Below are 72089 nucleotides of genomic sequence, written 5' to 3' on the forward strand. Positions count from 1 at the left end.
CTACTATGGATGGTGATTACCATGTTAGCCCAAAGGCCTAAGCTTGGGGGAGTACGGTTTCTCACCGACATTACATTCATGCTCACCCATTTCATTTAAGTTGTCGGTGTTCATCCTCTTTCATTGCATAATCCATGTTAGTTTTACTTCCGCTTTATTCCTGTGTGTTAAAAAAACTTTGAGAATATTCAAAAAATATTTCTCGCTTATTTTTGGTTTTCCTTTCCCGTTTAATTAGTTGTAGCCTTAAAAGAAAAACCAAAATGATTTCTTATTTCTTCCTTTTCTTGTTGGGAGCTTTCCGATGTAAGTAGTTTTTCTTGCCTTTTGTGTTTCCTTCGTTAATTTGCTTTCTTTAGAAAAACTAAGAACTCCAAAAATATATCAGTGTGTTTCTTTGAAATTCTTTTTTTGAGTTGTCGTAAGGAAAAGACTACAATGAAAATGTTGAGTGGCTCTCATATGCATTATTGTTGATCTACCAAAGAGCCAATATTACCTTGTCTTCTCCTTTGAATAAAATGCTTGTAGATACTAGCTTAGTCCACGACACTCTTGCACTATTATTATTTTCATATCATTCAGTTGTGCAAGTGAAAGGCAATAATGATGATAACCTGATTAAGTGATTGTGGCGAGGAAAAGTGAGTATGAACTCAACTTGTTTTTGTCTTTGTAAATATGTTTTAACTTAGTATCCATGATTCAGCAAATTATGAGTAAACATGTTTATGATGACAATTAGAGATTATAGTTGCTCATGCCATGCTTAAGTGGCTAGGAGTGGATAATGATTTATCTTGATTGTCAACATGCACTAAAATGGTTATGTTGTAGTATGATAGTTTGGTATCCTCCTCTGAATGTTTCAAGTGGCTTGACTTTGCACATTTTCACGCATGTAGTTGATTCAAAACCAACATAGCCTCCATGATATTGATGTTCATGGTGTTTATATCCTAATCATGCTAGTATTCAATGTTAATTATTCACAATGCATGAGTATGACAGTTGTCGCTTTCTAGTTGGTCGCTTCTCCATCTATTTGCTAGCCTTCACATGTACTAAGCGGGAATATTGCTTGTGCATCCAAATCCCAAAACCAAAGTTGTTCCAGATGAGTCCACTACTGATATCTCCAATGTATCTATAATTTATGAAGTATTCATGCCATGTTTACAACAATTTTTATATGGTTTTGGTATGATTTGCATGGAACTAACCCGGACTGACGTTGTTTTCAGCAGAACTACCGTGGTGTTGTTTTTTGTGCGGAAATGAAAGTTCTCCAAATCAGCTAAAACTTTTTGACGATTTTTTGGAACAAAAGAGACCCCCAAAGCTTCATGGGAGGGCCACAAGAGACACGAGGAGGGCACAACCCATCAGGGCGCGTCTGGAGCCCAACCTGATAGAGGCGGGGTGTCCTTAATCTAAACAAAACCCCACCTTGATCAATAAAGCTTTCCTCTTATATTCGCAATATCCAGATTGCAATCTCAGTTTCTTGCTTGTTCTTCATTTGCCTGCAGGAAACAAACCTCCGTGGTTAGGCTGATCGTGCTTCGGCGTGGTCAATAACCTCTCGGAGTTGGTTTAGCGATTGCGAAGGCGCGACGTCCTCGCACGTTCGTAGTCGGATCATGCGGGGTGTCTCGATATTTCGATGAGATGATAACTATTGATTTGGTGGAATCGACTTTAACGATCCGACTACAAACGTGCACGACGTTGCGCCTTAGAAATCGCTAAACCAATCTCCCGAGGTTACTGACGATGCTGGAAGCACGATCAGCCTGACCACGAAGGTCTATTCCTGCACGCAATCGAAGAACAAGCAAGAATATGATAATGCAATCTGAATATTGCGAATATAGATGAAGTATTGATAAAGGTGGGGATCCGAAAGCGGTCTTGGTCTGGTCGTTGGACACAAACGAAGTACACGAAGTTGCAATGGCTAACTTTTAACTAAACAAATCCCAAGGAAAAAGCTACTAGATGGATCTACTTATATAAGAGCAAGGGTGGCAGCCAAGGAGGTTGAACGACGTCCCAAGGCAGCCTAAAACCAACCCTAGGTCGTACAAGGCTCATGGGCCCAAGTGGAGGTGATGCAACACCTTTGGACTTGTTGTTTGACTCGGATTCTGCTACAGCGTCAGATTGTTTCGTCTATATCTCCATGCTCCAAACGAATTTGAAGGTGAATCCATTTAGGTTGGAAAGAGCACGAAATCTACTTTCCAACAAAAAAAGAATCACCCAATTTGGAGTCCGTATGAAAAAGTTGTTGGCGTTTTGAGTCAGGAATGTCTGTGCAGTCCGAATCTGAGTCCAAAATGTGAGAGATTTGGATTCTATCTTCTCTTGGCCCAAAAGTGACGTGAGAGGACTTTTTGAAGAGAACCTAAACTTCCCTTTTTCCCTTATCTTCATATGTGGATTGTACAAATGTCCCATACACCTGCAATTAGACAAAATACAAAAGTGTGTGAAGTATTTTTGTTCTGGATAACATAAATAGATTATTGAATAGTTTGCACTAGAAATCACCTGACAAATATGCATGTATGCAATATTGTTGGTCGTATCCAAGGTAGTCATGTCCTCATCATTCTCCCCTTCTTGAAAAACAAAGCTGTCCTCGGCGCTGCTTAATCTGAAATGTGGCTAAGAAAAGAGACAAGCTGTACATGTTGTATATGTATATGTCATCCATTTTACTTTCCTTGATTTTTGCACATATGACACATGTATACATGAGTAACTTTGATAGATCATAAAATATAAAGAAAAATTATTATCATAAGTAGGAGGCATGAAAATATTGCAACTCAGTTTGCACATATAAGTGAAGCTCTTATTCATATCAAAAGATTGACAATATTCATCATTAAACCATCCCAACTGATGAGGACATCAATACAATTGTTACACCCACAGCCCCTGCTGCTATACATACTGGACCAATTACTAGAGCTCGTGCACGCCAACTAAATTACCAGGTACTTTCGTTTCTTGGTAATGATTCTAATGTTCATGAGAATATGATGCTGCCTAAATTGGATACATTTGTTTTGCTTACAAATGAAGGGCCTAGCTTGGAGAAGGATGAACATTGGAGCAAGAACAAGCATGGAGATGATGGCATGCGCAAGGGGAACAAGAACGGAGTTACAAGTGAAGATTTCAGGACTTTGAAGCCACCATAATGGGTGCATGAAGCCTTGGACGAAATATACAAGATGCCACTTCATAAATTTCGTCCCGAGGCTATTTTAGGTGCTGCGTCACCTTATTATTGGGCCAGGCCCATGTAATTTCGAACTACATAAGTATAGGCTATTTTTAGAGTCCGTATGTGTGGGGAAACAAGAGATAGGGTTGATTTCGGACCCCTCCACCAAGGGCCACGAAATTCCCCCCTCTTCCTCTATATATACAGCCCTTAGGGCATCGTTTAGACTTTGGGTTTTGTTTAGATAAAAAGTTCGCCATAGCTGCAACTTCGCGTACTTCGTTTGTGTTCAACGACCAGACAAAGGCGTCACAGAACCCCACCTTGATCAATAAAGCTTTCATCTTATATTCGCAATATCCAGATTGCAATCTTAGTTTCTTGCTTGTTCTTCGTTTGCTCGCAGGAAACAGACCCTCGTGGTCAGGTTGATCGTGCTCCGGCGTGGTCAATAACCTCTCAGAGTTGGTTTAGCGATTGCTAAGGCGCGACGTCCTTGCACGTTCGTAGTCGGATCGTCAAAGTCGACTTCCACCAAAGCGAAATCTACCATCTCATCGAAAGACGGGACACCTTTGCCTCTATCAAGTGGTATCAGATTTCCAGGTTGCTCGGTGAGATTTTACAGTTTTTCGTAGTTTAGATCGAGTCTGTTCTTCATACCTATAGTCCACGAAAAAGCCAAAAAAAATTAGGGTTTGTTCATCCCATCCGAACCAATCTGAGCCTTGCATAATCTTTTCTGTATTTGCTTTGTTGAATTTGCGGTTGCATCGTCGTGTTCAGTTGCTGGTCTTAGCGTCTAGTCTTTTAGAGTTTCGAGTTCTGTTCACAAGTTGTCACGCCGTCGCCGCACCATCATCATCGCCCCTGCCATCTACCACCACCGCTCCGAATCCGTATCCATATACCACCACCAATCCGTGTCCATATACCACCACCGATCCATATCCATATACTACCACCGCTGCCATATACCACCACCATATATCCACCACCAATCCGAGTTCCTTGCTTATTAGGTTTGTTTTCGGGATCAATCTAGATTCCGATTCGTGTTTCCTTGCCGGAGTCGGGTAGCCACGCTCCGTTTAGGCCCAAAATTTTTCGAAAACGCATTTTTCGAAAAAATTTCTGGCTATCCTATTTTTAGGTGTTTCTGAGTGTTTTGAGACAGGTGCCATTATAGGAAGTTTTTTTTGACCCGTTTCCAGTTTTTGGGTCCGGGCAGTCGAAAAAAAAAATTGGTCGAAAAATTTCGTGCCCATCCTGTCAGTTTGAGCTAGGAAGAGTTTTGAGACACTCGCCATTATAGTGCTTTTTCGCAAAAAAAAACAGCGCAAAAAAAAGAGCGCAAAAAAAAAGAGCGAAAAAAAAATTCAGAGTGTGCTTTTCCCTTGTTTACGTGCCGCGCCGTGATTTTGTTGGTGTTCTAGGCTCGCGTCTCTAGCACAGTCTAGCCTAGGACCAGCACAGTACCGTCGTTGAGCGTTTATTCAACTTTGCATCTCTGAATTGATTATTGCTGACCCTTTTTGCTATCATACTATAAGCCTTCCCAGCTCCACATACATCTACGTCGTGTGTTCGACTCTCCCTGGTAATCGCTCTATCCAAGCTTTGAGAGTTTTTGACTACAACGGTTGCCGATCACCACCTGCTGCTGGGTAAGAACTGGTAAGAATTTGAGATTTGCTTGACGGACTTGTGATACACCACCACCACTTCTTAGTAGTCTGTAGGATCATATTCTTGTGTGTTTCTATTGCTGCTAACCATGCCAGGATCACAAGCCGACGAGATTGACTGGGAGAACTTATCGAACAAGGAGCTTCATGATAAGTTTCAGCAAATGATGACTGAACAGGTACAAGATGTGCTGAACAATTTTGAAGAGGCCATGGAGAAGATCACTGGCCTTGAGAAGACGTTCGAAACAAAGCTCGATAACAGATTTAATGAACTGCTTGCGCGTCTTCCACCACCGGCTGCACCTGTCGCACCTCTGCAACAACAACAACTACGCCCCCTTCCGAATCAGTATGGACGAGCACAGCGTGTTCCTATTGAGACAGGACAAACTTCTGGTGCCGCTGCTACTGCTGTTGGTGTTTCTTTGGCTCCTGCTACTGCTCCTGCTGGTACCCAGGAGGATGATGAGTATGCGGGTGATTATGAGGATGAGGTTGATCAAAATCAGATCTACGAGCAGCCACCAGCACCACCACCAGCAGGTCGACCTCAGGTATATATTCGTCATGGTAGGCCTTCACCACCACCTCAGGTACGAGATGATGTCCATATTCCTAAACTGAAATTGAATATTCCACCATTTGAGGGTAGATATGTTCCTGATATATATCTTACTTGGGAGTTAGAAACTGAACAACGATTTACATGTTTACAATATCCTGAGGAGAGACGAGTTGCTGCTGCTGTTTGTGCTTTCACTAGTTTTGCATGTGTATGGTGGTCTGAACATTGTAGATTATATCCTATTCCAACTACTTGGGCTGCTTTGAAAACTGCTATGCGTACGCGTTGGGTTCCACCATATTATCAACGTGAATTGCTTCAAAAATTGCAGCGTTTAAGACAAGGAAAAAATTCTGTAGAAGAATATTATCAGGAATTACAAACTGGCATGATTAGATGTGGTATTGTTGAGGAGAATGAAGCTATGCTTGCACGTTTTCTGGGTGGATTAAATAGAGAGATTCAGACCATTCTAGACTATAAGGAGTATACTAATATCACTCGTTTATTCCATCTTGCTTGTAAAGCTGAACGTGAAGTACAGGATCGACAAGCATTGGGGCGAACTAACTTTTCTGCAGGCCGACCTTCATCATGGACACCACGTGCATCTTCTACTTCAACTGCACCAGCACCTCCATCAGGTGCCACCTCCAGCCGTGATACAAGAAAACAGGCACAACCACCATTATCTGCCAAGAGCGCACCTGCGGGGCCTACACAGCGTTCTTCTTCTTCCATAGCATCAACAGGGCACACAAGTGATATTATTTGTCGTCGTTGTAAGGGAGGAGGTCATTATGCGAGAGAATGCAAATCTCCGCGTGTGATGATTGCTACCGCGGATGGTGGATATGAGTCCGCTAGTGACTATGATGAGGAGACTTTGGCTCTTATTACACGTGAAGAACATGGTGGAGATGATTCTGATAATGAGACGCAATACATGGCTCCTGAAGACGCTGACAGGTATGAATGTTTAGTTGCTCAACGTGTTTTGAGTGTGCAGATCACACAAGCTGAGCAAAATCAGAGGCACAATTTGTTCCATACCAAGGGAGTTGTGAAGGAACGTTCTGTGCGCGTCATAATAGACGGAGGGAGCTGCAACAACTTGGCTAGCATGGAGATGGTGGAGAAGCTTTCTCTCACCACAAGACCACATCCACATCCTTACTACATCCAATGGTTCAACAACAGCGGCAAGGTTAAGGTGACACGTACTGTTCGTGTGCATTTTAGTATACCTACATATGCTGATTATGTTGATTGTAATGTGGTACCTATGCAAGCATGTTCCTTATTACTTGGTAGACCATGGCAATTTGATAAAAATTCTGTACACCATGGTAGAAACAATCACTATACTCTTGTTCATAAGGATAAAAATATTACTTTGCTTCCTATGACTCCTGATTCCATTTTGAAAGATGATATTAATAGAGCTAATAAAGCAAAACAGGAGACGAATAAGAGTGAAAATCAGATTGTGGCAAAAGAATTTGAGCAACAAATGAAGTCTAATAGTAAACCATCTAGTGTTGCTTCTGAAATTAAATTGAAAAGTGCATGTTTATTTGCCACCAAATCTGATATTGATGAGCTAGATTTCAGCAAATCTGTTTGCTATGCTTTTGTGTGCAAAGAGGCATTATTTTCATTCGAGGACGTGCCTTCCTCTTTGCCTCCTGCTGTCACTAACATTTTGCAGGAGTTCGCTGACGTCTTTCCACAAGACGTGCCACCGGGATTACCGCCTATTCGAGGGATTGAGCATCAGATTGACTTAATTCCCGGTGCTTCACTGCCAAACCGTGCACCATATCGTACCAATCCAGAGGAGACGAAGGAGATTATGCGCCAAGTACAAGAGCTTCTCGACAAAGGTTATATACGCGAATCCCTTAGTCCTTGTGCTGTTCCTATTATTCTAGTGCCGAAAAAGGATGGTACATCACGTATGTGTGTTGATTGTAGAGGCATTAATAATATTACTATTCGTTATCGTCATCCTATTCCTAGGCTAGATGATATGCTTGATGAATTGAGTGGCTCTACAATATTCTCCAAAGTTGATTTGCGTAGTGGCTACCATCAAATTCGTATGAAATTGGGAGATGAATGGAAAACATCATTTAAAACTAAGTTTGGATTATATGAGTGGTTAGTCATGCCTTTTGGGTTAACTAATGCACCTAGTACTTTCATGAGATTAATGAACGAAGTTTTACGTGCTTTCATTGGATGATTTGTGGTAGTTTACTTTGATGACATACTGATTTATAGCAGATCTTTGGAAGAACATTTGGAACATTTACGTGCTGTTTTTATTGCTCTACGTGATGCACGTTTGTTTGGTAACCTTGGGAAGTGCACGTTTTGCACCGACCGAGTATCTTTTCTTGGCTATGTTGTTACTCCACAGGGAATTGAAGTTGACAAAGCCAAGATTGAAGCTATTGAGAGTTGGCCGCAGCCCAAAACGGTCACACAAGTGAGGAGTTTTCTTGGCCTCGCTGGATTCTATAGGCGTTTTGTGAGAGATTTCAGCACCATTGCTGCGCCTCTCAACGAGCTTACAAAGAAGGATGTGCCTTTTGTTTGGGGTACCGCACAGGAAGAAGCCTTCACGGTATTGAAAGATAAGTTGACACATGCTCCTTTACTCCAACTTCCTGATTTTAATAAGACTTTTGAGCTTGAATGTGATGCTAGTGGAATTGGATTAGGAGGTGTGTTATTACAAGATGGCAAACCTGTTGCATACTTTTCTGAAAAATTGAGTGGGCCTAGTCTGAATTATTCTACTTATGATAAAGAATTATATGCTCTTGTTCGGACTTTATAAACATGGCAACATTATTTATGGCCCAAAGAATTTGTTATACATTCTGATCATGAATCTTTGAAACATATTAAAAGTCAAGCTAAACTGAATCGTAGACATGCTAAATGGGTTGAATTCATTGAGACTTTCCCTTATGTCATTAAACACAAGAAGGGAAAAGAAAATGTTATTGCTGATGCATTGTCTCGTCGCTATACTATGCTTTCACAACTTGACTTCAAAATATTTGGTTTGGAGACCATCAAAGATCAATATGTGCATGATGCTGATTTTAAAGATGTAATGCAGAATTGTAAAGAAGGAAGAATGTGGCACAAGTTTGTCGTTAACGATGGATTTGTGTTTCGTGCTAACAAGCTATGCATTCCAGCTAGCTCCGTTCGTCTTTTGTTGTTGCAGGAGGCGCATGGAGGAGGATTAATGGGACACTTTGGCGTGAAGAAGACGGAGGACGTACTTGCTACACATTTCTTTTGGCCAAAGATGAGACGGGATGTTGAGCGTTTTATTGCTCGATGCACTACATGTCAAAAAGCTAAGTCACGACTCAATCCTCATGGTTTATATATGCCTTTGCCTGTACCTAGTGTTCCTTGGGAGGATATATCTATGGACTTTGTTTTAGGTTTACCTCGAACAAAGAAGGGGAGGGATAGCATATTTGTTGTCGTGGATAGATTCTCGAAAATGGCACACTTTATACCATGTCATAAAAGCGATGATGCTGTTAATGTTGCTGATTTGTTCTTTCGTGAAATTATTCGCTTGCATGGTGTGCCAAATACTATTATTTCAGATCATGATACTAAATTTCTTAGCCACTTTTGGAGATGTTTATGGGCTAAGTTGGGGACTAAACTGCTTTTTAGTACTACTTGTCACCCCCAAACTGATGGACAAACTGAAGTAGTCAATAGAACGTTGTCTACTATGCTTAGGGCTGTTTTGAAGAATAATAAGAAAATGTGGGAGGAATGCTTGCCTCATATTGAATTTGCTTATAATCGTTCATTGCATTCTACTACTAAGATGTGCCCTTTTGAAGTTGTGTATGGTTTCCTACCTCGTGCACCTATTGATTTGTTGCCTCTTCCATCTTCGGAGAAGGTTAATTTTGATGCTAAACAACGTGCTGAATTGATTTTAAAAATGCATGAGTTAACTAAGGAAAACATTGAGCGTATGAATGCTAAATATAAACTTGCTGGAGATAAGGGTAGAAAACATGTTGTGTTTGCACCTGGAAATCTTGTTTGGTTACATTTGCGTAAGGATAGATTTCCTGATTTGCGCAAATCAAAGCTAATGCCACGTGCTGATGGTCCCTTTAAGGTGTTAGAGAAAATAAATGATAATGCATATAAACTTGAGCTGCCTGCAGATTTTGGGGTTAGTCCCACTTTTAACATTGCAGATTTGAAGCCTTATTTGGGTGAGGAAGATGAACTTCCGTCGAGGACGACTTCATTTCAAGAAGGGGAGGATGATGAGGACATCAATACAATTGTTACACCCACAGCCCCTGCTGCTATACATACTGGACCAATTACTAGAGCTCGTGCACGCCAACTAAATTACCAGGTACTTTCGTTTCTTGGTAATGATTCTAATGTTCATGAGAATATGATGCTGCCTAAATTGGATACATTTGTTTTGCTTACAAATGAAGGGCCTAGCTTGGAGAAGGATGAACATTGGAGCAAGAACAAGCATGGAGATGATGGCATGCGCAAGGGGAACAAGAACGGAGTTACAAGTGAAGATTTCAGGACTTTGAAGCCACCATAATGGGTGCATGAAGCCTTGGACGAAATATACAAGATGCCACTTCATAAATTTCGTCCCGAGGCTATTTTAGGTGCTGCGTCACCTTATTATTGGGCCAGGCCCATGTAATTTCGAACTACATAAGTATAGGCTATTTTTAGAGTCCGTATGTGTGGGGAAACAAGAGATAGGGTTGATTTCGGACCCCTCCACCAAGGGCCACGAAATTCCCCCCTCTTCCTCTATATATACAGCCCTTAGGGCATCGTTTAGACTTTGGGTTTTGTTTAGATAAAAAGTTCGCCATAGCTGCAACTTCGCGTACTTCGTTTGTGTTCAACGACCAGACAAAGGCGTCACAGAACCCCACCTTGATCAATAAAGCTTTCATCTTATATTCGCAATATCCAGATTGCAATCTCAGTTTCTTGCTTGTTCTTCGTTTGCTCGCAGGAAACAGACCCTCGTGGTCAGGTTGATCGTGCTCCGGCGTGGTCAATAACCTCTCGGAGTTGGTTTAGCGATTGCTAAGGCGCGACGTCCTCGCACGTTCGTAGTCGGATCATCAAAGTCGACTTCCACCAAAGCGAAATCCACCATCTCATCGAAAGACGGGACACCTTTGCCTCTATCACCAACATTGGTGAATAAATCTTACTTGCAACAAATTTACATGCGACAATATGCTTAAATAAGCAAACATGCAATAAGTCATTGGACACAGAATCATCACCAAGATTAGAGGTCATATCAAGATGATTAAACATTGGTTCTTTCGCATCAACAGTTAATTCAATGGGTGCACTCAAAATTGTTGGTATTTCAGTTGTTTGATCACATGGAAAAGTCAAATTATCAACATAGTCTGGTGGTACCATCAAAGTAGTGGGTAGCTCATCAGATGGTGCATTCAAATTGACAAGGCATTCATCATTCTCATGTAGAGATGGAAGATAAGTACCTTCTTCATTACCTCTTATGATCAACTCAGATGATGTAGCGACTCTCGGGGGCGATGTGTCACATGGTGGGGGTGACGTAGTCCTCACAACAACGGATGTGGTTGTCATAGTATGCCTAGTAGTTGAAGGAACAATCATATCAACTCTTGGAATGTGCACCATGCACTTATTCTCCTCGTGGACAACACGTCGTTTTATTTCCTGTTCAGCTTTGCAAGCAAGATGAAACAAATGGTCCATAGGATAACACTCTTCATGAATTAATATCTCTTGAATATTACGGTTTAATCCTCCCCAAAATCTATCCATAAAATCAACTTCACTTTCTTCTAAAGAGGAATGCAACAAGGTAGTTTGTAAATCATCATAATATTTTGTTACAGTGTCACTACCTTGTTTTAAATGTTGCAACTTCTTAATCATGCCGCGAGTATAATAAGCGGGAACGAAATTATGTCTCATGGCAAGTTTCAAATCATCCCAAGTAGTAGGTATATAATCAGGGTGTAACTGACAATATTCACTCCACCAAACCAAAGCATAACCAGTGAAAGAACCAACCGCGACCTTAACCTTTTTATGTTCATCAAAATTATGGGAAGAAAATATATTTTTTATGTTGAACTCCCATTCAATATATAAAGCAGGTCTAAAACGTCCATTAAATGATGGTATAGATACATTAACCTGGTCATGTGCATTTGGATGTTTGTGCACCTCTTGTGACGGTTGTGGTATTTGCAAAGGTGGTAGCGCGTCTCGCACGATCGACAAAGCCCATGAATTGACTCTGGATCCTGTCATGATTAGTAGAAACAAGAAACAGAATCCAAAAAAAATGTTCCTATGAACTACTTGGAGTGGTGGTAAAACGCTCACAGTATAGCAAATCTCAATATCTTACAAGTTCTTACCATGCAGTAGGTGGTGATCGGCAACCAGCGGTGTCAAATAACTCTAAAGATTGAGTAAAGCAATTGCCAGGGGAAAGTGCGTAAACACGGTGTAGAAATATGTGGAGCTTGGAAGGCTTAAGTATATGGTAGCAAAAGATTAGCAATAATCAATTCAGAGATGCAATGTTGAAGGAACGCTCAACGATGGTACTGTGCTGGTCCTAGGCTAGACCGGACTAGAGACGCAAGCCTAGAACACTAATGAGGTCACGACGTAGCACAGCTAGCATCAATGAAGGATACTAACTACCTCTGGACAACAAGATATAAGTGAAGATCACAACAGTAGTAAAGATAATGATGAAAAACAACTGCCAAGCATGATATACAACAACTCTCTCTCTCTCTCTCTCCAACTTTCCTCTTGAAAAGTTTGAGCCAATTTGTTGATAACTTTTTCAAAGAATGCTACTTCAAGCTTTCCAATGCAAAAAGAATCACTCAATTCTGAATTGATATCAGGAGTCAAAGAAGTCTAAAACTGGCCTGAAAAATTGGAACAAACTGTATGCGCGAACTTCAGAGGGAAAAAAGACCTATTTAGAAGCCGATTTTGAGATGCCAAATATTCAAATAGCTCTTGCAACTATTTAGATGCGGATCGTCGCTAGCTTTCATTTGAGTACACGCGAAGCCAAAGTGGACTTCGTATGAGGAAGTTATGCCTATTTTACTGAACAGTGCACAAAACAGATTCTAATCCGAATTCAACTACGAGATTGAGTCTAGATAGATCCGAATTTTGTTTTTTTCTTCTCTCTTTTTTTCCTCACACTTTTTTTCTTTCTCTTTCTCTTTTTTTCTGACTTTTTTTACCTTTTTCTTCTTTTCTCTCTCTCTCTTTTTTTCTCTCTCCCTCTTTCTAAAACAAACTAGATAAGATGCATATTGGATCAAGCGAAGATGTGAACGATCTCAACTATGATTATGACAATGAACGGAGGGTAGCACATGGTGGAAATTGATGGATAGGTGATGGACAGCGGAAGGGATAACGATCCAGCGGCGGCGTGACTAATGTGAACAGAACTCGAAACTCTAAACGAACTAGACACTAAGACCAGCAACTCGACACGAAGATGCAACTGATAATTCAACTATGCAAGCAATGAAAAGAAAATTGCAAAGGCTCAGACTGGCTTCGACAAAGGATGAATAGATCTAACTTTTTTATGGCTTTTTCTTGGACAATAGGTAAGAAAATAAATCTAATCTAGGAAAAACTGGAAATTCTAACCGAGCAACCCGAAAACTGATACCACATGATAGAGGCAGGGTCTCCCGATCTTTTGATGAGATGGTAACTATCGATTTGGTGGAGTCGACTTTGACAATCCGACTACAAACGTGCACGACGTTGCGCCTTAGCAATCGCAAAACCATTCTCCCGAGGTTACTGACGATGCTGGAAGCACGATCAGCTTGACCACGAAGGTTTATTCCTGCACACAATCTAAGAACAAGCAAGAATATGATAATGCAATCTGAATATTGCGAATATAGATGAAGTATTGATAAAGGTGGGGATCATAAAGCGGTCTTGGTCTAGTCGTTGGACACAAACGAAGTACACGAAGTTGCAAAGGCTAACTTTTAACTAAACAAATCGCAAGGAAAAAGCTACTAGATGGATCTACTTATATAGGAGCAAAGGTGGCCGCCAAGGAGGTTGAAGGACGTCCCAAGGAAGCCTAAAACCAACCCTAGGTTGTACAAGGCTCAAGGGCCCAAGTGGAGGTGATGCAACACCTTTGGACTTGTTGTGTGACTCGGATTCTGCTGCAGCATCAGATTGTTTCGTCGATATCTCAATACTCCGGACGAATTTGAAGGTGAATCCAATTGGGTTGGAAAGAGCACGTAATCTACTTTCCAACAAAAAAGGAATCACCCACTTTGGTGTCCGTATGAAAAAGTTGTTGGCGTTTTGAGTCAGGTATGTGTGTGCAGTCCAAATCTAAGTCCAAAACGTGAGAGACTTGGACTGTATCTTATCTTGGCCCAAAAGTGACGTGAGAGGACTTTTTGAACAGAACCTAAACATCTCCTTTTCCCTTATCTTCATATGTGGATTGTACAAATGTCCCATACACCTGCAATTAGACAAAACACAAAAGTGTGTGAAGTATTTTTGTTCTGGATAACATAAATAGATTATTGAATAGTTTGCACTATAAATCACCTAACAAATATGCATGTATGCAATATTTTTGGTCGTATCCAAGGTAGTCATGTCCTCATCACAACCCGAGGCATGGTGGGTTGTGCTCACCTCGAGGCCCATCTTAGCGTGAAACCAACGCCAGAAAATCCTATTAAGATAGAAACCCCCAGAAATAACCCTAGATCAAAAGTTCCACCTCCGCAAGCCTCTGTAACCACAAAAAACCAATCTATACCCCATTTTGGCAGTCCACCGGAGGGGGAAATCATCACCGGTGGCCATCTTCATCATCCTGGCGGCCACCATGATGAGGAGGGAGTAGTCCAGCCTCGGGGATGAGGGTTTGTACCAGTAGCTATGTGTTTAATCTCTCTCTCCCGTGTTCTTGAGATGTCATGATCTTAAAGTATCGCGAACTTTGTTAATATAGTTGGATCATATGGTCTTTTTGCCTATCTATCTTGTTGTGAATTGAGTTTTCCCTTTGAGATTTCGTTCTTATCGGATTGAATACTTTTATGGATTTGAGAACACTTTATATATATCTTGCTATGAATACCCATGGTGAAAATGGGGTATCATATTGATTCACTTGATATATGCTCTGGCACTCAACTTGCGGATTCCCGAGGTGACATTAGGGTAATCTATGCATAGGGGTTGATGCACGTTCTTGTCTTTGTTTCTCCGGTAGAAATCTTGGGGCACTCTTTGAGGTTCTTTGTGTTGGATTGAGTATTATGAATCTGAAATTATTTGGTTTTATCTTAGCACGAAACTCTTGATAGATTGATCAGAAAGGATAACTTGGTGTTATTCTAGTACGAACTCTAGATAGATTTGTAGCGACCCGATCCCAAGGGACCTTAGTCTCTGTGCTTATGTGTCATCCTTGGATCGGTATTGCTGACACACATACTACTCGAGGACTTATTGCAGAGTTCTATCACACACTTATTACAACGAGTGTCTCAAAAAGAGTACTTATTACAATAATATGGCTGAAGGCCATCTAAATAAGATAACTGCAGAAGCTTCAAAGATAAATGAGTCCATCCAACTCCATGGCAAAATTGAGTGCATGACAGAGACCACCTTACTCTTCGTCTGAAAACTCTGCAACATGATATGTTGCAGCCATGTAGGTCAGCACATGGAATATGCTAGCAAGATAACACTATAGAGCCAAGAACAAATAACAGCTATCACTACATGCATATTTGGCTGGTGGAGGCTCTATGGTTATCATTTGCGTAAAGCTAATTTTTCCTTACAACAAGGGAATATGTTTTTATTTAACTACAAAGTTTGATGAAAATATTGAGAAGGTACCCCCAACTCAATCACAAATTAACATTAATAACCCAACAAATTCATTAAGTAAAGTGATGAGATCAAAACAATAATTGAAGTACTAGATACTCAAGATGTCCATAACCGGGGACATGGCTAACCATGATTAGGTTATACACTCTGCAGAGGTTTGCACACTTTTCCCCGCAAGACTCGATCTCCTCCGTTGTATTTCTCGCACTGCATGATGTTTGAGAAATGGATGACCGAGACACAGTCTTTCCGAAGAGGTCACCTTAACCGATAGATAGGCCGGTACACCTACAATTCCCCTACATCTGCTAGCCCGTCATGGAAAGGATTCCCACAAACTACTCAACTATGCCAAAGCCCATAAGGGCTTGTGGCCGCACAGGGAAGTTTCTAGCATGAATAATCTTATAATCCCTTTGAGCCTGGGTGGCATTCCATCGGATGATCACACGGGTACCCCGGGATCTCCTAGGACAACACTGGATTCCCCAGATGCCCACAACCAATCCACCTAGATGTGCATTAAAGTAGCCACCTTAAGTTTCCCTTTGTTATAAATAACTCTCCCATCTTTCATGAATCTCACATACCAGTCCACATCTACGAGCATAGCAAAGTAGTGCAAGCTGTAACATCCCAAATTTTCAATTTGGAATGTTATACATAGGTCATCATATGCATATCATATTTTATTTGCATTTTGGCTTTCTGATCCCAAAAGCCTATGCAACTCAAAGACCCACGAAGAGAGTTGGAGGTTTTATTGTTTTCATATTTCAATTTTCAAAAATATTGAAAAGTGGATCAATTTGATTTTAATTATTTTTCTCTCTGAAAATATTTAATATATGAGAGGAGATAGTATGACTTCTCCAAAGGAATTGGAAATATTGGAGGAAAAATGTTAAAACTAAATAAATTATTTTATTTGGATTTTATCGCTATTTTATTTCAATAGAAAAAATGCATTTTTTTAAAAAAATTGCACTTTTAGGCCAAGAAAACGTTCACTTTGTTCTAAATATTCTATTTAGCCGGTGAAAATTTGTTTTGGTATTCATAGATTTTTACTTTATTTTCTAGCATTTTTTCGGCGAAATATGTTTTTTAAAGTCAAACCGACCTAACGGGCCGTAACCGACATGGACTCCAGCCGGGGGCAGGCTTTATAAGCTGGCCGCCCGAGGCCCCAACCCACCAGCCGCCGCCGCCCCGCCCCTGAACCCTAACCCTAGCCGCCGCCCCGCCCCGCCCCTGAACCCTAACCCCAGTCGCTAGAGTTTCGTCGGAGTTGCCGTGTTTTTTTTCGTTTTTAGGTAAACCTTAGATCTAGATCTAGATCTGGTTTTTTTAGTTTCCCGGGTTTAATTTATTAGATTGGTTTTTTGTCGGTTTGTTTATTTAGCGGACGTTCGTCCGTAAGTTCGTTTTAACGAACGTTGTTCGTCGGTTAGGTTCAGACAGCGAACGTCCGTTCGTTAGTCTTTTCTTTTTATTTTACTAGCACATATGCCCGTGCGTTGCAACGGGAGAGATAATTGATATGTCCATCAAAATATTCATCACCACAGCCCAACAACATTCGAATGGTGCCACCCGCCCACGACAGAGAGCTGCACACTAAGGTCTAGCAGAAATTCATGTAAGTTGTACATTTGGTATAGGTTTTCTATGACGATTCTAATCCTAAAGAGCCTAATTTTCAAATGTTTTATACCAAGGCGTTATTTGTAGGTTGAGGCCATGTTTGAAATCTGCATCAAATCGTGAAAAAATAACAATAAAATGGTTATTGTAAATGCGTTTTAGGCCATCTCTGCAAACACTTGAAGATTAATTAAAAGAAATGTTTGCGTATGAGGGAAACAAACCTAGTGTGTTGCATTCAACTCGACACTTACGTAGTGCCTCTCACCTTCCTAGTTGCATTATTTTTGTTGCACATCACGGTCGCACGCTCCGCAGCAACACTTATATGTCTGCCCCTTTCACATCTCTCGATATCAATTCCTTTTTGATTTTATGTATGCCACGCCCTTGGTATTAGTACCAATTCCTTTATGTTATCCTCTCCTTCATATTTTTTTAATCTCCCGTTTTTTATGTCCATTGATCAGACCCTTTATTCTCTCGTATTTTTATTACATATGCCATTCTAAACCGGTATTTCATACTTAATTTAGCGCCACAACATCCCATGAAATATAAGCCACATGTAAGCCCACCTTTGTTTCCTTATTCTCGAGGTGTTTTTCTTTTTGGAGGACCGGTTTGCTTATTTTCCTGACAACTTATGCATGTACATAATGCAGAAAATCGAGGTGGGACTATTTTATTGGGTAGTGAACCCAAAAGCATAGCCCAGCTCCATTGGTTGCCACCTTCTAAACGGTGGTGGATGACTCTGGATCAAGACCACATGAATAAATTAATTTTTTCTGCGGCAGAATTCTTTGTCGCACAATAACATTGGGTCGGCCCCTACAGGAAAATACACAATCGCACTGGGGTGGAGGACCAGGCTCATTTCCCATGTGCAAGCTGGGACTGATGAGCCACAAAAATACAAGTCGAATGACGGATAATTTTTTATTTTTTGTTTTTATTTTATATACAAATGGATGAACCAAACCACATGTCAAAAATCTGGTAATAGGTACAAAAAAAGTGTAAGAAACGTTCCGACATTTAATTGTATGTAAGAAAAGTACTAATTAAGGGTATAACATAAAATAATTTTAAAAATAATTAACATGCAAGTTATTGAGAATGTACAAAATTTTGCATATATAACATGCAAAATTTGGAGTTGGGGCTTGAAAGATATGTATATTTTAAAAAACTTGAATCTGCAAAGAAAGTAGAAGAGAATAGTTCGGCAAAAATTGTACTGTGCAGGCCTGCTAAGCGACACCTGGTGAGATAGCTCTATGTGTTACGCCAATCGAAATTCGTGGAAAAAAAGGCTGAATAAAATTGGGGGCGTCTGGGATCGAACACAGGTCTCCACACTGGGAGACAGACGCTTTAGCCAGCACGGTGACATGTGTACTTGTGTTTTGTGTGGGCATCTCCCTACCTGAACCAATCGCTACCGGCGGCTGTTTTAAAAAATGAAACGTTTTCCTACTTACGGGTGGCATTGGTGGGTACATTTGACCAACTTCGAGGGCAATGTTATGACGGACGACCAGAAGCATTATTTGCTTTATTATTAGGGGAAGATTTTCGGCCAGGGACCTATTCGTGATTATTTTTATCGCAGATTAGCCCCTAATCTTCAAACGCTCGCCGTTTCTTAACCGTTTGTCCAAATCCAATGAAACCAACGCCAAAATCTTCGTCTCGAAACCCTCTTTCTATTTAATCAACTTGAACAATGTTTTGACAATTTTAAAATTTGGTTTCAGGCTGATTTTTGTTTTCAAAGTTCTTTGACCGTAGTTTTAGTTCCGTAGCTCCGATTCGATTGATTCTTTTTGCAGATCGAATCTCTTCGGTTGTGTTTTCAGATTCAATCTTCTTATTCGGGATTTACCCGTGCATCTTTGCTTGAGTGCTTATGTGTGCTATTGTTGCATCTTTTATGCATTAGTTTCAACCCTCAAACATTGCATGAGTAGGATCTCTGAAATTGTTGGTTTGGGAAGTAGATGATGAGGTAGAACCTACTATCCCTTTTTATTATCAAACCCTGGGAGTTACTTCTACATTACGCTACTTATTGCCATGCTATGCTCGTAGACGTGGATTGGGTTTGAGAGTATCCATGACAGATGTGAGATTATTAATTAATGGTTTACTTAAGGTGGCTACTTAAACACACATATGGGTGGATTGGTTGCGGGCACCTGGGGATATACCAGTGTTGTCGTTTTTGGTTCGCCACCAAGGCTCAAAGGGATCATAAGATTATTCATGCTGGAAACTTCTGTGTGCAGCCACAAGCTATTATGGGCTCTAGCATAGTTGAGTAAGTTGTGGGAAACCTTTCCATGATGGGCTAGCAGATGTAGGGGATTGTAGGTGTACCGGCCTATCTATCGGTTAAGGGGACGTCTTTGAAAAGACTGTGTCTCGGTCATCCGTTTCTCAAACATCATGCAGTGCGAGAAATACAACGAAGGAGATCGAGTCTTGTGGGGAAAAGTGCACAAACCTCTGCAGAGTGTACAAACTAATCATGGTTAGACATGTCCCCAGTTATGGACATCTTGAGTATCTGGTTCTTGGATTATCATGTGGATTTCATCACTTTAAATTAATTTGTTGGGATGTTAATAACTTTTAATTGGGAGTGAGATGGGGTTACCATTCTCAATGCTTTTCAACCAACTTTGTAGTTAAAAAAATATATTCCTTTGTTGTAGGGAAAAATTAGCTTTTCGCAAAACATTATAACCATAGAGCCTCCACCAGCCATATATGCCTGTAGTGGTAGCATTTACTTGTTCATTGATCTACTGTGTTATCCATGTGCTGACCCGTTTCGGGCTGCAACATATCATGTTGCAGACTTTTTAGATGAAGAGTAAGGTGCGCTAGGTCGTTTGTCGTGCACTCAGCTATGCCGTTGGAGTTGGTGGATTCACTTTATCTTCCAAGCCTTCCGCTGTTATCTTACTTAGATGGCCTTAAGCCATACTTATTGTAATAAGTTCTCTTTTAAGACATTCCATATAATAAGTGTGTGATTGCTACTCTGTTATAAATCCTTCAAGTACTGTGTGTGTCAGCATTACCAATCCAGGTATGACACTTATGCACAGAGATTTGACCGTTTGAGGTTGGATCACTACAAGATGGTATCAGAGCACACGCTGAATGCAGGACACGACCACTAAGATGAGCCATAGGTCACTCTTCTCTACTCATTTCTGACTCCTCTCCATTTTCTACTCTATAGGATGGCGGACACGAGGAATAAGTTTACACAGCCGGATGAAGACACGCCTTTTGGATGACACTTGAAGGAAGTCACTAGGTACCTGAACATTGGAATACCATGCTTCACCGGGACCTACACTGCCACACTACGAGAAGAGGAGCGTTGGATGATTCGGGTTCAAGTTCCAAGAAGGACATTCACGCTAGTAACTGAGCCCATAGAGTTTTCCTTTGATGCACCCACCTGGAGTCTAGGCAAGAGCATGGCAGCCCACATCGCCATGGGACGAATCGGCGAAGTTTATCACAAGGAGCTTAAGGACACTATCTACCAGATATGTGGGTGCCGAGATGAGCAATGGGAGATGATCAGCACCAGGAAGGACAGGTCCATTGCAGCCTTCATCCAGGAGTTAAATCATCACATTCGTTGCCAAGAGATCTAGATGTTCTCAAGCATGATAGATCTGAAGAAGTTGATGACTAGGAACATGGAGCTAGATATCACATCCCTAGTTCTGGTAATGCCTAGTGCTAGCATCTGGTGTTGCATCGTGTTTAATTTTCCCAGAAAATTGAAACGGGGATGGCAGCAACCCCCAGCACCACTTAATCCAACTAGGGTTACTAAAATACTTTTTCAATGAACCTGAAATGCCCTTCAAAAATGTTCATCATCTTTGCCTTGGTCTAGAACCTCTGACAAAAATGGTTCACATTTTTCTAGGACAAAATAGGGTCACTGTATTAAATCATACCTTATTAGCATTTGAGCATTTAAATTTTATATATTATTTTACATTTCAAAATATTCATGAACTGAAATGTTTGATGTTGGAAATAATCCAAACAGTAGCCTCAAGCAATTGCATGGATGTTGCGTTTTTTAGTATTTTTAATAAAGCCCTAAAGTTACAGAAAAATAGAAAACAGAAATAAAAAGAAAAGGGACTTACTCTGGCCAAACTTACCTGGTGCCCACCAACCGGCCCAGCAATGTAGCTAGTCGGCCCATCCCACCAAGGGCTCCTCCCTGTTGTCTTCCACCTCCTGCCAGTAGGCAGGAGGGCGTGTGCCCCGCACGCGCGCATGCGGCCCGAGCCACCTCATGCTTGTTGTTTCTCCTTGGCCCTCCCTGGTGCAGCCACGCACACCCCTGGACCTCTCTCACTCTCCCCCCGAGCTTCTCTCCCTCCTCTGGCTCTCCTCTCGCACGCACCCGAGTGCTACCGTCGCTGTCATTCACCGTTGCTGCGCCCAGAGCCGCTGCCTCGCCTCCCCAACACGTCCAAGAGGTCCGCCTCCGTATTCTACGCCTCCCCGACGATCCACAAGCCGCGGGACTCCCCCGAACGCTCTCCCTGTCGTCGTCTTCAACCTCGGGAATCCGAGATAGCCACGGCCATGCCGTCTGCTCAGAGCCTTCCACGAGCCCGCGTCGGTGCCCCCTGCACTCTCCGTGAGCTCCTTCCCCAAACCCCCCTCTTCTGTGCCTCGTTTCACGCCGTAGCCGTTGTTCCGCCGGAGACCGACGCGTGCCACCGCCAAGCTTCTCGCCGCAGTGGCCACAACCACTGCAGCTCGTTCCCGAGCACACCATCATGCTCAACACAACCTCATGAGCCCGTAGACACCCACCGCGCCTTCTCCCATGCTCTGTAGCGCCACCCCGAGAATTCCCGAGCTGCTACCGCCGCCGAACCTCGTCGTCGGCCACTTTTCCGGCCACCCCAGCACCTACCACCACAGCCACTCGATGCGCTGCAGCGTACTGTTTCCGACGCCCTCCGCCGCGTTTGACTCTGCCGGCGGCTAAACGCCGGTGGGTTTGACCCACTTTGACCACGGCGGGACCCCCCTGTGTCCATGACATGTGGGGCCAGCCTTTGACTGAATTAGTGTAGGGTTATAATTAGTGCTAATTGGCACTATTAGAGGTCAATCTCCCGCTAACTAAACACTGTGCCACTGACACTGGGACCCACGACCCAGTTAATCCATGGTTTATGTTTAGACCTTCTTAATTAAAGCCACAACCACTGACATGCGGGCCCCACTAGTCAGCTTTGACCTAGACCGCCCCTGTTGACTCGCTAATGTCACAGTGATGTCATGCTGACGCGGTAATTCTTTTTTGGAATTTAAATAAATCTTAAATGGTATATTTATTTTAGAAAATGTTATAAACTTCTAAAAATCGTAGAAATTCAACCGTAACTCAGAATGAAATAAGTTATATATGAAAAATGATCAGAAAAATCCAATCTATCCATCAGTACTGGTTTCATGCATGTTTAAGAAACTTAACCTTGTTGTTTATTGCAAAACATGATAAGGAACTATTTAAATTCATAAGTTGAGTTTGGGATTGAACCTTTGGTTCAAAATGAGTGAAACCCAGCTGGTTGTAGTTGCATTAGCCCAACACACTCATTTTGCCATGTCCTGATCATGCATCATATTGTGCATTGCATTGATTGTGTTTTCCTTCTCTGTTGCCGGTATTTGTCCCCTCTTGATAGACGTGCTACCGACAATGTGATCGATGACACTGATGAAGAACTATACTATCTTCAGAAGTGTCAGGCAAGCAAAACCCCCTAGTTCATTCCGATACAATCGCACTCTCTTGATCCTGCTCTCTTTTACTGCATTAGGACAACAATGATTCAACTGTTATATGCCGCGGTAGTTGAACCCCTTTTCCTCTGCATGACCTGTCATTGCCACAGTAAATAGATGAAAGCCACTAGCATGAGTAGGAGTTGTTTGAGCCCTGATGTGCCTACTCATTCATGCTTGTTTCTCATGCCTGCTACTGCTTAGAGTTGAGTCAGGTATGATTCATCGGGGATGAATTGGAGGTGTGTGAACATGTCCTACTATTGAGAGCTAAATGTGTGAACACGATTTGATAAAGGTATCGATGAGAGGCCATGTAGGAGTACATGGTGGGTTGTTTGATTGAAGACGTCCTTAGGAAGTGAGTTCTGTGTTTGTGATCCATGAACAACTACTACCACGCATTGGGCCCGAAACCAATGGACCCTCTCGACTTATTAACTACCCTTGCCCTCTGTCCAGGACTTGCAACTAGTTTTTGGTGTTTGTAGGATATGTGTTGGAGGTCGTGCATAGCGCTGACCCTAGGGGTGGGCTATGATGTGGTAGATACACCGTGGCCGGGTATGCATGGCGCCCGTTTGGTGTTGCGGAACCCTATACACATCGTTTGGGGCTGTGAGCGAAACCCCGGCCGGATCTCCTCCCGGATGGAACCAGAATAGGCGATAAACCTGGACTAGAGACTTGTGTGGTTAGTCTGGTCGTGGTCGACTCCCTCGCTAGGCTTCCGCTTGAAGGTTGCCGACATAAACGACGTGTACATGGTGGTAAGTGGTGAGAGCGTGTGTGAAGTAGTACACCCCTGCAGGGTTATAAATGATCTATTCGAATAGCCGCGTCCGCGGTAAAGGACCTCTGGGTTGCCTATACAGTTCATAGACAAGTGAAAGTGGATACTCTAAAATGCACAAGATAAGCGTGAGTGCTATGGATGGCGTTCTTGTAGGGAGACAGGAGCGGATCCATAGTGGTGTATTGATTTGGTGAATATATGGACTCGTGTGCGCCACCTCAAAAGAGTTACTTGCAGACGTAGTTCAGGATAGCCCCTGAGTCAAAGCTGGCTTGCTGCAGTTAAACTCCACCACCCCCTTGGTTGATACTGATGCATATGTAGCTAGTTCGAATGTAAGTCTTCCTGGGTACATTTATGCTCATGTTTGCTTAATTTATGTTTTGCGGAGAGACTTCAGTCTCACTAGTAGTTCCGTGTGGACTTCGATGTTTAGCTTGATACCTCAGCTACGATCTTGTGCCCTTGCCAGGGTCTGGTAGATAGTCAGGTTTCTCAGCCTTTTTTCATTTGTAGATGTCTATACTCAGACATGTTAAGCTTTCGCATGTGCTTTTTGATTGTATGACTTGAATGCAGGGTCATCAGACCCATGTTTGTAATATCTGGCTCTTTGGAGCCTAATGAGTAAATACTTCGAGTTGTAGAGTTTTATTGTGATGCCATGTTGTATTTGCAAATATCGAGCATATTGTGTGTATGATTGAAATGCTTGGTATGTGTGGGATCCGGCAACCTAGTTGTTTATCCTTGGTAGCCTCTCTTATGGGGAAATGTAGTCTAGTGCTTCCACTAAGCCATGGTAGTCTGCTACAGCCTGGTTTACCGGAGTCCTGCTATCCCAGTTACTGCTGCTCCAGAACACTTAGACTGGACGGCATGTGATCCACTTTGTTCCTGTGTTTGTCCCTTCGGGGAAATATCACGCGGTGACTTATGGAGTCCTGCTAGCCTGCTACAGCCCGGGTTCCTGAAGTCCTGTTAGCCAAGTTGCTACAGCCCGGATTCACACGCTGATGACCGACACGTTCGATGCTGGTTCATGTATGCCTGTCCCCGTAAGTCAGTGCCACTTTGGGTTCATGACTAGTCATGTCGACCGGGTTCGCTGTCATATGGATGCTAGCGACACTATCATATACGTGAGACAAAAGGCGCAAACGGTCCCGGGCCAGGTAAGGTGGCACCCGTGGGAATACCGTGTGAGGGAGTCCTAGATTAGGGTGTCTCCGGACAGCTGGACTATATTCTTTGGCTGGACTGTGGGACTATGAAGATACAAGATTGAAGACTTTGTCTCGTGTCCGGATGGGACTCTACTTGGCGTGGAAGGCAAATTAGGCAATACGGATATGTATATCTCCTCCTTTGTAACCAACCTTGTGTAACCCTAGCCCCCTCCGGTGTCTATATAAACCGGAGGGTTTTAGTCCGTAGGACAACATACAATCATACCATAGGCTAGCTTCTAGAGTTTAGCCTCTCCGATCTCATGGTAGATCAACTCTTGTAATACTCATATCATCAAGAATAAAATCAAGCAGGCCGTAGGGTTCTACCTCCATCAAGAGGGCCCGAACATGGGTAAAACATCATGTTCCCTGCCTCCTGTTACCATCCGCCTTAGACGCATAGTTCGGGACCCCCTACCCGAGATCCGCCGGTTTTGACACCAACATTGGTGCTTTCATTGAGAGTTCCTCTGTGTCGTCGATGTTAGGCTTGATGGCTCCTACGATCATGATACGTCCATTTTGCATCATGCTTTTATATCGATATTTATTGCATTATGGACTGTTATTTCACATTATGTCACAATACTTATGGCTATTCTCTCTTATTTTACAAGGTTTACATAAAGAGGGATAAAGCCGGCAGCTGGAATTCTGTTCTAGAAAAGGAGCAAATATTAGAGACCTATTCTGCGCAACTACAGAAGTCCTGAAACTCCACGGAACGTCTTAAAAGAAATAAAGAAAAATCCATGCCAAAGATGAAGGCCAGGGGGCCCACACCCTGCTCACGAGGGTGGGGGCGCCCCCCTAGGGCGCGCCCCCTATCTCGTGGGCCCCCTGGTGGCTCTCCGATGCCCATCTTCTCCTATATGAGGTCTTTTGATGAGAAAAAAAATAAGAAGGAACTTTTCGGGACGAGACTCCGCCGCCACGAGGCGGAACCTTGGCGGATCCAATCTAGAGCTCCGGCAGAGCTGTTCTGCCGGGGATACTTCCTTCCCAGAGGGGGAAATCATCACCATCGTCATCACCAACACTCCTCTCATCGGGAGGGGGCAATCTCCATCAACATCTTCACCAGCACCATCTCATCTCCAAACCCTAGTTCATCTCTTGTATCCAATTCTTGTCTCAAAGTCCGGGATTGGTGCTAGTAGGTTGCTAGTAGTGTTGATCACACCTTGTAGTTGATGCTAGTTGGTTTAATTGGTGGAAGATCATATGTTCAGATCCTATATGCATATTATTACCCCTCTAATTATGAACATGAATATGCTTTGTGAGTAATTACGTTTGTTCCTGAGGACAAGGGAGAAGTCTTGCTATGAGTAGTCATGTGAATTTGGTATTCGTTTGATATTTTGATAAGATGTATGTTGTCTAGCCTCTAGTGGTGTTATGTGAACGTCGACTACATAACCCTTCACCATTATATGGGCCTAGAGGAAGGCATTGTGAAGTAATAAGTAGATGATGGGTTGCTAGAGTGACAAAAGCTTAAACCATAGTTTATGCGTTGCTTCGTAAGGGGCTGATTTGGATCCATATGTTTCATGCTATGGTTAGGTTTACCTTAATACTTTTGTTGTAGTTGCGGTCGAGGTTAATCATAAGTGGGATGCTTGTTCAAGTAAGAATAGTACCCACGCACCGGTCCACCCACATATCAAATTATCAAAGTATCGAACGCGAATCATATGAACGTGATGAAAACTAGCTTGACGATATTCCCATGTGTCCTCGGGAGCGCTTTTCCTATTATAATAGTTTGTTCCGGCTTGTCCTTTACTACAAAAGGATTGGGCCACCTTGCTGCACTTTATTTACTTTTGTTACTTGTTCCTCGTTACAATTTATCATATCATAAAACTATCTGTTACCACTTATTTCAGTACTTGCAGAGAATACCTTGCTGAAAACCGCTTATCATTTCCTTCTGCTCCTCGTTGGGTTCGACACTCTTACTTATCGAAAGGACTACGATAGATCCCCTATACTTGTGGGTCATCAAGACTCTTTTCTGGCGCCGTTGCCGGGGAGTGTAGCGCCTTTGGTAGGTGGAATTTGGTAAGGAAAAATTTATATAGTGTGCTGAAATTTATTGTCACTTGTTACTATGGAAAGTAATTCTCTGAGGGGCTTGTTCGGGGTATCTTCACCCTGTCCAGTAGAGCAAAGAGTTGCTCCTCAACCTACTGAACCTATTGAAAATGAAACTCCTTCTGAATTTCCTGCGACTATGATGGAAAAACTGCTAGCTAACCCTTTTACAAGAGATGGAACAAAGCATCCCGATGAGCACTTAATATATGTGGATGAAGTTTGTGGATTATTTAAGCTTGTAGGTATACCCGATGATCTTGCTAAGAAGAAGGTCTTCCCTTTATCTTTGAAGGGAGACGCATTGATATGGTATAGGCTATGTGATGATATGAGATTCTGGGACTATAAAAGATTGAAGTTGGAATTTCATCAAAAGTATTACCCTATGCATCTTGTTCATCGTGATCGCAATTACATATATAATTTCTGGCCTCGCAAAGGAGAAAGCATCGCTCAAGCTTGGGGGAGGCTTAAATCAATGTTATATTCATGCCCCAATCATGAGCTCCCGAGAGAAATAATTATGCAAAGTTTTTATGCTCGGCTTTCTGAAAACAATCGCAACATGCTCGATACTTCTTGTGCTAGCTCTTTTATGATGAAGACTATTGAATTCATATGCAATTTATTGGATAGAATTAAACGCAACTCTGAAGATTGGGACCTCAACGAAGGTAAGGAGTCAGGTATGACACCTAAGTTTGATTGTATTAAATCTTTCATGGATACCGATATTTTCCGTAAGTTTAGCACTAAATATGGACTTGACTCTGAGATAGTAGCTTCTTTCTGTGAATCTTTTGCTACTTATGTTGATCTCCCTAAGGAGAAGTGGTTTAAATATCATCCTCCCATAGAAGTAAAAGTAGCTGCACCTATTAAAGTTGAAGAAAAGACTGTCACTTATAATGATCCTATTGTTCCTACTTCTTATATTGAGAAACCACCTTTCCCTGTTAGAATAAAGGATCATGCTAAAGCTTCAACTGTTGTTCGTAAAAGCAATATTAGAACTTATACACCTCCTGAACAAGTTAAAGTAGAACCTAATATTGCTATTGTTAAAGATCTCTTGTCTAATAATATTGATGGGCATGTTATTCAGTTCGAAGGTGAAACTGCTAGAATTGCTAAACCTTGTGCTAAAGATAAACATAGACCCATGGTAGGCGTGCCTGTTATTTCTGTTAAAATAGGGGATCATTGTTATCATGGCTTATGTGATATGGGTGCTAGTGCTAGTGTTATACCGCATACTTTATATGAAGAAATTAAAAATGAAATTGCACCTGCTGAGTTAGAAGATACTGATGTCACAATTAAACTTGCCAATAGAGATACTATTTCAGCAATGGGAATTGTCAGAGATATTGAAGTCTTGTGTGGGAAAACTAAATATCCTGCTGATTTTCTTGTTCTTGGTTCCCCACAAGATAGTTTTTGTCCCATTATATTTGGTAGACCCTTCTTAAATACTGTCAATGCTACCATATATTGCACAAAGAATGTTGTTACTGTTGGCTTGGATGATATGGTTCATGAGTTTAATTTCTCTAAATTTAGTAAACAACATCGTGAGGAAGAATTACCTAGTAAGGATGAAATTATAGGTCTTGCTTCTATTGCAGTACCTCCTAGTGATCCTTTAAAACTCTATTTGCTAGACCATGAAAATGATATGTTTATGAATGAAAGAAGGGAAATAGATGAAGTATTCTTTAAACAGGAACCTGTTCTGAAACACAACTTGCCTATTGAAATCTTAGGGGATCCTCCTCCACCCAAGGGTGATCCCGTGTTCGAGCTTAAACCTTTGCCTGATAATCTTAAATATGCTTATCTTGATGAAAAGAAGATATATCCTGTTATTATTAGTGCTAACCTTTCAGAGCATGAAGAAGAAAGATTATTGAAAACTCTGAAGAAGCATCGTCCTGCTATTGGATATACTATTGATGATCTTAAGGGCATTAGTCCCACTCTATGCCAACATAAAATAAATTTGGAAGCAGATGCCAAACCGGTTCGTGATCCTCAACGACGTCTGAATCCTAAAATGAAAGAAGTGGTAAGAAAAGAAATACTAAAGCTTTTGGAGGTAGGTATAATCTACCCTGTTGCTGATAGTGAGTGGGTAAGTCCTGTCCATTGTGTCCCTAAGAAGGGAGGTATTGATGTTCTTCCTAATGATAAAGATGAATTGATTCCACAAAGAATTATCACAGGTTATAGGATGGTAATTGATTTCCGCAAATTAAATAAAGCTACTAAGAAAGATCATTACCCCTTACCTTTTATTGATCAAATGCTAGAAAGATTATGAAAACACACACACTATTGCTGATGAGGACATGACTACCTTGGATATGACCAAAAATATTGCATATATGCATATTTGTCAGGTGATTTCTAGTGCAAACTATTCAATAATCTATTTATGTTATCCAGAACAAAAATACTTCACACACTTTTGTGTTTTGTCTAATTGCAGGTGTATGGGACATTTGTACAATCCACATATGAAGATAAGGAAGAAATATATGTTTATTTGCTGTCCAAAAAGTTCTCTCACGTCACTTTTGGCCCAAGAGAAGATAGAGTCCAAGTCTCTCACGTTCTGGATTCAGATTCGGACTGCACAGACACACCTGACTCAAAACGCACACAAGTTTTTCATACGGACTCCGAATTGGGTGATTCTTTTTCTGTTGGAAACTAGATTTCGTGCACTTTCCAACCCAATTGGAATCACCTTCAAATTCGTCCGGAGCGTTGAGTTGTGGACGAAACAATCTGATGCTGCAGCAGAATCCGAGTCAAACTACAAGTCCAAAGGTGTTACATCACCTCCACTTGGGCCCATTGGCCTTGTACGACCTAGATTTAGTTTTAGGCTGCCTTGGGACGTCCTCCCACCTCCTTGGCCGCCACCCCTTGCTCCTATATAAGTAGATCCATCTAGTAGCTTTTCCTTGGGATTTGTTTAGTTAAAAGTTAGCCATTGCAACTTCGTGTACTTCGTTTGTGTCCAACGACCAGACCAAGACCGCTTACGGATCCCCACCTTTATCAATACTTCATCTATATTCGCAATATTCAGATTTCTTTATCATATTCTTGCTTGTTCTTCGATTGCTTGCAGGAATAGACCTTCGTGGTCAGGTTGATTGTGCTTCGGCGTGGTCAATAACCTCTCGGAGTTGGTTTAGCGATTGCTAAGGCGCAACGTCGTGCACGTTTGTAGTCGGATCGTCAAAGTCATCTTCACCAAATCGATAGTTATCATCTCATCGAAAGATCGGGACACCCCGCCTCTATCAAGTGGTATCAGTTTTCAGGTTGCTCGGTGAGAATTTCTAGTTTTCCTAGATTAGATTTATTTTCTTACCTATTGTCCAAGAAAAAGCCACAAAAAAGAGTTAGATCTATTCATCCTTGGTCCAAGCCAGTCTGAGCCTTTGCAATTTTCTTCTCATTGCTTGCATAGTTGAATTATCGGTTGCATCGTCGTGTCGAGTTGCTGGTCTTAGTGTCTAGTTCCTTTAGAGTTTCGAGTTCTGTTCACATTAGTCACGCAGCCGCTGCATCATTATCCCATCCGCTGTCCACCATCCAATCCACCAATTTCCACCACGTGCTACGCACTGTTTATTGTCATAATCATAGTTGAGGTCACTCACATCTTCGCCTGATCGAATCTGCATCTTATCTAGTTTGTCTTGGAAAGAGGGAGAAAAAGAAGATAAAGAAAAAAGAGAGAAAAAAGGAAAGAAAAAAAAATAAAAAGAGGGAGAAGAAAAAGAAAAAAAAGCGTGAGAAAAAAAAGAGAGAAGAGAAAAAAATTGGATCTATCTAGAATCAATCTCGTATCTGAATTCGGATTGGAATCTGTTTTGCGCACTGTTCAGTAAAACAGGTGTATCTTCCTCATACGAAGTCCGTTTTGGCTCCGTGAGTACTCAAACTGAAGATAGCGACGAGCCGCATCTAAATAGTTTCAGTAGCTAGTTCAATATTTGACACCTCAAAATCGGCTTCTAAATAGGTCTTTTTGCCCTCCGAAGTTCGTGAACACAGCTTGTTCCAATTTTTCAGGCCAGTTTTAGAATTCTTTGACTCCTCATATCAACTCGGAATTGAGTGATTCTTTTTGCATTGGAAAGCTTGAGTTAGTAGCATTCTTTGAAAGAATTTATCAGAAAATTGTCTCAAACTTTTCAAGAGGAAAGTTGGAGAGAGAGTTGTTGTATATCCTGTTTGGCAGTTGTTTTTCATCATTATCTTCACTGCCGTTGTGATCTTCACTTATATCTTGCTGTCAAGAGCTACTTAGTATCCTTCATTGATGCTAGTTGTGCTACGCCGTGACCTTATTAGTGTTCTAGGCTCGCGTCTCTAGTCCGGTCTAGCCTAGGACCAGCACAGTACCGTCGTTGAGCGTTTATTCAACATTGCATCTTTGAATTGATTATTGCTAATCTTTTGCTACCATATATAGCCAACCCAGCTCCACATATTTCTACACCGTGTATACGTACGCTCCCCTGGCAATCGCTTTACTCAATATTTGGAGTTACTTGACACCGCTGGTTGCCGATCACCGCCTGCTGCATGGTAAGAACTTGTAAGACATTGATATTTGCTTTACTGTGAGCGTTATACCACCACATCCTAGTAGTTATAGGAACATTATTTTTGGGTCTTGTTTCTTGTTCTACTAATCATGACAGGATCCAGAGTCAATTCATGGGCTTTGTCGATCGCGGGAGACGTGCCACCACCTTTGCAAATACCACAACCGTCACGAGAGGTGCACAAACATCCAAATGCACATGATCAGGTTAATGTATCTATACCACCATTTAATGGCCGTTTTAAACCTGCTTTATATATTGAATGGGAGTTCGACATAAAAAATATATTTGCTTCCCATAATTTCGATGAACATAAAAAGGTTAAGGTTGTGGTTGGTTCTTTCACTGGTTATGCGTTGGTTTGGTGGAGTGAATATTGTCGGTTACACCCTGATTATATACCTACTACTTGGGATGATTTGAAACTTGCCATGCGACATACTTTCGTCCCTGCTTATTATACTCGTGACATGATTAAGAAGTTGCAACACTTAAAACAAGGTAGTGAAACTGTAACAAAATATTATGATGATTTACAAACTACCTTGTTGCATTCCTCTTCAGAAGAAAGTGAAGATGATTTTATGGATAGATTTTGGGGAGGATTAAACCGTGATATTCAAGAGATACTAATTCATGAAGAGTGTTATCCTATGGACCATTTGTTTCATCTTGCTTGCAAAGCTGAACAGGAAATAAAACGACGTGTTGGCCACGAGGAGAACAAGCGCACGGTGCACATTCCAAGAGTTGATATGATTGTTCCTTCAACTACTAGGCATACTATGACAACCACATCCGTTGTTGTCAGGACTACATCACCTCCACCATGTGACACATCGCCCCCGAGAGTGGCTACATCATCTGAGTTGATCATAAGAGGTAATGACAAATGTACTGATCTTCCATCTCTACATGAGAATGATGAATGCCTTGTCAATTTGAATGCACCATCTGATGAGCTACACACTACTTTGATCACACCACCTATTTTAGAGGACTACGTTGATAATTTGACTTTGCCATGTGATCAAACAACTGAAATACCAACAATTTTGAGTGCACCCATTGAATTAACTATTGATGCAAAAGAACCAATGTTTAATCATTTTGATATGACCTCTAATCTTGGTGATGATTCTGTGTTGAATGACTTATTGCATGTTTGCTTATTTAAGCATGTTGTAGCATGTAAATTTGATGCAAGTAAGGTTTATTCACCAATGTTGGGATGGTTTAATGATGAACATTGTCAATCTTTTGAAAAGAATAAGAGCTTCACTTATATGTGCAAACTGAGTTGCAATATTTTCATGCCTTCTACTTCTTGTGCTAATTTTTTGGCTTTAGATTTTATGAACTATGCAAGTTACTCATCTCTTCATGTGTCATATATGAAAAAATCAAGGGAAGTAAAAATGGATGACATATACATATACAACATGTACACCTTGTCTCTTTTGTTAGCCACATTTCAGATTAAGCAACGCCGAGGACGGCTTTATTTTCAAGAAGGGGAGGATGATGAGGACATGACTACCTTGGATATGACCAAAAATATTGCATATATGCATATTTGTCAGGTGATTTCTAGTGCAAACTATTCAATAATCTATTTATGTTATCCAGAACAAAAATACTTCACACACTTTTGTGTTTTGTCTAATTGCAGGTGTATGGGACATTTGTACAATCCACATATGAAGATAAGGAAGAAATATATGTTTATTTGCTGTCCAAAAAGTTCTCTCACGTCACTTTTGGCCCAAGAGAAGATAGAGTCCAAGTCTCTCACGTTCTGGATTCAGATTTGGACTGCACAGACACACCTGACTCAAAACGCACACAAGTTTTTCATACGGACTCCGAATTGGGTGATTCTTTTTCTGTTGGAAACTAGATTTCGTGCACTTTCCAACCCAATTGGAATCACCTTCAAATTCGTCCGGAGCGTTGAGTTGTGGACGAAACAATCTGATGCTGCAGCAGAATCCGAGTCAAACTACAAGTCCAAAGGTGTTACATCACCTCCACTTGGGCCCATTGGCCTTGTACGACCTAGATTTAGTTTTAGGCTGCCTTGGGACGTCCTCCCACCTCCTTGGCCGCCACCCCTTGCTCCTATATAAGTAGATCCATCTAGTAGCTTTTCCTTGGGATTTGTTTAGTTAAAAGTTACCCATTGCAACTTCGTGTACTTCGTTTGTGTCCAACGACCAGACCAAGACCGCTTACGGATCCCCACCTTTATCAATACTTCATCTATATTCGCAATATTCAGATTTCTTTATCATATTCTTGCTTGTTCTTCGATTGCTTGCAGGAATAGACCTTCGTGGTCAGGTTGATTGTGCTTCGGCGTGGTCAATAACCTCTCGGAGTTGGTTTAGCGATTGCTAAGGCGCAACGTCGTGCACGTTTGTAGTCGGATCGTCAAAGTCATCTTCACCAAATCGATAGTTATCATCTCATCAAAAGATCGGGACACCCCGCCTCTATCAATTGCTTTCTAGATGGTTATTCTGGTTTCTCTCAAATACCCGTGTCGGCTAAAGATCAATCAAAGACTACTTTACATGCCCTTTTGGTACTTTTGCTTATAGACGTATGCCTTTTGGTTTATGTAATGCACCTGCTACCTTTCAAAGATGCATGATGGCTATATTCTCTGACTTTTGTGAAAAGATTTGTGAGGTTTTCATGGACGACTTTTCTGTCTATGGTTCCTCTTTTCATGATTGCTTGAGCAATCTTGATTGAGTTTTGCAGATATGTGAAGAAACTAATCTTGTCTTGAATTGTGAAAAGTGCCACTTTATGGTTAATGAAGGTATTGTTTTGGGGCACAAAGTTTCTGAAAGAGGTATTGAAGTTGATAAAGCCAATGTTGATGCTATTGAAAAGATGCCATGTCCCAAGGACATCAAAGGTATAAGAAGTTTCCTTGGTCATGCCGGGTTTTATAGGAGGTTCATTAAGGACTTCTCAAAAATTTCTCGGCCTTTGACTAATTTATTGCAAAAAGATATACCATTTGTCTTTGATGATGATTGTGTAGAAGCATTTGAAATACTTAAGAAAGCATTAGTCTCTGCACCTATTGTTCAACCACCTGATTGGAATTTACCCTTTGAAATTATGTGTGATACTAGTGATTATGCTGTAGGTGCTATTCTAGGGCAAAGAGTCGATAAGAAATTAAATGTTATTCATTATGCTAGTAAGACTCTAGACAATGCTCAAAGAAATTATGCTACTACTGAAAAAGAACTTTTAACAGTTGTATTTGCTTGTGATAAGTTCAGATCTTATATTGTTGATTCTAAAGTAACTATTCAAACAGATCATGCTGCTATTAAATATCTTATGGAAAAGAAAGATGCTAAACCTAGACTTATTAGATGGGTTCTCTTGCTACAAGAATTTGATTTGCATATTGTTGATAGAAAGGGAGCTGAGAACCCCGTTGCAGACAACTTGTCTAGGTTAGAAAATATTCTTGATGACCCACTACCTATTAATGATGACTTTCCTGATGAGCAATTAAATGTTATAAGTACTTCTCGTAGTACTCCATGGTATGATGATTATGCTAATTATATTGTTGCTAAGTTTATACCAGCTAGCTTCACATACCAACAAAAGAAAAAGTTCTTCTATGATTTGAGACATTACTTTTGGGATGACCCACATCTTTATAAAGAAGGAGTAGATGGTGTTATTAGGCGTTGTGTACCTGAGCATGAACAGGAACAGATCCTACGCAAGTGTCATTCCGAGTCTTATGGAGGACACCATGCTGGAGATAGAACTGCCCATAAGGTATTGCAATCTAGTTTTTATTGGCCCACTCTCTTCAAGGATGCCCATAAGTTTGTCTTGTCTTGTGATGAATGTCAAAGAATTGGTAATATTAGTAGACGTCAAGAAATGCCTATGAATTATTCACTTGTTATTGAACCGTTTGATGTTTGGGGCTTTGATTATATGGGACCTTTTCCTGCCTCTAATGGATACACACATATTTTAGTTGCTGTTGATTATGTTACTAAGTGGGTAGAAGCTATTCCAACTAGTAGTGCTAATCATAACACTTCTATTAAAATGCTTAAGGAAGTTATTTTTCCGAGGTTTGGAGTCCCTAGATATTTAATGACTGAAGGTGGTTCACACTTTATTCATGGTGCTTTCCGTAAAATGCTTTCTAAATATGATGTTAATCATAGAATTGCATCCCCTTATCACCCACAGTCTAGTGGTCATGTAGAGTTGAGCAATAGAGAGCTCAAATTAATTTTGCAAAAGACTGTTAATAGGTCTAGAAAGAATTGGTCTAAGAAACTTGATGATGCATTATGGGCTTATAGAACTGCATACAAAAATCCTATGGGTATGTCCCCGTATAAAATGGTCTATGGAAAAGCATGTCACTTACCACTCGAACTAGAACATAAGGCATACTGGGCTATTAAAGAACTCAACTATGATTTTAAACTTGCCGGTGAGAAGAGGTTATTTGATATTAGCTCACTTGATGAATGGAGAACCCAAGCTTATGAAAATGCCAAGTTGTTTAAAAAAAAGTTAAAAGATGGCATGACAAAAGGATACAAAAGCGTGAGTTTAATGTACGTGATTATGTATTGCTATACAACTCTCATTTAAGATTTTTTGCAGGAAAACTTCTCTCTAAATGGGAAGGCCCCTACGTCATCAAGGAGGTCTATCATTCCGGTGCCATAAAAATCAACAACTTCGAGGGCACAAATCCGAAGGTGGTAAATGGTCAAAGAATTATACATTATATCTCAGGTAATGCCATAAATGTTGAAACCAATATTATTGAATCCATAACCCCGAAGGAATACATAAGGGACACTTTCCGGAATGTTTCAGACTCCAAAAAGAAATAGGTATGTGGTACGGTAAGTAAACCAACTCCAAAACAATTTTTAAGGCAATATTTCTCCATTTTGGAATATTTAGAAAAATATAAAAATAAGTAGCAATCCGAGAAGGACACGAGGGCCCCACGAGGGTGGTGGGCGCGCCCTACCCCCCTGGGCACGCCCCCCTACCTCGTGAGCGCATCGTGTGCTTTCTGAACTCTGTTTTCTTGCACGATACGTATTTTGGTTGGTAAAAATTCATTATATATTCTCCCGAAGGTTTTGACTCCCGTATCACGCAAATTTCTTTTGTTTTTGTTTTCGAGCTATTGCTGCTGCAGATTAGAGCAGGATGTCTTCTCAAGAGTCAATCGGGGAGAGCCGGGTATCTAATCTGGCATCGAAACCAAGGGCAAACAGCGATGCTAACCACTTTGGGCCAGCAACGGAGGAGGAGATGAAGGCTGACTTGATGAGAGTAGATGCTATGGAGGATCAAGAAGTCACCTCTCGCCTCCGAGCTGGGTTCACGATGGGGGAACTACAAAGCTCTGCCATTCCAAACTCGGTTATCCCTTCTAATGTTAGATTTCTTACTTATGAAAATATGAAGAGGAGTGTCACTTGTTCTCCCGCAGCTATGCAACACCCTTGGGTGCAAGGAGCTTTAGCTTTCACAGGAAAGCTTCGTAAGGAAATAATGGACCTTAAGCAGCAAGTCAATAAGCTCGAGGAGGAGAACCGTATCCTGAGAGGAATAATCGCCAAGAATATTACACCAACAACAAAGAAGGAGACATGATCACATGGGTATGGGCACCCCCCTTGGCAACTGCCAAGCTTGGGGGAGGTGCCCCGGTATCGTATCACCATCACAACTCCTATCTTTACCGTTTTCTTAGTTCGATCCTATTAGTAGTATCTTGATCTAGTAGAATAAAGTTTATGGCATGATCTAGTTTTGAGTTTTGCTTTATGATCCCTCTATGTAATTGAGTCCGTGAGTTATATATAATAAAGATTAGTGTTGAGTCAAGGGCTTGATTATTTTGCCATGATCTTGGGTGAATAAAAGAAAGAAGAAAAGAATAAAAGAAACAAAAAGTTCATATTGATCTTATTGAGAGTAATGACTTCACATAGAAAGAGTATGATGATTAAAAGTTGTTGGGAGTTGACAGACATAGCTTTGGTCATTGTTGCAATTAATAGGAAGTAATAAGGAAAGAGAGGTTTTCACATATAGATATATTATCATTGCCATCTTTCATGATTGGGTGCACTCATTAAAATATGACATGCTAAAGAGTTGATGTTGGACAAGGAAGACAACGTAATGAGTTATGTCTTTCTTATATCTGAGATAAAGTATGTTGTCATGGTTCCTCTAACTTGTTGAGCTTGCCTTTCCCCCTCATGCTAGCCAAATTCTCAGCACCAAGTAGAAATGCTACTTGTGCTACCAAATATCCCTAAATCAGTTTTGCCATGAGAGTCCACCATATCTACCTATGGATTGAGTAAGATCCTTCAAGTAAGTTGTCATCGGTGCAAAGCAATAAAAATTGCTCTAAATATGTATAATTGATTGGTGTGGGAGAAATAAGCTTTATACGATCTTGTGATCTGGAAGTAATAAAAGCGACGGACTGCATAATAAAGGTTCATATCACAAGGGGCAATATAAAGTGACATTCTTTCGCATTGAGATTTTGTACATCCAACCATAAAAGCGCATGGCAACCTCTGCTTCCCTCTGCGAAGGGCCTTTCCCTTATTATTATCTTCTACCTTATGCAAGAGTCATGGTGATCTTCACCTTTTCTTTTTTATTTTATCCTTTGGCAAGCTCAGCATGTTGGAAAGAACATGATATATATATCTAATTGGATGTAGGGGAGCATGAGCCATTATTGTTGACATTACCCTTGAGGTAAAAGGTTGTGGGGCAAAACTATAAGCCCCTATCTTTCTCTGTGTCCGACTAAAACTCTGTAACCACAAGTATCGCATGAGTGTTAGCAATTATGGAGGACTAAATGATAGTTGAGTATGTGGACTTGCTTTTCAGCTCTAACATAGACTCTTTCCGATGTTATGATAAATTGCAATTGCTTCAATGACTGAGATTATAGTTTGTCGGAGTCCAATAAGTTTTATGATTTATACTTTTGCATTGTGAATAGATCATCACTTGAACATAAGTACTCATATGACAAAACCTATATATGTTGCTGTTATAAGAATAATCATGATGCCTTCATGTCCGTATTTTATTTTTATCGATGCCTCTACCTCTAAACATGAGGACATATTTATTGTTATCGGCTTTTCGCTTGAGGACAAGCGAGGTCTAAGCTTGGGGGAGTTGATACGTACATTTTGCATCATGCTTTTATATCGATATTTATTGCATTATGGACTGTTATTTCACTTTATGTCACAATACTTATGGCTATTCTCTCTTATTTTACAAGGTTTACATAAAGAGGGATAATGCCGACAACTGGAATTCTGGTCTGGAAAAGGAGCAAATATTAGAGACCTATTCTGCGCAACTCCAAAAGTCCTGAAACTCCACGGAACGTCTTGAAAGAAATAAAGAAAAATCCACGCCAAAGATGAAGGCTAGGGGGCCCACACCCTCCTCACGAGGGTGCCCCCCCCCTAAGGCGCACCCCCCTATCTCATGGGCCCCCTGGTGGCTCTCTGATGCCCATCTTCTCCTATATGAGGTCTTTCGATGAGAAAAAAATAAGAAGGTACTTTTCGGGACGAGACTCCGCCGCCACGAGGCGGAACCTTGGCGGATCCAATCTAGAGCGCCGGCAGAGCTGTTCTGCCGGGGATACTTCCTTCCCGGAGGGGGAAATCATCACCATCGTCATCACCAACGCTCCAATCATCGGGAGGGGGCAATCTCCATCAACATCTTCACCAGCACCATCTCATCTCCAAACCCTAGTTCATTTCTTGTATCCAATTCTTGTCTCAAAGTCCGGGATTGGTGCTAGTAGGTTGCTAGTAGTGTTGATTACACCTTGTAGTTGATGCTAGTTGGTTTAATTGGTGGAAGATCATATGTTCAGATCCTATATGCATATTATTACCCCTCTGATTATGAACATGAATATGCTTTGTGAGTAATTACGTTCGTTCCCGAGGACAAGGGAGAAGTCTTGCTATGAGTAGTCATGTGAATTTGGTATTCGTTTGATATTTTGATAAGATGTATGTTGTCTAGCCTCTAGTGGTGTTATGTGAACGTCGACTACATAACACTTCACCATTATTTGGGCCTAGAGGAAGGCATTGGGAAGTAATAAGTAGATGATGGGTTGCTAGAGTGACAGAAGCTTAAACCCTAGTTTATGAGTTGCTTCGTAAGGGGCTAATTTGGATCCATATGTTTCATGCTATGGTTAGGTTTACCTTAATACTTTTGTTGTAGTTGCGGATGCTTGCAATAGAGGTTAATCATAAGTAGGATGCTTGTTCAAGTAAGAACAGTACCCAAGCACCGGTCCACCCACATATCAAATTATCAAAGTATCGAATGTGAATCATATGAACGTGATGAAAACTAGCTTGACGATATTCCCATGTGTCCTCGGGAGCGCTTTTCCTATTATAAGAGTTTGTTCCGGCTTGTCCTTTGCTACAAAAGGATTGGTCCACCTTGCTGCACTTTATTTACTTTTGTTACTTGTTGCTCGTTACAATTTATCATATCACAAAACTATCTGTTACCACTTATTTTAGTACTTGCAGAGAATACCTTGCTGAAAACCGCTTATCATTTCCTTCTGCTCCACGTTGGGTTTGACACTCTTACTTATCGAAAGGACTACGATAGATCCCCTATACTTGTGGGTCATCAGATCATCGATAGCGATGCAGTCCAGGGTGAGACTTTTCTCCCCGGACAGATCTTTGTGTTCGGCAGCTTCGCACTGCGGGCCAACTCGCTTGGCCATCTGGAGCAGATCGAAAGTTATGCCCTTGGCCACCAGGTCAGGTTTGGAAGCTTAAACTACACGACCGATATCCGCGGAGACTTGATCTTCGACGGATTCGAGCCCCTGCCTTGTGCGCCACGCGGTCACGATGAGTACGATTTAGCTCTACCATCGGACCGTATTCAGGAGATCGCACCGGTAGCCGCTCCGAGCCTCAATTCGGAGCCAGTTGCGTCATCCATGGACGGGTGGATAGACCCCATCACGAGGGCCGTATCCTCAGCGGCGATCGAGCCAAATATCGACCTTACCCTTCACGAGAGCCGTGTTGCCAAACCGCCGGAGCCTTCTCCGGCCAGACTCTGAACCGCCTGCGCCCGTTCCTGTCGAATCCGATTTGGGCGCCGATCATGGAGTTTACCTCCGTGGATATTTTTCAGCACTCTCCCTTTGGCGACATACTGAACTCATTAAGGTCTCTCTCCTTGTCAGGAGAGTCCTGGCCGAACTACGTCCGGTAGGATTGGGATGTGGATGACGAAGAAATTCGCCGCCCACCCACCACCTACTTAGTAGCCACTGTCAATGACTTAACCGATATGCTCGACTTCGACTCCGAAGACATCGACGGTATGGACGATGATGCGGGAGGCGAAGAGGAACCACTTCCCATAGGGCACTGGACGCCCACTTCATCACATAACGTATACATGGTGGACACACCCAAAGAAAATAACGACGAGGAACGGAAGGACGCAACGAAGGGTGGTTCCCTTGAGAAGCAGTCAAAGCGGCGGCGTAAACACCGCTCCAAATCCCCCCTCGGCAGAAATAACGATCATATAGACCCAGCGTTAGAGAAGGGTGAACCATTGCCCGACCACGGCAACACGAAAAATCAAGCTGAACAACCCAACCCCGTCGAAGATAATAGTCCGGTCGACATCACATCGGACAGGCGCCAGGAGCAACATAATGCCCACCAAAGGCTTGTTGCCACGACAAGGAGTCTGAAAAAACAGAAGCAAAGGCTCAAGGCTGCACAAGACACACTCAAAATCAAATGGAGTGAAGTACTCAACACTGCAGCAAAATATGGCAGTAATCGCCACACCAAGAGCTATCCGAAGCGAAAGTTGCTACCCAAATTTGATGAGGAGGCCTTAGATCCTCCACAATTAAAAAATAAAATGGCCATCCGGTCGGATAGACGACCTCATAGCCAACATAAAGCGGCAAACGACGCTGCACATAAACCAGTACGCCATCTGCGCAAGGGCTCGCATCAAAAGGACGGCGCAACCAGATCCATCTATGGACCACGCAAGCGCGCTCCAACATACAATGCAACACAACAAACATCCGAACACCACGGTACACCAAAATACAGGGGTGCCGCACACCCTCTTTGTTTCACCGACGAGGTGCTGGACCATGAATTTCCAGAGGGATTCAAACCCGTAAACATCGAGGCGTACGACAGAACAACAGACCCTGGGGTCTGGATTGAGGACTACATCCTCCACATCCATATGGCTCGAGGAGATGATCTCCACGCCATCAAGTACTTACCCCTCAAGCTCAAAGGGCCAGCTCGGCACTGGCTTAAAATCCTCCCCGAATACTCCATCGGAAGCTGGGAAGAGCTCGAAGACGCCTTTCGGGCAAATTTTCAAGGGACATATGTCCGACCACCGGATGTAGACGATTTAAGTTATATAACTCAACAACCCAGTGAGTCAGCCCGAAAACTTTGGAACAGGTTCCTCACTAAAAAGAATGAAATAGTTGACTGTCCGGACGCCGAAGCCTCAGCATCTTTCAAGCATAGCGTTCGAGATGAATGGCTTGCCAAACACCTCGGTCAAGAAAAGCCGAGAACAATGGCAGCATTAACAAGCCTCATGACCCGTTTTTGCGAGGGCGAGGACAGCTGGTTAGCCCGATGCAGCACCAGCAACCCAAGTACATCCGAAGTCAGGGATGGAAACGGGAAATCATGACGCAGCAAGAATAAGCGTCGGAATAAAGAAGACAACCCGAAGAGCATGGCGGTAAACGCCGGATTTAGAAGCTCTCGACCAGGGCAGCAGAGGCCGCCCTCCAAAGGCAACAGAGATGAATTGTCCAGCCTAAACAAAATTCTGGACCAAATATGTCAGAAACATAGCACCCCGGATAAACCTGCAAATCATACCCACAGAGAATGTTGGGTCTTCAAACAGTCCGGCAAGCTCAACGCCGAACACAAGGGGCAGGATACACCAAGTGAAGACGACGACGAGCCTCGCAAGAAAAGCACAGGGGAATAGAATAAATTCCCACCAGAAGTCAAAAAAGTCAACGTGTTACACATGATAAAAGGGAGAAACAAAGCGGCACCTTTAGAGGAACATGCCCCAGGGCCTATCACCGCGGAGCTCCGCCACTGGTCATCCCGACCGATCACCTTCGACCATCGGGATTACTCGGCAAGTATCCGGCGTGCAGGATGGGCTGCCTTGGTATTAGATCCAATAATTGACGGATACCACTTCACCCGAGTCCTGATGGACGGCGGCAGCAGTTTAAATCTGATATATCAGGACACAGTCCGCAAAATGGGGATAGACCCAACAAAAATTTGTCGCAGCAATGCTACCTTTAAAGGAGTAACGCCAGGCCCGGAGGCTCACTGCAGGGGCCCCCTGCTACTAGAGGTTATATTCGGCTTCCCGATACCTTCCGCAGCAAAAATTTAACTTTCCACGTCGCTCCGTTCCAAAGTGGCTACCAAGCACTACTCGGACACGAAGCTTTCGCTCGCATTAACGCAATACCGCATTACACTTCCCTCAAGCTCAAGATGCCCGGTCCACGCGGCATCATTACAGTAAATGGAAATATTGAGTGCTCCTTGCGCACCGAAGACGGTGCGGCCGCCTTGGCCGCCGCACACTAAACGGCCTCACCAACTCCAGCATTTGACAGGTCGTTAAGACCACGGACACGGCTAGACGAGTCCGGCTCAGCTATATGTAATTAATACAGGTTTGATGGCTATACCCCTATTACAATACAAGGGGCTCAACGCGTGCGCAAAAGTGGCAATAAGGCTCACCTTTACTCATTTTCAACTATATATTGTTTATTTAGTATAACTTAACTTACGGCAACTTTTCAATTAAGTTCCTCTCTTTTTCAGATGACCATCGTGCTACACCCGTCCAGGATACGGCACAACGGAGACACGGGCGCAGACGTGCAGCAGGGACCCATTCCAAGGATTCTTTGTAGATTAAGACCCTGCTTATTACAAAGGGTACTGTTTAGACCCGGTTTACACCATAAAGACCGAATACTTTAGGGAGTGTTCGGCGTCGCGAGTTTGGCCTTATATGCATCAGCTCCGAATCATGTCTTTGGTCAAATGTTGGGTTTGCCCGGCTCCTGTGTTTTGCTGCCTTATGTTCCGCTGTATCGGCTAAGGCGGCACCAGGAGAACTACTGTGATTGTGCCCTCGTTCATCCGGACGAGCACCTCAGTAGACAAAGCCGAAAACTAACTGTCATGATATAGCGTGAGACTGGTCAACCACTCAATGACTTATTGGAATCTTTAGGATTCCTCTGCATTAACGAAGGGTCGTTTCCCGGCCAGGCATGTACGCACCCCGAATCCGGATGAGTGCGGAGCCACTAGGGGCTATATAGTAGCCCCACTGTCAAACTCCTATGGCTAAGTGAAAGTGTTAAAGCATTATAGTCCGGTTTCCTAGTTCGCTGCGCTATCACCTCCTTAATAGGACCAAGACGTTGGATTAAGTGTGAATACGCGTCTTCTACAAACACCCCCGCATTATATGCGTAGGGGCTGAAGCCGACGACTGCAATCTTTCAGGTTATACACAGGTATACATAAACGGCCGCACAGGAGGCATCACAATACTTTCGGGAAAAAGTATAAATACAACCTTGATAAATTTAATAAAACGTTGTTTTTACAATGGGAATACATGTCACTCAAACATAACATTCTTCGAGCACTGGGCCTCTATCGAACGAGTGCCCTCAAGAACTTCTTCAAAATAGTGCTCAACAGCCACTCGGCCTATGGCCGAACCCTGCACCGTGACAGTGGTGGCATCCATCTCCGCCCAGTATGTTTTGACACGGGCAAGGGCCATCCGCGAGCCTTCTATGCACGCCGACCTTTTCATCGCATTAATGTGTGGCACCGCACCAAGGAACCGCTGTACCAAGCTAAAATAGCTATTCGGCTTTGGCCTTTCCAGCCACAGATGATCCACGACAGACCTCATGGTGAGTCCGGACAATCTATTGAGTTCGGCCCATTCGGCAAGCTGATCAGTCAATCGAAGCGGACGCTCTGGAACGTTAAATTGCGACCAGAACAGCTTGTCCACTTCACGATCCGTCTGATCTCGGAAGTATTCGGTCGCATCGACAGCGCTCGCCGCTAAATCCAGATATGCGTCGGCTGAACTCCACAGTCGATCCAGAGGGGCATACTGCGGATCGCCAAACTTCCTCCCCAGCATAAAGGGCTTCCCAGCCACAATATCCCCGGCTTCACGCAGTCCCTCCTTCTTTGCTCTCATTGCAGAGCGGGTGTCTTTGCTCGCCATTGTGGCCTTTTCGAGGTCCATAGCCTTCGCCCGGCTTTCTTCTTCAAGAAACTGGCAGCGTTCGGCAGTGTCTTTTAACTTCACAGCCATTTTGGCCATTTTCTCTTTGCTCTCGCTATGCGCGGCCTTCTCGGCTCTCAACTCTTCGGCCGCCTTCAAAGCGGCCGCATTACTACTCCTTGCTTGCTCCTTGGCTCGGGCAAGCTCCGCCCGCAGGGCCTCCACGGTGGCAGCTCCATCTGCAGTCACAACATATTAAAGATACTGACATCACGCTGCTCTTACTATGTGACATTCACTATAAACATCACCTACCCTGTGCCTCATCAAGCCGCTTGTTAACAAGCTCGATATCGGCATCCGCTGCATCCAGTCGCCGCTTTAGTTCGGCAACCCCATCAGTCCGGCTAGCCACCGGAGCTTCAGACACCTGCACATAAAGGCGGTCTAGTTATTACGTGGGACTATGATCCTCCGTTCGCCGCCGTTCTCGATGACAACCAGAGTCTCAGGGGCTACTATCTACACATGGCACACCTAAAATGCGCGGTACCATCACAAATGTATATCATTTCACGTACCTCAAAGCCCGTCAGTAGACTCATAAAGGCTTCATGCAACCCGTTTTCAGCGGATGAAATCCTTTCAATCACCATACACATTAATGTATGGTGCTCTTCTGAGATAGTCGCTCGCTCTAGCAGACCCTTCAGTACGTCCGACCGCATACCAGATGGTTCCAGACTCTTTTGATTGCTCTCTTCAAGAGCCGGATACTGAGGGCTTCGGGTGACCATGGGATTACCTTCTGGCCTTGCCGGATCCGGAGAAACCCTCCGTGATGACACTTCAAGGTCGCCCGCTTCTTGAGCCAGGGAGTCCGGGGGAGGCATTTCGCTCTCCGTCATCTCCGTAAGAAGACCCCCCGAAGACGAGCTCTGCTGAGAAGGGCTCGGATCCGAACTGCAAGATAGATGCTTCGGTTATCTTCCTCAGAAGTAAGGTAGTATATCTTCACTATTAAGTACTTTTTGATTACTTACAGCTCGTTAGAGGGCTGATCCCCGCATGGACTTTGTGCGGCAAGAGCACCCTCCGAGGCGGGACCCTCTGGTGGAGTTTTCTTCTCCCGTTTCAAAACCTTGGTTTCCGGATCATCAAAGGTAGTCCTCTTCCTCCCCCGGGCCGAGGGAATGTCAGATTCCTTCCCGTGGTTATCCTCCCTCACGTAGGCGCTCATTCCCTCGGTTAGAATAGCTAGCGATGGGGGCCCGCTTTCGCCCTCTTTATTCCCCCCTTCATCTTCCTTTGAGGGCACCGGGCAAGGTGCTCGCTCGAGCATCTTTTCGAGCACTGGATTGTCCAAGCCTTCGGGAAGGGGGGCCGAACACCGGATCATCTTCGCCTTTGTTATCCAGTCCTGGCCAAAAAGCGATTCTTCAGAATGACGTCATGATAAATGAAACACAGTGTGTTCGGCTAGAGGATTGCTTACTTGGGCCGCGGTGCGGTTGCTGCTCAGGCCCATGTCCTCGGAGGTGTTCGGACGCTCTATTTGGGGTTCGAAGAACGACTTGTACATCTCCTCATGCGTCAGGCCGAGGAAATTCTGAATAGTGCGCGGTCCTTTTGGGTTGAATTCCCACAAGCGGAGGGGCCGGCATTTGCAAGGTTGGACTCGATGAACCAGCATGACTTGCACTACCATAACCAAACTAAAATCTCCCTCGAAGAGATCTCGGATGCGGCTTTGCAGTATGGGCACATCCTTGGCTGGACCCCAACTCAGCCCCCTGCTGATCCATAACATTAGTTGTGGTGGAGGGCCAGAGCGAAAGGCGGGGGAAGCTACCCACTTGGCACTTCTGGGAGCGGTGACGTAGAACCACTCTCGTTGCCATAATCCGGACATCTCTGGAAAGGAACCCTTTGGCCACGGAGCTCCAGCGATCTTGCTTATTAATGCCCCTCCACAGGCTGCATGCTGCCCCTCAATCGTCTTCGGCTTCACATCAAAGGTCTTGAGCCACAGGCCGAAGTGAGGGGTAATGCGGAGGAAGGCCTCACATACGACAATAAATGCCGAGATGTGGAGAAAGGAATCCGGGGCTAGATCATGGAAATCAAGCCCGTAATAGAACATCAAACCCCTTACGAAGGGATCCAGAGTGAGGCCTAGTCCTCGGAGGAAGTGGGAGATAAACACGACGTCTTCATTGGGTTCAGGAGTAGGGACGACCTGCCCTCGGGCAGGCAGCCGATGCAAGACTTCAGCGGTCAAGTATCTTGCCTCCCTCAACTTCTTGATATCCTCTTCCATGATGGAGGAGGGCATCCACCGGCCCTGGAGGCTGGATCTGGACATGATTGCAGGTCCGAAGCACCTGACCTGGGCTTTGGGTGTTAGAACTCGAGGCGGGGGAAGGGTTCGATTGAGCGCAGGACGAAAAAAAGTAAAAGCCTTGACCCTTTATAAAGAGGGTGAATATCAAGCGTCCTCCTTGTGGCCGTTTGGGACTTGCCTAAAATCTGGGAGTCCTAGGCGCGGTTGGGTTACCCACGACCGTATTGATGAGAATCACGTAATAAGGGGGACATGATCTCTGCTTTGACAAGACGTGTCAAGAAACTGCCTCGCGTTATGTGCGGGGCTAGTTAAAGAAAAATGGTTCGAATAATCACCGAGCCATGGCATGATGTCATGTTGCCAAAACGTGTCAGCAGATTAGATTTGTGGAAATATTATTCTCTCTACGGTGGTATGTGGAACTTATTTTGGAGGGTCGGACACTATCCTTTTATTCGAACTCTTCTGTGGTGTATCTGGAGGAGGAAGCCGCCTTGCAATGCCGAAGACAACACTGCGCGCCGGACTCATCGTCATTGAAGCATGGTTCAGGGGCTACTGAGGGAGTCCTGGATTAGGGGGTCTCTGGACAGTCGGACTATATTCTTTGGACGGACTGCGGGACTATGAAGATACAAGATTGAAGACTTCGTCTCGTGTCCGGATGGGACTCTACTTGGCGTGGAAGGCAAGCTAGGCAATACGGATATGTATATCTCCTCCTTTGTAACCGACCTTGTGTAACCCTAGCCCCCTCCGGTGTATATATAAACCGGAGGGTTTTAGTCCGTAGGACAACAAACAATCATACCATAGGCTAGCTTCTAGGGTTTAGCCTCTCTGATCTCGTGGTAGACCAACTCTTGTAATACTCATATCATCAAGAATAAATCAAGCAGGACGTAGGGTTTTACCGCCATCAAGAGGGCCCGAACCTGGGTAAAACATCATGTTCCCTGCCTCCTGTTACCATCTGCCTTAGACACACAGTTCGGGCCCCCTACCCGAGATCCGCTGGTTTTGACACCGACACCGTGCGTGAGGCCGCAAAGTGATATGATGTGTTACATGCTAGATCGGTGTGACTTAGGATTGGGGTCCTGACAGCTTTGGTATTAGAGCCTGACTGCCTGTAGGATTACCAAGCCAAACTAGTCGAAGTTAAGTGTAGAAATGCTTTAGTTATATAAGGGAATTGATTGTGGAAGGGAACGTAAGGCTCTTTTTACTTCTTTACCTCATTCCCTTCTGATCTGAGTCATCCTATCTTTCATACGGGTTAAGGAACTAGGCTCTCTCTTCTTTCTATCATGATCATATGTTACTAATCCGTAGACTTATAAGATGGGTGAATTCAAGTCTCAGTTTAGTTTCTACTACTTCCGTATGTTCATAGCTGGCCTCAGAACCTTGATATTGTGATGTTGAGTGGTCATGCCACTATTTTGCAGGATGTCTCAAATATTTTTGAGCATTTACAGCCGATATGCTGTCCGAGTCATCCCAGGTTTCTAGATAGTCTGATGCATTTGCAAATCCCGTCCTCATGTTCCTGATGTCCATTTGGGCCAGATTAATCACACTAATCAGTGAGTTGAGGTACTCTGTTGCCTCAACATATATGTTGGAGCTATTATTATGACCCTAGGTGTTTTAGGGAGTCACCTAGTAATCTAGCCATGTTTTGTGTTCCCGGTGTGATGATTCTGGCCACCATTCTCGAAAGCATCCCGTGATGCCATTTAGTAGTAGGTATTCTACTCCTAGGTTCTTGACCCAAGATTCACTCTACTTACCTCGTGTTGATAGTGTTGCTCATACCTTTAGGATATTAGCAACCTTTGCGATAGTCCTCGAGGTCCGTGGTATTTCCTTCTTCCAAATACCATGAACTGCTTATGGAAGAAGTTCTTTTGAACCAAAAGATCACAACCAAAGTGCTCTTGATGAGTTCTCCATTCTACATTGTGAATCTGCTAGTTCTACCTTTCTGCATGGGTATCTGGAAGAAATGTTGAGCTTGCTCGACATACTAATCTATGCATCCACAACTCCGAAAAGATATATGTTCCTTTGAGTTGTCCCTCTCTCTAGTTGTATCCTGATCTCCGTCTATCATTTGATAATAAAGACCATGCCATGCATTCATGCTCATCGATAGCTCATATTTTTGTGGTCGTCAAGCCATTCTATTCCAGAATGACTAGGAGAAACAAACTCTAGTACCTCATCCATATCTAGGATTGGGTCAAAGCAGTTGTGATCCGCAGATCAAATATGAATCTAGCTTTTGTTCTGTTCTACCTTGGAGTATTACCATCTTTATATTAAGATTATCATGGGAATTGCACACCATTCTATGTACTCTTGATACAGTGATACTTCTTTCCATCATTACTCATTCCTCGGTTCCATGTTGTTGTGACTGGAATGCCAACAAATGAATCATGATGTGTGAAATCTATACTCCTAGCAACTCCGTTGCTTGGTAGTTAAATGGACATTAACCTCATTCTTAGCGTGTTGAGTTTTGAATCATCACCCTAAGGTTGATCGTGCTACCTAGCCTTATTTCCAGTGCACTTTTCGATCAATGAGTTAGGATTTTGTCAAACCCTTGCTCTTTTGATCACATCGTCTTTCCTAGAAAACAAGATTGTTCTCGAGCTTCATAACATATCGGTGGTTCGTGATTTTCTGAATATCTTCTCGGAAGTATCACCAGGCTGTTCCCTGACTGTCATGTTGAGCTCGTGATCAAGTTGGTTTTCTTATAAACCACCCCTTCTCCTAGAATCTGTATTGGATACCCCTGAGCTAGTTGGTTAAGTTAAACAACAACTTGGAGAGTTGAAAGATAAAAGGCTTTGCCGAATTTGGTTCATTCTGAAGGGATATCTTTGTTTTGTGTGTGTGTTGAAGAAAGATGATATCTTCATTGATTGATCCTTGTGATCAATTGTTGGATCTACTGTCTTGTCAATACTTTGATTTGAGTATGGGTTATCACCAAATCAAACTGAGAACCAATGATGTTCATAATGTTGTCTTGCTCATGATTGTTTCCTCAAGCATACATCATTATATCCTTTGGTCTGACCAATGCTATCACCTTGTTCACACAGTTGTGAAATTCCATCTTTATTGGAATTTTGATGAATTATTGTTGAGCCCATCGGCAACATCCTTATCATCTCCATAACTTGTGTTGAACATTAAGCTAGGGTTGGAAACTTTATAAACAATGCCTTCATGTCCCGCTCATGAGGTATATGTTTGGATGAAAGAAGAGACTTACCCTAATTCATGTGCAATCGATGCAAGTTACCGCCGTGAATTCGAGAAAGATTGTTTTTTCTTCCTCTGGAATCATCCCAAATTAGTCAAGCACGTGTGAAGTGCCCTATGGTTTGATAGGTTGGCCGCCTCCACTCCATATGTGTTCCTAGCACACCAAGCCACTAATTGATTTGTTCAAGGAAAAGAAGTTCTTAAGTGCTAACCCTTAAGGACCCAAAGGTACATGCGCAGGACTTCGCTCTCCACAATGATGGTTCCTAATCAGAACTCGACAGTGTTTCGTTGCAAGACTACTATGTGGTCATGCTTGTCTTGGATAACGTGTTCACATGTATGTAGCAGAACTAGCTCATGTTTTGGAGCTTGCTATCGTAGTTCATCTCCCGAGAGTCTCGCAACGTTATCTCGTCGATTTGTGTTGCAACTCTTCTTTTCATAAATGTGAGTCTGAAGTATCCTGTTTCTAACCAGATCTGAATCTCAGGCAGATATGATGGTTGGACCATTCCCAACAGTTGCATTTTGTTCCCAGCTTGCACCCCATTATGCCAAATTTTCCATGGTCTGCCCTTCTCAGCAGTTGCTGTCCAGGATCATCTTCAAAAGTGGACTTCCTATGAGTCCCACCCATTTCCGGTGATAAGCAAAATCGTCCATTGCGTTGTCTTCAACAAGGTAGTCCACATCATCCATTCTAGCCCGATTATGTCGTTCTCTCAAACTCCGTCAAACAATCGTTTGTGAATTGCCTTAGGATGGTATAGAGAGTTTCGATGATCGATGTATCAAATGTAATTCTTTTTGCCACTTAAGGGAATAATTCTACCAGGCATCTTCCCGAAGGTGCCCCGTTTGTTCCAAAGGGCAACCAACTCCTTACTACGTTGACACCCGTTCACCACCCTCCTAACTGTGGAAATTCTGCTACTTAATTAAACCTTTTCATATGCTCATTTCCGTCATTCTTGATGTGTGTATTGTGTCTCAGCTCAAGAGATGTTATGTCTCATTTCATGAGCTGATCGTCAGTTGCTCGATCCTTGAGGAGATCAGTTCCGTAGAATTTCTTTATGTCATCGTCGTGTTGAATGAAGTTCTTAGAGCATGACATCGAGACAAAGATCGTGATCGAATCAACGTTCTTATGAAGTGGTACCTAGGACGTGAAGATTGTGTTAGTTGCGTTTCCCCCTTCATCTTACCCTATGCTTGAATCTCGGGACGAGATTCTTGTTTAGTAGGGGTAAGTTGTCACATCGCTAGTTATGGTAATGCCTAGTGCTAGCATATGGTGTTGCATCATGTTTAATTTCCCCAGAAAGTTGAAATGGGGATGGCAGAAACCCCCAACAACACTTAATCCAACTAGGGTTACTAAAATACTTTTTCAATGAAACTGAAATGCCCTTCAAAAATGTTCATCATCTTTGCCTTGGTTTAGAACCTCTGACAAAAATGATTCACAATTTTCTAGGACAACATAGGGTCACTGTATTAAATCATACCTTATTTGCATTTGGGCATTTAAATTTTATATATTATTTTAAATGTCCAAATATTCATGAACTGAAATGTTTGCTATTGGAAATAATCCAAACAGTAGCCTCAAGCAGTTGCATGAATTTTGAGCTTGTTTTTAGTATTTTTAATAATGCCCTAAAGTTACAGAAAAAATAGAAAACAGAAATAAAAAGAAAAGGGACTTACTCTGGCCAAACTTACCTGGCGCCCACCAACCGGCCCAGCCCACCAGGGGCTCCTCCCTATCGTCTTCCACGTCCTGCCAGTAGGCAGGAGGATGTGTGCCCCGCACGCGCGCATGCGGCCCCGGCCATCTCCTGCTTGCCGTTTCGCCCTGGACCTCCCTAGTGCAGCCATGCACACCCCTGGACCTCTCTCACTCTCTCCCCGAGCTTCTCTCCCTCCTTTGGCTCTCCTCTCGCATGCACCCGAGCGCCACCGTCGCCGTTGTGCACTGTTGCCGTGCCCAGAGCCGCTGCCTCGCCTCCCCAACACGTCCAAGTGGTGCGCCTCCGTCTTCTACGCCTCCCGAACGATCCACAAGCCGCGGGACTCCCACTAATGCTCTACCCGCCGTCGTCTTCAACCTCGGGAAGCCGAGATCGCCACAGCCGTGCCGTCTGCTCCGAGCCTTCCCCGAGCCCACTTCGACGCCCCCCCGTGAGCTCCTTCCCCAAACCCCCCTCTTCTGCGCCTCGTTTCACGCCGTAGCCGCTGTTTCGCCGGAGACCGACACGCGCCGCCGCCAAGCTTCTCGCCGCCGTGGCCATAGCCACCGCAGCTCATTCCCGAGCACACCATCATGCTCAGCACGACCTTATGAGCCCGTAGACACCCACAGCGCCTCCTCCCGTGCTCTGTAGCGCCACCCCGAGAATGCCCGAGCTGCTGCCGCTGCTGAACCTCGTCGCCGGCCACTTTTTTGGCCACCCCAGCACCTACCACCGCAGCCACTCGATGCGCCGCAGCGCACTGGTTCCGCAGAGCTGCTCCGCTGCTCAAATGGTCGTCGGAGGAGCGTTTCCGATGCCCTCCACCGCGTTTGACCCTGCCGGCGGCTAAACGCCGGTGGTTTTGACCCACTTTGACTACGGCGGGCCCCCCTGTGTCCATGACATGTGGGGCCGGCCTTTGACTGAATTAGTGTAGGGTTATAATTAGTGCTAATTGCCACTGTTAGAGGTTAATCTCCCGCTAACTAAACATTGTGCCACTGACACTAGGACCCACTACCTAGTTAATCCATGGTTTATGTTTAAGCCTTCTTAATTAAAGCCACAACCACTGACATGCGGGCCCCACTGGTCAGGTTTGACCTGGACCGCCCCTGTTGACTCGCTGATGTCACAGTGACGTCATGCTGACGCAGTAATTCTTTTCTGGAATTTAAATAAATCTTAAATGGTTTATTTATTCCATAAAATGTTATAAACTTCTAAAAATCATAGAAATTCAACTGTAATTCAGAATGAAATAAGTTATATATGAAAAATGATCAGAAAAATCCAATCTATCCATATGTACTGGTTTCATGCATGTTTAAGAAACTTAACCTTGATGTTTAGTGCAAAACATGATAAGGCACTATTGAAATTCATAAGTTGAGTTTGGGATTGAACCTTTGGTTCAAAATGACTCAAACCCAGCTGGTTGTAGTTGCATTAGCCCAACACACTCATTTTTCCATGTCCTGATCATGCATCATATTGTGCATTGCATTGATTGTTTTTTCCTTCTGTGTTGCCGGTATTTGTCTCCTCTTGATAGACGTGCTACCGACGATGTGATTGATGACACCGATGAAGAAATATACTATCTTCAAAAGTGCTAGGCAAGCAAAACCCCCTAGTTCATTCCGGTACAATCAACTCTCTCGCTCCTATTCTATTTTACTGCATTAGGACAACAACGATTCAACTGTTACATGCTGCGGTAGTTGGACCCCTTTTCCTCTGCATGACCTGTCATTGCCACATTAAATAGATGAAACCCACTAGCATGAGTAGGAGTTGTTTGAGCCCTGATGTGCCTACTCATTCATGCTTGTTTGTCATGCGTGCTACTGCTTAGAGTTGAGTCAGGTCTGATTCATCAGGGATGAATTGGAGGTGTGTGAACATGTCCTACTATTGAGAGCTAAATGTGTGAACATGATTTGGTAAAGGTATCGATGAGAGGCCATGTAGGAGTACATGGTGGGTTGTTTCACTGAAGCCGTCCTTAGGAACTGAGTTTTGTGTTTGTGATCCATGAACAGCTACTACCATGCATTGGGCCCGAAACCAATGGACCCTCTCGACTTATTAACTGCCCTTTCCCTATGTCCATGATTTGCAACTAGTTTTTGGTGTTTGTAGGATATGTGTTGGAGGCCGTACGTAGCACTGACCCTAGGGGTGGGCTATGATGCGGTAGATACACCATGGCTGGGTATGCCGGGCGCCCGTTTGGTATCGCGGAACCCTGTACACATCGTTTGGGGCTGTGAGCGAAACCCCGGCCAAATCTCCTCACGGATGGAACCAGAATAGGAGATAAACCTGGACTAGAGACTTGTGTGGTTAGTCAGGTCATGGCCGACTCCCTCGCCAGGCTTTCGCTTGACGGTTTCCAAGATACACAACGTGTACATGGTGGTAAGTGGCGAGAGCGTGTGTGAAGAAGTACACAGCTGCAGGGTTATAAATGATCTATTCGAATAGTCGCGTCTGCTGTAAAGGACCTCTGGGTTGCCTATACATTTCATAGACAAGTGAAAGTGGATACTCTAAAATGCGCAAGATAAGCGTGAGTGCTATGGATGGCGTTCTCGTAGGGAGACGGGAGCGGATCCATGGTGGTGTATTGATTTGGTGAATATGTGGACTCATGTGCGCCACCTCAAAAGAGTTACTTGCATACGTAGTTCAGGATAGCCACTGAGTCAAAGCTGGCTTGCTGTAGCTAAAGGCCACCACCCGCTTTGTTGATACTGATGCATATGTAGCTAGTTCTGATGTAAGTCTTGCTGCGTACATTTGTACTCATGTTTGCTTAATTTATGGTTTGCAGAGAGATGATAACCCACAAGTATAGGGGATCGCCATAGTTTTCGAGGGTAGAGTATTCAACCCAAATTTATTGATTCGACACAAGGGGAGCCAAAGAATATTCTCAAGTATTAGAAGTTGAGTTGTCAATTCAACCACACCTGGAAAACTTAATATCTGCAGCAAAGTATTTAGTAGCAAAGTAATATGATAGTAGTGGTAACGGTAGCAAAAGGTAACGTTAGCAAAAGTAATGTTTTTGCTATTTTGTAGTGATGATAGCAATAGCAACGGAAAAGTAAATAAGCGAAGAACAATATATGGAAAGCTCGTAGGCAATGGATCGGTGATGGAAAATTATGCCGGAAGCGGTTCATCATGTAACAGTCATAACCTAGGGTGACACAGAACTAGCTCCAATTTATCAATGTAATGTAGGCATGTATTCCGAATATAGTCATACATGCTTATGGAAAAGAACTTGCATGACATCTTTTGTCCTACCCTCCCGTGGCAGCGGGGTCCTAATGGAAACTAAGGGATATTAAGGCCTCCTTTTAATAGAGTATCGGAACAAAGCATTAGCACATAGTGAATACATGAACTCCTCAAACTACGGTCATCACCGGTAAGTATCCCGATTATTGTCACTTCGGGGTTAATGGATCATAACACATAATAGGTGACTATAGACTTGCAAGATAGGATCAAGAACTCTCATATATTGATGAAAACATAATAGGTTCAGATCTGAAATCATGGCACTCGGGCCCTAGTGACAAGCATTAAGCATAGCAAAGTCATAGCAACATCAATCTCAGAACATAGTGGATACTAGGGATCAAACCCTAACAAAACTAACTTGATTACATGATAGATCCCATCCAACCCATCACCGTCCAGCAAGCCTACGATGGAATTACTCATGCACTGCGGTGAGCATCATGAAATTGGTGATGGAGGATGGTTGATGATGACGATGGCGACGGATTCCCCTCTCTGGAGCCCCAAACGGACTGCAGATCAGCCCTCCCGAGAGGTTTTAGGGCTTGGCGGCGGCTTCGTATCATAAAACGTGATGAATCCTTCTCTCTGATTTTTTTCTCCCCGAAACCAAATATATAGAGTTGGAGTTGAGGTCAGAGGAGCTCCAGGGGGCCCATGAGGTAGGGGGGCACGCCCTAGGGGGGCAGGCGCGCCCCCACCCTCGTGGACAGGTGGCGGGCCCCTTGGCCTTCATCTTTTGTAAGGATTTTTTTTATTTCCGAAAAGTTGTTTCGTGAAGTTTCAGGTCATTCTGAGAACTTTTGTTTATGCACATAAATAACACCATGGTAATTCTGCTGAAAACAGCGTCAGTCCGGGTTAGTTCCATTCAAATCATGCAAGTTAGAGTCCAAAACAAGGGAAAAAGTGTTTGGAAGAGTAGTGAAACACCCACGATGCGGCTATATCTCCCACGTGTCGGAGCACGACTTAGAGGCATAACCGCATTGTAGGCATGTCACAAGAGGGGTAATCTTTACACATCCCATGTACTGAATAAGAAAGAGGTACAGAGTTGGCTTACAATCGCCACTTCACACAATACATGAATATAACATTACATCAATCAGATACAAACAAGGTCCGACTACGAAACCAAAATAAAAGAAGACTACCCCTAATGCAAAAATCTCCGATCGTCCCAAGTGGGCTCCACTACCGATCAACTGAAACGAAAACAACACAATGAACGAGATCTTCATCGAGCTCCTCCTGAAGCCCGTTGCGTCACTTGCACGGTATCATCAGCACCTGCAACTGGTTTTGGAAGTAATATGTGAGTCACGAGGACTCATCAATCTCACACCCTCGCGATCAAGACTATTTAAGCTTATGGGTAGGTAAAAGGTATGAGGTGGAGTTGCAACAAGCACTAGCATATATGGTGGCTAACATACGCAAATGAGAGCGAGAAGAGAAGGCAAAGCACGTTCGATAATCTATGATCAAGAAGTGATCCTAGACTACTTACGTTCAAGCATAACTCCAACACCGTGTTCACTTTCCCGACTCCGCCGGAAAGAGACCATCACGGCTACACACGCGGTTGATGCATTTTAATTAAGTTAAGTGTCAAGTTCTCTACAACCGGACATTAACAAATTCCCATCTGTCCATAACCGTGGGCACGGCTTTCGAAAGTTCAAAACCCTGTAGGGGTGTCCCAATTTAGCCCATCACAAGCTCTCACGGTCAAGGAAGGATATTCCTTCTCCCAGGATGACCCGATCAGACTCGGAATCCCGGTTACAAGACATCTCGACGATGGTAAAACAAGACCAGCAAAGCCGCCCGATGTGCCGACAAATCCCGATAGGAGTCGCACGTATCTCGTTCTCAGGGCACACCAGATAGGTCAAGTTACAAGTAAAACCAACCCTCGAGTTGCCCCGAGGTGGCCCCGCAGGCTGCCCGTTTCGGACCAACACTCAGAGGAGCACTGGCCGGGGGGGGGGGGTTAAAATAAAGATGACCCTTGAGTCTACAGAACCCAAGGGAAAAAGGCTAGGTGGCAAATGGTAAAACCAAGGTTGGGCCTTGTTGGAGGAATTTTATTCAAGGCAAACTGTCAAGGGGTTCCCATTATAACCCAACCGTGTAAGGAACGCAAAATCAAGGAACATAACACCGGTATGACGGAAACTAGGGCGGCAAGAGTGGAACAAAACACCAGGCATAAGGCCGAGCCTTCCACCCTTTACCAAGTATATAGATGCATTAATTAAATAAGAGATATTGTGATATCCCAACATATCCATGTTCCAACAAGGAACAAACTTCATCTTCACCTGCAACTAGCAACGCTATAAGAGGGGCTGAGCAAAGCGGTAACATAGACAAACAACAGATTGCTAGGACAAGGTGGGTTAGAGGCTTGACATGGCAATAAGGGAGGCATGACATAGCAAGTGGTGGGTATCGCGGCATAGCAATAGAGCGAGCAACTAGCAAGCAAAGATAGAAGTGATTTCGAGGGTATGGTCATCTTGCCTGAGGTCCCGCAAGGAAGAAGAACAAGTCCATGAGGAAGACAAACGGACGTAGTCGAACGGATCCTCACAACTCCGGAACGAAACCGAAGCTAACGAGAGAGGCAACCCGGAAAGAAGCAAATAACATAGTAAACAACCATCACATAACGAAGGCATGATTCACAACCAAATATGATGCATGTCCGGTTTAAAGAGGCATGGCATGGCAAACTGCAACAAACAACACTACAAGTTAAGTGGAGCTCAATATGCATCAGGATGCATATTGACAAAACACCACAATTTATTTAGTTCTCTCTTGTTTAGGTACTCAACAATATTAAATGTTGTTAAACATGGCAAGAGGAGAAGCATAAGAAATTATCTATTTAGGCAAGTTTAAATGAGGCCGGGACACCAAACAACAATTCCGGTAAATCCCCATATGCATTTATCAATTTGGTGCAACAACAATTTTAAACATTTAAATGTTATTATCATGATGCGAATGACATGAGCAAGTTTTATGCAATATTTATGAAAAAGTTGGCATGTTATAAGATATGGGGCATTTTGTTATCGTGGTGGAAAGAAAGGGTGCCACGGTGATGAATCCGAAAATGATGCCACGCCAACATATCGGTTCCGGCAACTCGATAGAGATGCCGGTGAAAAGACCAAGCGTGCGGATGTGTGGAACGAGTTAGAGATGGTGGGGTGATCCCGACTACCGGGTTCCCACGGGTCAACGGCATGGCAAACGGGGACGTGCACGAAACAAACGGGCAAGGTGCAAGCATGGGGTTCATCTCATACATCGCACAACATTCGTCCACGACGGTCGTCTCGGGGTTGTACCTTCGAAGTGTGCGTTTCGTAGCGGATTGGTTCGTAGAGGAAGTAGTCGTTCACGACCCTCATGGAAGTAGCGGTACATGTTCAGGAAGCGGTAGAGGTACGAGTCTTCGACAACGGTCGTCATACACGTTCCGAGGTCGTCGGTAGAGGTTATCGCAATCTCGGCGACGGTAGTGGAACACGTTTTCATAGGGGTTCAAGTCATCGGTAGCGGTACTTGATGAATCCCGAAACGGTCTTAGGCGTCTTCGTGCATAGGGGTACTTGGCATTTCCACATCGTCAGTCTTGCCGGTCCCGGACTTGGCAACGTAGTTGTACAAGAGCCTCATAGGACTTGTCGAATTCGAAGTCTTCGGGGGTCATCGTGTTACTTGGCGCTTGCGGTATAGATAGCTCGAAGGGGTACTTGGCGGGACCGAGGTCTTCGGCCGTAGTGGTACTTGATGATACGGGTAGTCGAACTTGACGAAAAACGGGTCTCCTCGGGGACTTGATGCATCTGAATTCTCCGGTTTTGTAGTAGTACTTGGCGTTCGGAGTCCGGGTCTGGCGGGTGGTGTACTTGGTGGTTGTAGTTCCGATCCAGGGGTGCATGCGTCCACGGTAACACTGCATGGAGCAAAGAGGCGACGACTTGGGCGGTTCTGGCCAAGGACTCGGGCAGCTTGTGTATGAGCTCAATGGGGCTTGGTTGCTGCTCGTCTCCTTCATCAGGTGACAGAACGAAGGCGCAGCGGCACTGGACGGCGAAGCAGCAGCTATAGCGAGGCAACGGTGCCGTGGTGAGCTCGCAGGCGAGAACGACGACGAGCTTGGCGCGCTGGAGGTGGGGACGCGGACGAAGGAGACGGGGCGCGGGGTCACAGGACTGGCGATCTCCAACGGCGGCGGCCTCATCCTACGATGCCTGGCGGCGGATGTAAGGCGACGAGGAGGAGGAAAAGGAGGTCGAGACGAGGTGCAGGCGAGCCATGGAGGTCGGCGGCGCCATGGCCGCGCGGGTCAGATGAGCTCGCGGGCGACGACATTTACTACCGGCCGGACTTGTCCAGGATGTAGGGAGGCTCGGTGGTGCTGGAGTCTTGGCGCTGGTAGAGGTGCAAGGGAGGAGAGGAAGATAGAGATGGTGCAGGGCAGGTCAGGTCACCGGCGCGGGCGACATGGCCGGAGGCGGGGAGGCAATGGCAAAATCTTGCGGGCGTCCATGGAGGGGCAAGGCAGCGGTGTGGAGGACGAGCGAGGGGATGGGAGAGATCGAGAGGAGGGAGGATCGGGCACCAGTTCCATCCTCTACGTGTGACGGCGCTAGGAGGAACGAGGGAGTGAGGGAAATGCGAGGGGATCGGGCGTTCCTCTCCTGGCGGCGCGTGCATGGAGACAGGGAGGAGGGGACTGAGGAAAGGCTTCGGCTGCGCCTAGGTTAGAGCAGGGGAGAGGCTGGCTGGGCCGCAGGAGTTGGGCCTAAGGATCGGGCCGCAGGATGGCTCCTGGGCTGCGCGCTGCCGGGCCACTTTGGTGGTGGGCTGGCTGATGGGCTCCCTTTTCCCTCTCTCCTCTCTTCTTGATTCTTTTAACAGAAAACAAATAAAGAGGAGAAAAGAAAGAGGGGGGGTTAGGGGAAGATGTTGAACACGTAGATAATTTTTCCGGACTCACAAAAATGTGTATGATCCAAGAAAATAGAAAAGGTCAGATCGAACAACAAGAATTCAAACTCATTTGAATTTAATTCAAATGGTTTTGAACTAGGACGAGGTTTAGGAGTGGCCAAAAATGTTGAGAATTTAGGAGGAGCCTCGACAAAAGAGATGAGAGATATTGGCAAGGTTTGAAGGTCAAACTCGAAGAGGAATAGACATGGGAATTATTTTGCACGTGTGTTATGATGATTCCAAATTAATGGAATATTTATAATAGCTCCACTAATATTGGGAGGATATGTTATAAAGAGAAGTCATCCTTCCCTCGATTTAAATGGATCAAAGATCCATACGATTTATTTAAAAGAGTTTTGAAACGGTTGCAATATTAATGGCATGATGACATGATGCAATGATGAATGCAAAAATAAAAGGAGCAAGCAAAAAAAGAAACACACGGAGAAACCCGGAAACCCTGGAAGGCAACTGAAGCTCAGGTCTTGGGGCATCACAAGTAGATACGACGGAGACATATCAAGAGACTTCAGTCTCACTAGTAGTTCCGCATGGACTTCGACGTTTAGCTCGATACCTCAGCTACGATCTTGTACCCTCGCCAGGGTCTGGTAGATAGTCAGGCTTCTCAGCCTTTTTCATTTGTAGATGTTTGTACTCAGACATGTTAAGCTTCCACATGTGCTTGTTGCTTGTATGATTTGAATGCTAGTTCATCAGACCCATGTTTGTAATATCTGGCTCTTCGTAGCCTAATGAGTAAATACTTTGAGTCGTAGAGTTTTGTTGTGATGCCATGTTGTATTTGCACATATCGAGCATATTGTGTGTATGATTGAAATGCTTGGTATGTGTGGGATCCGACAACCTAGTTGTTTATCCTTGGTAGCCTCTCTTATGGGGAAATATAGTCTAGTGCTTCCACTGAGCCATGGTAGTCTGCTACAGCCCAGTTTACCGGAGTCCTGCTAGCCTAGTTACTACTGCTCCGGAACACTTAGACTAGACGACATGTGATCCACTTCGTTCCTATGTCTGTCCCTTCGGGGAAATGTCACTCGGTGACTTCTGGAGTCCTGCTAGCCTGCTACAGCCCGGGTTCCCGGAGTCCTGTTAGGCCAGTTGCTACAGCCCGGATTCACACGCTGATGACTGAAACGTTCGATGCTGGTTCATGTATGCCCGTCCCTGTAAGTCAGTGCCACTTTGGGTTCACGACTAGTCATGTCAGCCCGGGTTCTCTGTCATATGGATGCTAGCGATACTATCATGTACGTGAGCCAAAAGGCGCAAACGGTCCCGGGCCAGGTAAGGTGGCACCCGTGGGAATACCATGTGTGAGGCCGCAAAGTGATATGATGTGTTACATGCTAGATCGGTGTGACTTAGGATCGGGGTCCGGACACTGGAAGAGGAACTCAAGTCTACACGCGACGGATATGAGGAGGAAACCATCATACTAGTGGAGAAGAATGACGACCTGGCAAGGAAGCTAGTAGTATTCATGGGAGACCCTGCGCCGGGAGGAGATGATGACCACCCAAAGGACTACATCATCATCGACGACACCGACTCTGACCCCAGTGATGATGATTATGAAGACGAAGCTGGAGCAGATATCATGGAGTCTTCTACCGATCAAAATTTCTAGTAGACCACCATATTATTAGTAGTATTCCCCATGTATATATTAGTAGTCCGAGCACTGTAACGATAGTTAGATCGATTGTATGCCCTTTCTTGATATTGTTTTGGAGTGATATTGATTGTGTTTGTCTCATGTGCATATGGGTAGTGCTTTCTCATTAGACCTCATTCTATTCTAATCTCTCCCCTCTAAACCCATCAGATGCCTCCGAGACGTGACCCCGGATTTGCCTTCCCACTGGAGCTCACTCAGTTGATCCAGCAGCAGAATACACTGATGCGGTTGCTAGTTCACAATCAGGGAAACAACAACAGTAACAACAACAACAACAACAACAAGCCACCGCCACCACCTCTAGTTGACAACTTAGCCCGTTTTCTGAGGTTACAACCACCGGTGTTTTCCAGTAGCACCGAGCCCATAGTTGCGGATGACTGGCTACGCAGGATTGGAAGGGAGTTAACCACTGCCGGTTACACAGATGCTGAGAAGGTGCGTTTTGCCGCACACCAATTGGATGGACCCGCAGCCGCATGGTGGGAGAATTACACATCCACTTTCCCCATAGCCAATGTTACTTGGGAGCAGTTTCAGCAAGCATTCTGCACTGCACATGTCTCAACTAGAGCTATGAGCATGAAGAAGCGTGAGTTTCACAACTTACGCCAGGGCAACCGTACTGTAGGGCAGTACGTGGAGGAGTTTAGCAAGTTAGCTCGCTATGCCCCGGATGACGTGGCCACCGATGCCGCAAAACAGGAGAAGTTTATGGAAGGGCTGAATGATGAGATGAGTATGCAGTTGATGGTGGCAACATTCAACAACTACTAGGAGTTGGTTGATAAGGCTCTTATGATTGAAGGGAAGCAGCAGATTGAGAGCTGCAAAAGGAAGTATGGACATGGGAAATACAATTCAAGAGCTCAACAGAAACCCCGTTTCACCCCGAACCCAGGAGGAATTACCCATAACCATGGAGGCCATAACCACAATGGAGGAATTTCGCACAACCGCAATGGCCCTTGGAATGGAAATGGGAGTGGAACAAGCAGTCATAACCGCTCTAACCCAAGCACACCTGCCAAGAAGGACCAAAGCCACGTCACTTGTTTCAAGTGCGGGAGGACTGGACACTATGCCAATGATTGCCCTGAAATCAAGAATGGAAATGGCAATGGAAGCTCTAGAAACAAGCCCAACCCTTTCAACAAGGGACAAGTGAACCACGTGAACATGGAGGAGGTTGAGGAGCAGCCAGATGCAGTTATCAGTAAGTTTTTGGTTAAATCGTTTGCTACAATAGTTATTTTTGATATTGGTGCATCGCATTCATACATATCAAAAGGGATTTGTTGATAAGCATAAGTTGCCCACCAAAGTTCTTAAGACACCTATGTTAGTAAGCTCACCTGGAGCGGAGTATATGGTAAGCAGTGGATGTTTTCAGATGCCATTGACCATAGGTAGGCATGTTTTCCCCTCAGACTTAATAATTTTGGAATCACAAGGATTGGATGTGATACTCGGTATGGATTGGCTATCAAGCTATGGAGGAAACATTGATTGCGCCAGTAGATCAATTCTACTCACCACACCAGAGGGAAAAAGGATTAACTATGTATCCAGACATACTCCTAAGAGTACTCATGTAAATTTCCTCACATGAGTTGTTCAGGAAGATGTTCCTGTAGTGAAGGATTACCCGGATGTATTTCCAGAGGAACTACGAGGCATGCCCCCGGATCGGGACATTGAGTTTTTGATAGAGTTATTGCCAGGCACCAGACCAATATCAAAGAGACCATATCGGATGCCCGCAAATGATCTGGAGGAGGTCAAGAAACAGATTAAGGAGTTATTGGTGAAAGGTTACATTCGACGAAGTTCGTCACCATGGAGAGCCCAGTGCTCTTGGTCGAGAAGAAGGATAAATCTCTGAGAATGGTTGTTGATTATCGTGCATTGAATGAAGTGACGATCAAGAGCAAGTACCCACTGCCGATGATCAATGATTTGTCTGACTAGCTGCAAGGAGCTAAAGTCTTTTCCAAGATCAATCTTCGATCAGGATACCACCAGCTGAAGATTCGAGAACAGGATATACCTAAGACAACTTTTACCACAAGGTACGGGTTGTATGAGTATATGATTATGTCATTCGGATTGACTAATGCCCTTGCCTATTTCATGAGTATGATTGAACAAGGTGTTCATGGAGTTCTTGGATAAGTTTGTTGTGGTGTTCATTGATGACATTTTGGTGTACTCGAAGAATGAAGAGGAGCATAAGGAGCATTTGCATTTAGTTCTCGAGAAGCTCAGGGAACATCAGTTATACGCCAAGTTCAGCAAGTGTGAGTTTTGGTTGAAGGAAGTTGGATTCCTTGGACATGTTATATCGGGAGAAGGTATAGCACTAGAGCCTACTAAGGTTTAGTCAGTCACTGAGTGGTTGGCACCCACCTCATTTGGAGAGATCCGTAGTTTTCTAGGACTCACGGGATATTATCGGAGATTCATTGATAATTTCTCTAAGATTGCGAAGCCCATGACAGAGATGTTGAAGAAGGACACCAAGTTTAAATGGACAGATGAATGTGAGGCAAGTTTTCAGGAGTTGAAGAAATGTTTGACTACAGCCCCAGTGCTGATTCTGCCAGATATACGTAAGGATTTCCAAGTGTATTGCGACGCGTCCCACTTAGGACTTGGAAGTGTACTTATGCAAGACAGAAGAGTTGTTTCGTATGCCTCACGACAGCTTCGACCGCATGAATTGAATTATGCCACGCATGATTTGGAGTTAGCAGCCGTAGTGCATGCACTCAAAACTTGGAGACATTTTCTTATTGGAAATCATTGTGATGTGTACACGGATCATAAGAGTTTGAAGTACATTTTCACACAGAAGGAGTTGAAACTCAGGCAAAGGAGATGGTTGGAGCTCATAAAGGATTACGATATGAAGTTGCACTATCATCCAAGCAAGGTCAATGTCGTAGCAAACACTTTGAGCCGGAAGAGTTATGCCAATACCCTCGTAAGCGGAGGATTGCCAAAGGAGTTAGCTGAAGATCTCAGGTAGCTACTTTTGGAGATAGTCCCTAGAGGTTTTGTTGCAGCATTGGAAGTCCAGTCGACATTATTGGGAAAAATTCTAGAAAGTCAGAAGGATGATAAGGAAATTGCTGAGATAAAGGAGAAGATGAGCAAAGGAAAGGCCAAAGGTTTTCGTGAGGATGAGCACGACACCTTGTGGTTTGAGGACCGTGTTTACGTGCCCAATAATGCAGAGATCAGGAAGTTGATACTTCAGGAAGCTCACAACTCGCCATACTCGATACACCCCGGAAACACCAAGAAGTATTTGGATTTGAAGGAGCGTTTCTAGCGGACGGGTATGAAGAAGGACATTGCCGAGTATGTAGCCGTCTATGACGTATGTCAAAGAGTGAAGGCAGAACATCAGAAGCCAACAGGATTACTGCAGCCTATGTCGATACCCGAATGGAAGTGGGATAAGCTTGGCATGGATTTTATCACCGGATTACCCAGGACCCGATCGGGATACGATTCTATTTGGGTAGTAGTGGATCGCTTGACCAAAGTGGCTCACTTTATCCTAGTGCAAACTACCTATACCAATGCGAAGTTGGCCAAGATATACATGACCAGGATCGTATGTCTGCATGAAGTTCCGAGGACTATTGTATCAGATAGAGGAACACAGTTTACTTCAAAGTTTTGGCACCAGCTGCACCAGACTCTGGGCACCAAGCTAGAGTTCAGTACAACTTTTCATCCGCAGACAGATGGACAGACTGAGAGAGTCAATCAGATTCTGTAGGACAAGTTGAGAGCTTGTGCGCTAGACTATGGATCTAGTTGGGATGCTAATTTGCCCTACGCAGAGTTCTCTTACAACAACAGTTATCAAGCTAGTCTAAAGATGGCACCCTTCAAAGCTTTGTATGGAAGAAGGTGCAGGACACCGTTGATGTGGGATGAAGTTGGAGACCGCCAGTTGTTTAGACCAGATTTGATTAAAGAGTCCGAAGAGAAGGTTAAGTTGATTCAAGACAGACTGAAGGTAGCTCAGTCTAGGCAGAAAAGTTATGCAGACTCAAAATGCAAGGAGGTATTCTACGAAATCGGAGACAGAGCATATCTTCATGTGTCACCCCTACGAGGAGTTAAACGTGTTGGAGTTAAGGGAAAGCTAGCCCCAAGATTCATAGGACCATACTAAGTTTTGGAACTTATGGGAAAAGTTGCCTACCAGTCGGAGTTACCCGAAGGACTGTCACGAGTTCTTGATGTGTTTCACGTTTCCCAGTTGAAGAAGTGTCATGCAGGGATGGCCGATATTCCTTTGAGAGATACAGTGCCCCTGGAAGCAATTTAGTTGGATAGTGATCTGACCTATGAGGAGAAACCTGTCAAGATTCTCGAGTTTGCCAGCCGAGTTACACGTAGTAAGGTTATAATGTTTTGAAAGTTCAGTGGAGCCACCATAGCGAGGATGAAGCCACCTGGGAACGAGAGGATGATCTACGGAAAGACCACCCACACCTATTTTCTAGCCAACCTGAATCTCGAGGACGAGATTCATCTTAAGGGGGGTAGGTTTGTAATATCCACATTTTCAATTTGGAATGTTATACATAGGTCATCATATGCATATCATATTTTATTTGCATTTTGGCTTTATGATCCCAAAATCCCAAGCAACTCAAGGACCCACGGAGAGAGTTGGGGGTTTTATTGTTTTCATATTTGAATTTTCTCAAATATTGAAAAGTGGATCAATTTGACTTTAATTATTTTTCTCTCCGAAAATATTTAATATATGAGAGGAGATAATATGACTTCTCCAAAGTAATTGGAAATATTGGAGGAAAAATGTTAAAACTAAATAAATTATTTTATTTGGATTTTACTGCTATTTTACTTGAATTAGAAAAAAATCCATTTTTTCAAAATTGCATTTTTAGGCGAAGAAAATGTTCACTTTGTTCTAAATATTATATTTAGACGGTGAAAATTTGTTTTGGTATTTTTAGATTTCATTATATTTTCTAGGATTTTTCCATTGAAATCTGTATTTTTAAGTCAACCCGACCTAACGGGCCGTAACCGACCCATTCTCTAGCCGAGGGCAGGCTTTATAAGCCGGCCGCCCAAGGCCCCAGCCCACCAGCCGCCGCCGCCCCGCCCCCGAACCCTAGCCGCCGCCACCGCCGCCGTCTGCTGCCGTCGTCGCCGGAGTTTCGCCAGAGTTGCCGTGGTTTTTTTCGGTTTTTAGGTAAACCCTAGATCTAGATATAGATCTGGTTTTTTTAGTTTCCCCGGTTTAATTTATTAGATCAGTTTTTCGTCGATTTGTTTATTTAGCGGATGTTCATCCATACGTTTGTTTTAACGAACGTTGTTCGTCGGTCAGGTTCAGACAGCGAACATTTGTTCGTTAGTCATTTCTTTTTATTTTATTTTCGGCCAGACACCTATCCGCGACTATTTTTATCGCAGATTAGCCCCTGATCTTCAAACGCTCGCTGTTTCTTAACCGTTTGTCCAAATCAGTGAAACCAACGCCAAAATCTTTGTCTCGAAACCCTCTATCTGTTTAATCAACTTGAACAATGTTTTGACAATTTTAAAATTTGGTTTCAAGAAGATTTTTTTCAAAGTTCTTTGATCGTAGTTTCAGTTCCGTAGCTCCGATTCGATTGATTCTTTTTGCAGATCGAATCTCTTTCGTTGAGTTTTCAGATTTGATCTTCTTATTCAAGATTTACCCGTGCATCTCTGTCTGGGTGCTTATGTATGCTATTGTTTATTTGCGATAGAATTCCCGAAGTGCGCAGCGTGATACTACGAGTCAGTAGGTTTTGCGGATCATCAGCAAGGCAAGTAACATTTTGATCATATCCCTTTTACACAGTTTCTATGCATTAGTGTCAACCATCAAACATTGCATGAGTAGGATCTCTTAACTTGTGGGTTTGGGAAGTAGATGATGAGGTAGAACCTATTATCCCTTTGTATTATCAAACCCTGGGAGTTACTTGTACATTACGCTACTTATTGACATGTTATGCTCGTAGACGTGGATTGGGTTTGAGAGTATCCATGACAGATGTGAGATTATTAATTAATGTTTTACTTAAGGTGGCTTCTTAAACACACATCTGGGTGGATTGGTTGCGGGCACCTGGGAATATACCAGTGCTGTCAATTTTGGTTCGCCACCCAGGCTCAAAGGGATCATAAGATTATTCATGCTAGAAACTTCCGTGTGCAGCCACAATCCATTATGGGCTCTGGCATAGTAGAGTAAGTTGTGGGAATCCTTTCCATCATGGGCTAGCAGATGTAGGGGAATTGTAGGTGTATCAGCTTATCTATCGGTTAAGGGGACCTCTTCAGATAGACTGTGTGTCGGTCATTAGTTTCTCAAACATCATGAAGTGCGAGAAATACAATGGAGGAGATCGGGTCTTGTGGGGAAAATTGCGCAAACCTCTGCGGAGTGTATAAACTAATCATGGCTAGCCGTGTCCCCGGTTATGGACATCTTGAGTATCTGGTACTTGAATTATTGTTTTGATCTCATCATTTTACTTAATGAATTTGTTGGGTTACAAATGTTAATTTGGGATTGAGTTGGGGGTACCTTCTCAATATTTTCATCAAACTTTGTAGTTAAATAAAAATATATTCCTTTGTTGCAGGGAAAAATTAGCTTTATGCACATGATGACCATAGAGCCTCCGCCAGCCAATAATCCATGTAGTGATAGCTGTTATTTGTTCTTTGCTCTATAGTGTTATCTTGCCAGCATATTTGATGCAGGTCGGAAACCCTAGGGGCCGATCTTTCATGAAAGGAGCAGATCCCGCAATGAACACGAAGAACACGAGGGGAAATCCCAAAGGGGCACAAAGAGAAATACTCAAACCAACAAGATTAAGTCACACATGTTCTAGATCCACAAAACACGAGAGGAGATACAAGATCCAAAGTCAACAAGGGACGATACAAATGGTAACCAGTCTTCTCCGTGAGGAGGTCTTGATGGTCTTCCCATGAAGGGGTCTTGAATCCGCTTGGGGGATCTTCTCCGAGGAGGCGCTATCTCCGAGGAGAAGGTAACCAAGTGGATGAGAAAAGCTCTCACACAAAATATGAGCTAATCCTTTGCTAACCCTAAAACGTAGGTAGGAGAAGAGTATATATAGTCTAGGTGGGCGAAGGGGTACATTGGTTGCGGCCCAACACACCAACAGCACCCAGGCGTCAGACGTCCGGGAGTTACCGGTCGTCCTAAGACTCGCGAGGGTCTGGACGTTCGATGCTCGTCGGACGACCGTAGATTCGGCTCGGATGGTCTTCGATCGGACGTCCGGTCGGGGTCGGGCGTCCAGGGCGTCGGTCGTCCGGAGGGCTTTGGAAATCCGTAGTTTCGGCTTGGGTGTGGGTGTGCCGGTCATCCGGAGAAGGTCGAACGTCCGGTGCCTGGAAATCGTTGGACGTCCGGGGTTCGCCGGTCGTCCGGAGCCTGGGAGCTTCAAGTTGTCCTTCTTCTTGCCCATTGAGCTTGGCGTCCTCACCATCTTGTTCGTGGCTTTCCTCCAAGTGCCTGATCACACATAGAGTTTCCGCTTGAGGTAGTAGCCAGGTCTCATGCATAGAAAGTGGTAGTTCGGAGAGGAATGAGTTCACCTCGGTTTCGAGAGCTCTTGCACGTGCTCGTGTCATGGGTCTGCTAGGCACTTGGTGAGATGATGGTAGGTCCATGGGGATGACCTTGGGATGCTCCGCATCATCTCCCCTCCCTTGGGGAAGATCCGACCTCAGGTCAAATTCGTCATCACCATGGTAGGGCGAGAGGTCCTTGACATTGAAGATGTCGCTCACGTTGTACTTGTCGCGTGGGATGTCGATCTTGTAAGCGTTGTTGTTGTAGCGTGCGAGCACCTTGAAGGGTCCATCCGCTTGAGGTAGAAGCTTGGACTTGCGCTCGGTGGGGAAGCGGTCTTTGCGAAGGTGTAGCCACACAAGATCACCAATGTCGAATACCATGGGTTGCTTGTTGATGTTGATCTTGGTCGCAAGTCGTTGTACTTGGTGCTCGATGGTGTGCCTTGTATCTTCATGCACCTTCTTGAGATGGTTCACAAGTGCACTTGCATCCATATTGATGCGCTCTTGTAGTGGTAGAGGAAGAATGTCCAATGGGGACAATGGGTTGAATCCGTAGACGACCTTGAAGGGGGACTTGCTGGTTGTTGAGTGTCTTGCTCGGTTGTAGGCGAACTCAGCGATAGGTAGACACTCCTCCCACTCCTTGATGTTATTCTTGATGAGTACGCGAAGTAGAGCGGAGAGTGTGCGGTTGGTCACCTCCATTTGGCTGTCCGTTTGTGGATGATACGCCGTGGAGAAGAGTAGCTTGATTCCGAGCTTGCCGCATATGATCTTCCAAAAGTAGCTTAGGAACTTGACAACGCGGTCCGAGATGATCGTCTTTGGCACATCATGTAGAGCAATATTTCCCTACAAAAGAGATTGGCAACATGTGAATCATCATCTATTTTTTGCAAGGAATGAAATGTGCCATCTTAGAGAATCAGTCCACAATGACAAATACCGAATCCTTTCCATTCCTAGTCCTAGGCAAGCCAAGTACAAAATCCATCCTAATATCTTCCCATGGTTGATATGGAATACTGAGAGGCATGTAAAGGCCATGGGATTGAGCTTTAGACTTGGCTTTGTGACATGTAGAGCATCAGTTGGTGAAGCGGTTGACGTCGCGAAACATCTTTGGCCAATAGTAGTTCTTGGAGAGCGTAGCGAATGTCTTGTCGCATCCAAAATGTCCCATTAGTCCTCCTCCATGAGATTCCGGCAAAAGTAACAAATGAAGAGAGGACTCGGGGATGCAAAGCTTGTTAGCTTTCATAAGATATCCATCGTTGATGTAATAGCGTTCTCAAGAGGTATGCGTCAAACATTTGGCATAAGGAGTAGAAAAAGTAGGATCATTCTCATACAAGTCTTTTATGTGCCCAAAGCCGATGACATCCAATTCAAGTTGAGTAACAAGCATGCATATGCGGGAAAGAGCGTCCGCCACAACATTTTCCGTACCATTGATGTACTTGATGACATAAGGAAAAGACTCAATGAATTCACTCCATTTAGCATGACGCTTGTTCAACTTAGTTTGACCCTTAAGGTATTTAAGCGTTTCATGCAAAACTCGCACTAAACCATATAACTCTTTGTCATAGATGGGGTAATTGAGTTGCGCTCCGGAGAGTTTCTCACTAAAGTAAGCTATGGGGCTCTTCTCTTGCATTAACACACCTCCTATGCCATTACCACTAGCATCACAATGAATCTCAAAGGGCTTGTCAAAGTTGGGTAATGC

The sequence above is a fragment of the Triticum aestivum genome, chromosome 6A (genome assembly GCF_018294505.1).
Source record: "Triticum aestivum cultivar Chinese Spring chromosome 6A, IWGSC CS RefSeq v2.1, whole genome shotgun sequence".
Classification (NCBI taxonomy): domain Eukaryota; kingdom Viridiplantae; phylum Streptophyta; class Magnoliopsida; order Poales; family Poaceae; genus Triticum; species Triticum aestivum.